Raw genomic sequence first — 61889 nt, 5'->3', positions numbered from 1 at the left:
GGAGAATGGGGAAAAAAAGTGGCAGATGGAATACAGTGTCAGGAAGTGTATGGTCACTTTGGTAGAAGTTGAAGTAAAATTCATTAACAAAATACATACATTTGCCATAAACTACCTTGAGAAGGAATAAAGATGTAAACTATTTTCCAGATGGGGAGCGAATTCAGAAATAGGAACCGGAAAGGGACTAGGGAGGCCTTACAGGCTGAGTCAGTGGAGAGGAAGGCAAAAAACAACATTGAGAAGACTAGAATATAAAAGAAAGGATGTAATTCTGAGGCTTTAAGACATTTGGAGCATTGAGGGTAGTTTTGGCCCATAGGACGTGCAGGCATTGGAGAGGGTCCAGAGCAGGTTTATGGGAACGATCCCAGGAGTGAAAGAGTTAACATGTTATCAACCCTGATGAAGGGTTTCCACCTGAAATGTTGACTGTTTATTCATTTCCATAGATGCTGCCTGAGCTGTTGAGTTCCTCCTACATTTTGTGCGTTGCTGTGGATTTCCAGCACCTGCAGAATCTCGTGTTTATGTCGGAGCATTTGATAGCTTTGAGCCTGTAATGAGAGAGGATCTCAAAGAATCCAACTGAATATTGAAAGATCTATACAGAGTGGACAACTGGAGGATGTTTCCAATAGGGTGAATCTTATGACCAGAGGGCACAACCTCAGAATAGAAGATTGAAACAGATGAGAAGAAATTTCATTAGCCGGTGAATCAGTGGAATTTATTGTCAGACAGCAATGGAGACCAAGTCATTGGGTATATTTAAAGCAAAGGCTCATACATTCTTGATTAGTTAGGGTGTCTAACGTTACAGAGAGAAGTCAGGAGAATGGGGCTGCGAGGGAAAATAAATCAGCCATGATGGAATGGCAGAGCAGATTTGGCAGGCCGAATGGCCCAATTCAGCTCCAAGTTCCATCTCTGCTGATTCTCTCCCAACTCATCAATATCATTTTGCACAAGGCTGCAGCCTCACAATCTGTTATCTGCACTTCGGTGGAAGAAATAAACGGGCAGACTATTACTTAGATGGGGCCTCATTATCTGTTATCTTACTGATCATATCACCTATAACCCGAGCTAGATTTTAGAATAAAGCAATGCTCCCAACACAAGATTCTGGCTCCACACTACTGGTCCCAAAGCTTCCAATCATGAAAACAAACTCTCAGCCATTACACAAGTGGGATTATGGAAGCTCAAGTCATTATTCATTCAAAACAAGTTAATAATTTTGCGAATATTGAGGGACTGAAATTGTGCACAGCGATAAAAAAACAAACAGAGATTTTGGTGAAAGATCGAATAGTTTGAAGGGGCAAATACAGAAAGGAGATAATGTATCCACCTGCATTTTTATTGTGTTCACCCACTGATGCTGTGCCCTGTTCCTTTGCAGTGAGCTCAGACTAAATGGACATCCAAGGCTGCTTTGGCATGACTTTCCAAATTACCTCCATCACACACAGAAGTCATTAGACTCTCATACTGAACGAGGTTATGACCTGAAATTCAAAATCTGAATTCGTAACCAGGTTTATTATCAGCAGCATGAGGCGTGAAATTTATTAACTTAGCAGCAGCAGTTCAATGCAATACATATATAGAAGAAAAAAAACATCAATTACAGTATACAATGGGGGAAAAAACTACAAAGACTGATAAACAACCAATGTGCAAAAGGCAAACTGTGAAAGTACAAAAAAAAACATAAAACACACAAATAAATACATAATATTCAGAGCATGAGTTGTAAAGTCCTGAGAATGAGTTTATAGGTTGTCAAATCCACTGTGTTGAGGTGAGTGAAGTTATTCGCCGGTTCTGGAGCCTGACAGCTGAGGGGTAATAACTGTTCCCGAACCAGGTGGTGTGGGACCTAAGGCTCCTATACCTCCTTCCTGATGGCAGTATCAAGCAGAGAGCAGGGCCTGGATGGTGGTACTTGATCATGGATGCTGCTTTCTTGAAGCAGCACTCCTTGTAGATGTGACAGCAAAATGGTCTCCAGATTAGCTCTAAGTATTGCTGAATCTCAAAGCAGAATAGTTACACGGCCAAGGGTTAGGAACTCCTTTCCAGCTTTATTTTTGGGCATTGAAGTAGTAGTACCATCAGTCTTTAACCTGCTTTTCTGACCAATTTTTTTGTGCCATACTCTCCTCCCTCATGCTGAGAATAGGCATGTAGTTATCAAGATATGACTGACACAACAACTACTAGAAAAAAAATCCTTATCCATTGTTGTCGAGCTTACCTCCCAGATGGAACAGGTAGCAACATTCTTCATTCTCATTTCTAATCATCCATTCAATCTCACTGTGGATGCTGAAATAGCTCGCTCTATACCACAATACTCCCTTTTATACTAGGCAAGCCTACAACTAGCGGAGACAGGTTTCGTGTGAAGTATGAAATATTTAAGGAGAATCTGAGGGAGAACTTCACCTAGAGGCTGGAGTGAGCTGACCATGGAACTGGTAAACCATGGAAGTTCAACTGTAACACTTAAGAGAAATTTGCACAGGTACATGATAATGTGGTTAACTGGATCAGCAGATTTGCAGATAACTCCAAAATTGGAGATGTAGTGGACAGCAAGGAAGACTACCAAAGCTTGCAGCAGGATCTGGATCAGCTGAGAAAATTGTTTACAAATTATAGCACAGGGAATTTAATGCAGACAAGTTAGGTGTACACTTTGGGAGGACCATCCAGGGTAGGTCTTACACAGTGAGCAGTAGAACAAAGGGACCTGGGATAACAAGTCCATAATTTATTGAAAGAGGCGTCACAGGTAGGTTGGGTCATTAAGAAAGCTTTTGGCACATTGGCCTTCATAAATCAAAGTACTGACTACAGGAGTTGGCATGTTATGTTGAAGTTGTATTTTTCCCACTGTAGTTGTGTGCGACTACAAATGAAGGACATGAGTTAAGGGTAAAAGAGGAAACATTTAAGAGGAAACTTCTTTAGAGAGAGTGTGGCAAGTGTGCAACAAGCTGCTAGTGCAAGTGGTGAATGCGATTTTGATTTCAACATTCAAGAGAAGTTTAGATAGGTGTATGGAGCTGGCACCTAGGGTCGTGAATGAATAGTACCAGTGCTCTGGCAGTTTTGTGGGCACCATACAGGATAAGGGGTCAAAACACAAAGATACAACTGCAGATGCTGTGGATCAAACACATCAAACAGATGCTGTGGTACACAACGCTGGAAGAACTCAGCAGGCCAGGCGGCATCCGTGAGAAAAGAGTAGCCAACGTTTCGGGCCGAGACACGTCTAAGGAAGGGTTGTGAGGCTTGAGAATATGTAAGCCCAGAGTAGACCATAAGACATAGGAAGAGTTAGCAGAACCCAACATGGGCGATTTATTATCCCTCTCAACCCCAATCTTCTGCCTTCTCCCCAAAATCCTTCAACACCCTTACTAATAAAGAACCTATTAATCTCTGCTTTATATCTACCTAATGACTTGGTCTCCACAGCCAACCGTAGCAATGAATTCCAGATTCACCACCCTCTGGCTATAGAAATTCCTCATCTGTTCATTCAGTACTGAAATGGAATTGATATTGTGTTATTTATCCCATAATCAAGGGAGGGACGTGGTAGCATAGCAGTTAGCACACAGCTCTGGTTCAATTCCTGCCGCTGTCTTTAAAGAGCTTCTATATTCTCCAGGTGCTCTGGTTTCCTTCCACATTCCAATGATGTTCAGAATAGTAGATTAATTGATCATGGGTGCAGGCTCACTGGATCAGAATGCATCAAAATAAGGACAGTGTCAATCAGCATTATTACTTTACAGTGTCAATAATCACTGATCGGGGTTTGTCTGAAAGGAGTTTGCAATGTGGGAGGAAAGCCAAGTAATCACAGAGAGGATATACAAAAACGTACAGGTTTATTGGTTGCATGGGTGGAATTGGGCACCATGGGCTTGTTGAGCTGGAAAGGGGTCAGTCATCATGCAGTATCTCTAAATAAACAAACATCACACCTTAAACTGTATTCTGATGGGTCTCAGGATAACTTGCATCCAGAATCAGACAGATAGATCTGCTTGTCATCAAATCCTAATGTGCCAAAAATAATTCATTCGTGATCTTAAGTAGCAGCAAGGAAACAATTTTCATTTATTCTTTTTATATATATATATATAAAAAAAGACTTCAGCACTGTAATTCAGAGTACAATGAAATCACACCATAGAACATGCATCTATCATTGTCCCTATCAAATTACAAAATTAAAATGTTCATATTAAAAAGGCATCAAAATATAACAGTACTCTGAGATTGCAAAAAAACAAATGATCTCCCTCAAAATAATACTCCAAAGGACAGCCAATTCTTTACATTAAAAAAACACCAAGGAAATTGTTCAATTGCCCCTTTTGATGCACTGCCTCAGCTCAGTGCTTATGGCCAATACATTCCATTTTCCACTTTGCTCAGATGGGAATGCAGAGAACCTTGAAATTACTACTGTCCCTTACATCCTACTGTCGGATTCTTTACTCACAGGATCCTTTACAATCAGCTTACTTTCCCCTTAATAACATGGCCACTATGTGCTATTTCTCCCATGTGATCAGCCTTTACTGTTGGAAACAATTCAGGCAACCTTGTTACTTCTATTATATCCCTCATCTGTATAAACAGCCATTTAAAGGCCTCAACATATTTTACTGTTCAAAATTAAATTTTTAAAGAACTATTCAAATCCACAGATCACAAACTTAAGTTTACTTCACACAAAATGGTGGTGGAACACAGCAGGCCAAGCAGCATCTATAAGGAGAAGCACTGTCAACATTTCAGGCCGAGACCCTTCGTTGGGATTGCTGGTCTTTGAGTCTTGAGGAAGGGTCTCGGTCCGAAACGTCAACAGTGCTTCTCCCTATAGATGCTGCCTGGCCTGCTGCGTTCCACCAGCATTTTGTGTGTGTTGCTTGAACTTCCAGCATCTGCAGATTTCCTCGTGTTAAGTTTACTTCAGTTGGGTTTATTTAAACTTTCACGCGTACCCTTTCAATCTATACTCAGTGGCCACTTTATTAGGTATAGGAGGGAAACCCAGTGCGGACAGCTACTGTTGTAGCTCATCCTCCAAGGTTCAGAGATGCTCTACTGCACACTGCTGTTGTGAAACATGATTTCTTGAGTTCCTGTTGCCTTCCTGTCAGCTTGAACTAGACCGGCCAGTCTCCTCTGACCTCTCTCATTAACATGGCATTTTTGCCCACAGAAAGCATCCAGTGAGTGGTAGTTATGCCATTCTGATATTTGGGCTGAACAACAACTGAACCTCTTGACCATGTCTGCATGCTTTAATGCACTGAGTTGTTGCCACATGATTGGCTGATTCGATAGTTGCATTAATAAAGGTGTACAGGTGTACCTAATAAAGTGACCAGAGTGATGTTTCAAATAATTTACCAAATTAAATCACTAGGTGGCTCATGATCTGCATCAATATGGGGGGCCTGTCTCCCCACTGTACAGTGCTGAGTCTTCAATTGCTCTCATTGCTGGTCATTGGTAGTCCGTTTTCAGAAGCTCCTTTCTCTCCACCACCTCAGTCATGATTTATGACAAGGTGTTATGCAAAAGACACAAGAGGGCAATTTCTGCATTTACTTTGCCTTCTCACTGATTTAAAAATTATGGCTGAATGTCATTAGCAAATGTCGCACATACTATTTAGCTAACTATTATGACATCAGTAATTTATTACAGAGTTCAGAATGATCACAGAAAGATGTGCCAACTCTGCTTGTTCACTGTGATCAATCAACACCGAGTTTGGAAACTTGTTATAAATTCTTACTGCTCTTAACGCCTGCTGGGTTTCTTTCTTTGAAAAAGGCATTCCCATTGCTTGTATGGCATCAATTATGGCCATGCCCTTCACTGAGATTTTATAAAAATAAAGGTAACAAAACAGTAATCCTTGTGCATATATTGTTGTTTATATTAATAGACTTCTGTAATTCCATTTTCTTTTTTTTGTAGTGTTTGTTTAGAATATTTTCAGTGAAGTTCACAAGACTAATGCTTTTCTCTAGTTTAAGATGGAAAGGAGGGAGTGCAAAGAGGAGTACAGGTCTGGCAAGGGCAATGGGGAAGATTACATTTGGCAGGTATCACCTGAATCAGATTTATTGTCACTGATATCTTGTAAATTTGTTGCTTTGTGGCAGCAGTACAGTGCAATACATAAAGATCACAAGCTAAAATAAATAAATAGTGCAAAAGAAGAATAACGAGGTAGTGTTCAGGGACCAGAGGGGGGAAAAAAGCTGTTCCTAAAACAGAGTGTGGGGCTTCAGGCTCTTGCACATCCTCCCTGATGATAGTAATAAGAGGGCATGTTCTAGATGGCAAGTGTCGTTAATGATGGATACTGCCCTTCTGAGCCACTGCCTTTTGAAGAGTCTTCCATGGAGAGGGTTGTGCCTATAATGGAGCTGACCAAGTCTACAACCCTCTGCAGCCTTCTGTGGTCCTATACACACCAGGCAGTAAGGCAACCAGTTAGAATGTTCTCCACTGCACACCTTTTAGAAATTTGCAAGTCTTTAGTGCCGTAGATATCATCTCAAACTCCTAAAGACACAGAGCCACTGGTGTGCCTTCTTCAAGATTGCATCACTAGCTGTAGTCTCCCAATGAGGAAATAAAGGATCCCATGTCTGAGGGAGGTAGAAGGGTTGGGTTGAGTTGCTTTCCGATCTTGGCAGTTTACTTACAAACATTGTCACCATGTGAAGAGACATTCTCAGTGTGCTGTTGATCATGATGTCCTCTGAATGCTTGGCCTTTACATTCTTCTCAATCAGATGACGACATCATTTCAGAAACTCAATTATGATGTGGGGAATTAGCTCATAAATAGGATTCCGGTCTATGTGTTTGTTCACCTTGATCCTATTTATACATTCAGAGGACAGAACCACAATCAACATCACACTGACAATGACTCCTCCCGTGGTGATTAAACATTTGTAAGCAGATTTCAAAGATTGGAGAACAAATCAACGAGCTATGCATCTTTTGGAAGTAGAAAGGCCCAAGTTTTGAAGCTTGTTGATTAGTACCAAGGAGACAATGGTGTCAAAGGGATGATAGTGTTGAACACCCAGCTGTAATTGATAAACAGCAGGCTGTTTTACATGTTGCTGCTTTCTAGATAGTTCAAAGCCAAGTGGAAGGCCTGTAACATCGCATCTGCTGCAGACCTGTGGTGGCAGTAGGCAAATTGCAAGGTTTCCAGGGTCTTGCTCAAGCAGGAGTTAATTCTAGCCATGACTGACCTCTCAAAGCACTTCTCAGTCAATGTTCTATCAGGCGATAATTGATGAGGCAACTCACCCTGATCTTCCTGTGCACTAGTATGATTGATGCCCTTCTGAAGCAATGGGATGCCCTCCGACCGTAGCAATGGGAGGTTAAGGATCTCCTTGAACACTCCCGCCAGTTGGATGGCACAGGTTATCAGTACCCAGCCAGTACAACGTCGGAGTCTGATGCCTTGAGGGTTCACCCTCTTGAAGAATGCCCTGATGCTGGCCTCTGAAACACATATCATAGGGTTGCCAGATGCTGCAGGGGTTCACACCAGTTTTATTCTCCCTTTCAAAACATGCATTAAACGTGTGGAGCTCGCCAGTATATGAAGCATCACTGCTATTTATACTGTTGGGTTTCATCCGGTAGGAAGTAATGGCATACAAATCCTGCCATAACTGTTGCACATCTAATTGAGTCTCTAATTTCACACAGAATTATCTGTTTGCATTCACATTAGCCTTCCCTACACCAATTCTTCAGAAGTCTAAGGCATGTTTCCAACACTATTTATGCTTATAGATATTTTATAAATCAAAAACTATAAGCAATAATTGCCATAACTAACCCAAGGCTGAAATAAAGATTCACAGAGGTATTGCCTATATATTCAATGGGAGAAAAAACACACATGCCGATATTGTCAAGTATTACATCTTCAATTGCTCTGTAACTGCCAGTATTTCACTTGCTAAAACTAAGTCCTTACCGTACCTCATCCAAGCTCATCAGACAAGAATGTGAAACATGACTATTGCAAACCTTTCTATAATTCTGATGGAATTCCAGTGTAACAGGTTATGCGTCAAATGGGCAGAATACCTGTAAAACACATGATGAACATCTAACACTTTCTTCTGGTAGAAACTGCATTTACTATTCTATAAACAACTGCCTCGGGTTTGGCGCTTTTTGTAATATAATGGAGACACTATACCTAGCACGAATAAAAGTTTGGTATATCATTTAGCACATCAACATTCAAATTGTAATACATTTTTGTTTTCTGTTAAACTTATAACAAAAGTACCACAGAAATAGACTTAATGCCAAATCTAAACTTAAACTTAAAAGTAAACTTATACAATGCATTAGTGCAGACCAAACAATTTTTATTAAAACTGAGCCTCCTGCATAAAAGAAGCCAGGAAGTTTCAGATGGGTAATGTGTTGTAATACAACAGATCCATCTTTTAATAAGTTAAATGATGTGAGAATCCTTGGGATATGGCAGTAAACCAGTTAACATGCTGCATCACAGGGCATAGAGTCACCACGTACCGACTGTCCAATTCTAGGCAGGACTTTTGTCAGGAACTCTACAGGAAGCTACATGGACACTGCAAGGATGGAAGTCCTCCAGTGACGCATTTAACTGAAGTAGTTCGAGAAACTCCTTCATGTTCCGAATGCTATACAACAGCAAATGGGAAATGCTGAAAAGGCTCCATTTCCCCTCAAACTATAGTTGAGGTTAGAGAAAGGCTTCCTTCCTCACCCCACTATTTTACAAAGTAATTTTTTTTTAAAAATTGGAGTGAGTTTGTTTTAAATGGCAAAACAAGCCTGAATATTTTTCTAATAAGAGGCCTTGAAGACAAAAGTTTGAAAATTATCCACTCATTATATTGCTATAGTATTTTAAAAATTGCTAATAAGAAATCTGGACTATTTGTAGGCCACCCGACTGAAACGCCAGACAGATACAAAGCTGTCTATAGACTACAATTTGTGTCTTTCACCTGATTGACACGGGGTACCTTGTGGAAAACATATCGTAAGTCCAGAATTAATTAATGCTTAACAGTCAGCAGTCATAGATTGCACCATCTGTTTGACTCAAGTACCAGCAATAGGGGCACATTTATACCACATCACTGTTCTCCTCCTCCCCCTGCTCTTTTGTCGAGCACTGTTTCGGCTGCTCGCTTGGAGCCTGTTTGACAATCTGGGAGCTACATGATGACTGCGCCTCACAACACTCGCGGGCGCTGTCGCCATTCATCAGACCCACTTCCTCATGGTAAGGGTCCTCATCCATCTGGCACACGCACACCTCTATGCCAGAGTCTCCAGTGATTCGCCGGTGCCTCGAGGAGTTGTCTTCCTTCATTTCTCCGTGGTCACACAAATGAGAATCCGTCTCCAAGGTTTTAAAATCAGCAGATTCCTCCCCTTGGACTGTATCACCATTTATCCTGTCACTTGAACCATTGAGCACTGGGGTGTCAGGCCCCGCCTGCTCGCCTTCCTGTTCAGCAGATGAGCTGGTCTCCACATCTTGCACTAGCGAGGCCGCAGACTCCTGCAGAGCAGGCTGGCTCTCTACGAGAGCATTTTCATCGATAGAGGCTTGCCCGTTCTGTTGTTGTGGCTCAGAATAGGGAGGCGGCGGTGTAGCTGGGTGGCCTGCTACTTCCTCGTAGTCTGGGAGCTTGCAGTTTGCCCAGAACCCTGCAGGAGGAAAATAATTAACTGGTGAAATGCAATTGCTGACAACTTTAAATATGGGAAGGAGTAAAAATATTATTGCAGTTCTACTCTCAGTAATACTTGGAGGTTACGCATTGGTGAATAAAGTTAGGTATTGCTTCCAAAGGGAAGCATTAAAAATAGGTATAGCAAGGAGCTAAAAATAAACAAAATTTTCCATATGCCTATTCCTTTCTGCAGACTATTGCTCTTAGTCTTAAAACACTTACAGACTTGCCCTGTTTGTATATGGCCTGTTCTTCAATCTACCTTATTACGGCCTTGCGCCTTACCTTCTGCTTGCACTGCACTTTGTCTGAAACTACAAGAGAATGCAAAATCAAGTGTTAGTGTTCCCTTGCACTATCCCCAATGCACTTGATCTGTATGGATGGCATGCAAAACAGTTTTCCAACTGTGCTTTATACAAGCTCTGAGCCTGTACTCACTAGAAGGGGGGGTAGAGAGAGGTGGGAGAGATCTCATTGAACCATATGGAATGTTAAAAGGCTGAGATAGAGCGGATGTGTGAAGAGTACACTTCCTTTAGTGGGAGAGTCTAGGACTAGAATGCATAGCCTCAGAATAGAAGGATGCCTATTTAGAACAGAGATGAAGAGGAATTGCTTTAGCCAGAGGGAGGTGGATCTGCGGAATTCATTGCCGCGGGCGGCTGTGGAGGCCAGGTCACTGGGTGCATTTAAAGCAGGGGTTGACAGGTTCTTGATTCGTCATGATAGAGAAATGATGGACTATGTACGAGGGAAGAGTTGCATTGATCTTAGTAGGTTTAAAGGTTGGCACGACATTGTAGGCCGAAGCCATAATGTTCAATGTTCTATCACTCCAAGTAAAACAGATCAAAAGCAGAACACCATGTGATCTGAATATTTCAATTATAGCATGCATCTCAACTGTGAGATTCCAACCACTCCCACATATTCTATTTTTATGCAGCAGGCAGAATTTTTAGAAATCAAGACTTGCGCATATGTTATTGAATAATGTATCTCTGCAATGATCTAATGAGACACATATACTCACTTAAATCCAGTGGTTGTGTTGTGTAGGTGCTAGCACCCTGATATGCCATCAGACTGATCTCCCTCTGTCGCTGCTCCTGTTGTAATCTGAGTTTCACACGCCGATGACGATAAGCACAGCAACAGCTAAGCATGATAATTATAGTCCAGACCAACCAGAACCCTGTCATAATCAAAGAAAGAGTGGCGGTATTCAGAATTGCATTTCTCATGTATGAAAAAAATACTTACAGCTTTACAAGGACTAAGACAATTGAATTATACTCCTGTAATCACTAACTCAATCTGTGTAACACAATATGGAGTCATAAAACACTACAGCAACAGAAACATGCCCTTCGGCCCATCTACTCTATGCCAAACCATTAAAACTGCCTAGTCCCATCAATCTATAGCCCTCCATATACCTCCCATCCATGTACATCTAAATTTTGAAGATTGAAATTAACCCGACATCCACCACTTCCGCTGGCAGCTTGATCCAATTCTCACCACCCTGGGTGAAGATCCCACTCACGTTTCCCATAAACATTTCACCTTTTGTCCTTAACCTATGAGTCTAATTCTAGTCTCATCCAACTTCAGTGGAAAAAGCCTGCTTGCATTTACTTTATCTATACCCCTCATAATTTTGCATATTTCTGTCAAATATCCCCTCATTCTCTCACAGTCCAGGGAATAATGTCCTAACATATTTGACTTTTCCCTCCCTCCTGTACTAACTCCTTAGCCATGTGTTAAACTGTATGATCTTTCTTTTCTGGCCTTACAAGTACATGTCACCAAACTCCTTGAACTGACTTTGCAGGATCTCAGTACCCATCCTACTTACTCTTCTCTCAGTACTGACACATGGACCACAACCTCTGGCTGTTCACCCTCCCACAGAATGCTGTGGACTTGATCCGCAATGTCCCTGACCCTGGCACCCGGGAGGCAACAAGTCATCTGTGAATCTCATTCTCATCCACAGACACTCCTTTCTGTTCCCATAATCAATAAATACCCCATTGCTACAGCTCACCTCTTCCTCCTTCCCTTCTGAGCCACACAGCCAGATTCAGTGCCAGAGACCTGCTCGCTGTGGCTTCTCCCTAGTAATCATTTCACAAACCCCCCCCCCCCCCACAAACAGTATCTAAAGCAATATACTTATTATTGAGCAGAATGGCCACAAGAGTACTCTGCATTGGTTGCCTATTCCCTTTCCCTTTCCTGATGGTCACCCAGTTACCTGTCTCCTGCAACTTGGGAGTTACTACCTCCCGGCAGCTCCTATCTATCAGCTCCACATTCTCCTGTTCGACCTGAAGGTCATCAAGCTGCAGCTCCAATTCCTTAATATGGTCTAAGGAGCTGCAGCTCAGTGCACTTTGTGCAGATGTAGTAATCAAAGAGACTGGAGGTCTCCCATAGTTCCCACATCTCACACAAGAGACAGACCACTAGCTCTGCACCCATTCTCAGCGCATTAGCCAAGAACTAACAGAAAGAAAACTTGCTAGCTTACTTTCAGCCTTTGCCTGTGCTTGTCCAAACTCGTTGAGCCAAAGCCAGGCCACTCTAACACTGCTCCACTCACACAATGGCCACTCCAACCATGACACAGCCCACAGGGGGGCTATGAGGTGGGGGGGGGGGGGAATACTCAACTACATTAATTTTTTTTTGAAAGTCTGGATACAGATGTGTTCAAATACAGCATTTTGGATCAAGTTTCCAGAGGGAGGCCAAATGACAGAAGATGGGTATTGCGCGATGGATTATTTTGTTTCACTCTATGACTTCACTATCTAATCTGGGCCAAATGTTCAGCTGCAGTGCTCTATTATCAGAGACAACACCTCTGCAATGGGGAGGTACAAAAAGTGCATGCATCTTGCACATGTACCTTGGCCAAGGTTTTTCAACAACTTAAAAATCAGTTACATTTATATTTTACAGAACAGCTTAAAATCTGGGGCAGGCAAGTCTTACTTTAATACAGCATCTTAAAAACGGCACTTATAATGATGCAGGGCTCCTTCAGTACAACTATAATTCAATCCAGATAAAAGACAACTGTGCCATGACAAAGACCATTAGATCACATAAAAGTACAGGTTGTTCAGCCCACTAATCTACTTATGTTCAATCAAGCCTTTCTCACTGACTTTGCCCTTCATTTTCCTTTATGCCTATTACTATTATACTTGACATCTCCATTTCATTCACAATATGGCACTTCCATTCAACTACCACCTTCAGTCCATCTAGTGGGTACAAATCTGTTATTCTACTTAGTCCCATTCACCTGGACTTGGACCATAGCACTTCATACCCATAAGAGCAGAATTAGGCCATTTGGCCCAGCAAGTCTGCTTCACCATTTCATCATGGCTGATCCATTTCCCCCTCAGCCCATTCTCTTGGCCACCTTCTCATAACCCTTCATGCCTCTGCCTCAAACATACTCAATGAATTCCACTGATTTACCACTCTCTGGCTAAAGAAACTCTTCCTCATCTCCGTTCTAAATGGACATCCCTCTATTCTGAGGCTGTGCCCTCTGGTCCTAGATTTCCCCCATCATAGAGTATAGTAGGCAGCCGTCGATCCCAGGGGATCATGGGTTTACGGCTCTAGTTAACTGTGTCCTCTCCAGGGTGCAAGCCTGGGCGGGAAGTTTTGAAGAACCAGGCTGCTTCCCATCTCCATATCACTGATGTAGTCCAAGGGAAGGGCAAGCCCGAGACAGCCTGGCACCAGTGTCATCGCAGAGGCTGCCAGAGTGAAGTTGTAAACAACATCAAACTGCCTTATAGACCCCGGCTCCAAGTTTCTTCCTCGGGGTTTACTCCTGAAGCCTTTCCCATGGGTGAGTATGGCCACAAGGCAGAGGAGGTTTAAAATCGGAGTTTTTCTTCTCCTAGTCAGGCTGCTGTCCAAGGTTGATGAGCCCCACCTGCCCGAAATCCTCTTCATAGAAAGATCTCTCTCAAGGCCTTTCAACCAGTTTCAATAAAATCCCTCTTCATTCTTCTGAAGTCCAGTGAGTACGGGCCCAGAGCCATCAATTGGTCCTCAAACGGTAACCCTTTCATTCCCGGAATCATTCTTGACAACCTCCTCTGAATCTTCTCCAATCTCTTTTCTTAGATTGGAGGCCCAAAACTGTTCACAATGCTCCAAGCAAGACCTCACCAATGCCTTACAAAGTCTCAATATTACATCCTTGTTTTTATATTCTATTCCTCTCAAAGTGAATGCAAACATTGCATTTGCCTTCATCACCACTGACTCAACCTGCACATTAGCCTGTAGAGGGAATTCTGCACGAGGATTCTTTGCACCCTTCCCACCCATGTGCTTATCCGAGTCTAGTTTAAACATTATTTCATGATATGCATGACGAGGATATAATACAATGAAAACATAACGACAAGTCAGATCACTGAATCCGTGGAGTTAAGAGAATTGAACAGATGAGCAGTTAGAGTATCCTGACCACCCGCATCACCATCTGGGAGTGCAAGAACTGATGAGGATCACTGGAGTCTCTCTTCCCTAAGATCTCGATCAGAAGCGCTGCTTACGCAGGGCCCTTAGTATTTCAAGGACACCTCCCATCAGACATGAGGTACCACAACATTACACAAGAACTGTTAGAATGGGAAACAGCTCCTTTTCCCAGGCTGTGAGACTGTCACCTCCTGGTCTGAAGCACCATTAGTGTTATACTGTTACATGCTGTGCACCATGGCCTGGAGAAATGTTGTTTCCGTTGGCAGGATACATGTATATGGTTGAATGACAATAAACCGGAAATTGATTTTCAGTTTTGACCAACACTATGCACAGGCATAGCAATAACTCAATAACCTGTGCAACCTCCAGTTACTAAAGGTTTACTTTGCCCTGTAAATGGGGTTTAAACTCTTTAATCTTCATTAATTTTGCATCCAAGACTTTAAGAAATATTAAGTGAGCAAGGCTAAAATAGGATCCTGTGGCCCCTTCAGAAACTTACACCACAGTTCGTAATAGTAGGTGCAACATTCAGTCTCCCCACAGCAGTATCCCGTTTCACACCAGTAAGGCTCATTGTTCACTCCGAAGCAGAGCTCTTTGGCCTAAAAAACAAGAATAAAAACAGTCCACAATACACAGTGACCCAGTGAGAGGAAAACAAAAACAACGTTGTGTAAAAATACTGAAGACAAAGGGCATCATGTATACCCAGTTCCACCTTGGGAAGAGATCTTTTAAAATACATCCAAAATCCTCTTAACACCTGAAAAAAGTCCAGTTTAAATATCTAAAAATTAATTAAGGAAACAAAAAAAGGTAAATTTTATACTGCAGTGAGGAAGATTCAAATGGTCGTCACAAATAGACCCCAGTGGAATGATGTGAACTGTCAGTAGGAAAGAATTATTTGAATCGAAAGGAAATAACGGTACCTCTACAGCAAAGTACAGGCCCTTTGGCCCACAATGTTGCGCCAATCTTTTACCCTATTCTGAAATCAATGTAACCCTCCCCTCCCACACTGTCCTCCATTTTTCTGATGATGCATTTCAAAGTTCAAAGTACATTTATTATCAAGGCACGTATACAGCATACAACCCTGAGATTTGTCCTTCCAAAGGCAACCACGAAACAAAGAAACACCATGGAACCTGTTCAAAGAAAAAACAAATTGCACAACCAGCAAAAAGAAAAATTACAAAACATTAAACCAGAGTCATTGAAACAGTCAGGGATTGTTCAGTTTGTAAGCTGTCTGAACGACATCGCCAACGCTGTCTTCTTCCTTAATTTATCTAATCCTCTGGAAGGATCTATTTCAGCAGATTCCCAATCTGGGTGTTTTATCTGCTCAAGTTAAAAAAATGTGTTTCCCTCAGCATGCAGTCACTCTGCTGTCCTTTCTAACAGTAACTTCCCTAACTTCTCTCAATGACATTCTCACCGCGCATACCTATTACAAGTCAACCCTCTTCATTTCTCAACAGCTCCCCTGACCATGGCTGTCATAGGACAGCCACCTCTAACACACAAGTACTATCCCTCACCACTCAAGTTCATTACTTTCATTTGAAATCATCTTACCCAGGAGCCAATCCACTCCCCTCAATTACACAGAATTAAACTGTTGAACCTCCCCCCCCACCCCCAATATGGGGAAGAACAGTAGTGTAGTGGTTAGCACAAAGCTTTACAGTACAGGTTCAATTCCCACCACTGCCTGTAAGCAGTTAGTACATTCTCCCCGTGACCACTTGGGCTTCCTTGGGGTGCTCTGGTTTCCTCCCACAGTCCAAAGATGTACCGGTTAGTAGGTTAATTGGTCACTGAAAATTGTCCAGTGATTAGGTTCAGATTAGATAGGGGGATTGCTAGGCAGCGTGACTCAAAGGGTTGGAAGGGCCTACTCTGCTCTGTATCTTAATAAATAAATAATCCCACACCAAGTACTAATGAGTTGATTTTGACAACAATACCCACTATTTTTACACTGTTCTCCCATTATTTAAAGTCGCCACCTCAAATAAAAATCACTCATTTTGATTAGGTGCACTTATTTCAACTCTTCCTAGTTTAAAGTGCAACATACTTAAATACAGTGGATTCCAGTTAATTGGGCCATGGTTAATCAGGGCAGACATTTATTTGGGTACAACACTTAAAGAACAAAAATCAAATCGAGAAAGAAGCTGGGATTCCCTTTGCTTACTAATACTATGCCGCTTATTTGGGCCAAGACTGTTGCCCAACAGTGTAACTAGCATCAGTTGTGAGCATTTACATGGCCATTACAGACACTACACTGTGCTTAGAGCAATCAGCTTTTACATAGCGTTAGTTGTGGGTGTTTGTATTCAAAAAGTAGTGATATTTGTTCCTGATAGTTGGCAAGAAATAAGCAGCAATTCAGAATTGTTTTGCTCATCGTAGGTTTCAAGATTGGAGATGCCAGAAACAGCCGGGAGTGAAAATGAAATTTACTAGAACCAATATATTCTAATTAACTATAATTAACTCCTTTTTACTGTCACAGACTAGGTTAGTACAAATATAATAACATTTATAAAATTATTGCATTTGTCTTCAAAATAATTACTAATGCCTCAAGGCTACTTTGCAAACATTTCATGGAATTTAAAAGTTGTGCATTAACTCTGAAATGCAAAATTGAACACACAAACTCATTAGAAAACAAAACCATTTCTACGTTGTTTTTTTAAAAATGAAACGATTGTTTAGCAACTGAGGACCGATTAAGCAGAACCCCTTGAATAAACTTAAATCCTACCTACAGCATAGGTATCTCACTTAAAAAAAATATTTTGAGGGAATAGAGAATGATGGCCTATTTCAAAGAGATGAAGAGTGCACGTGCAGAGTGAGCCATTTACTTGATCAACTTGTGCAATGATTAGCTGTTCAATATGGGAGACTATGAAGATTCACTAAGAGGACCTTAAGGAGCTCTCTTAGTGAATTTTTAAGTGAGGAAGGAGGCAAGAGCAGACCAAATCAAAATGTGGACAGAGAATGATAAAATGAGGGCATCAAACTAAAGGGACAGCTGAGAATGAGGGGGGGATGAAAGAAAAATTAGCCTTCCATTTCTAGATTTCTAGATTCAAGAGCCAAAGTGAAAGGAAATTCATCCTGTCACTATTTCTGCCCAAAAGCAACACTGGTGTTGTGTTGACAATTGTGTTCACCTAATTCAACAAAGCAACTGAAAACCTTGACCTAATGCTCCCTGCACATATGTCACATTCAAAGCGAGAATATAAGAAACTAAGTTCAAATAAGCACCAGTGAGATTAGAGCAGTAATTCTATCTCTCAGGTCTGCTGATGTTGTCTTGGCATCAGAACCATGATTAAATTACTTCCACAAGTTCACCAAACACCACACACTGAGCTATATATAAAACCCAACTGATCCCTTAAAATATAGTCATAGAACACTACAGCACAGAAACAGACCTTTTGGCCCATTTAGTCTGTGCTGAACCATTAAACTGCCTAGTCAAATTGACTTACCTCTATTCCCTACTATCCATGTACTTATTCAAAATTTCTTAAATGTTGAAATCAACTCCACATCCATCACTTGTGCTGGAAGCTTGTTCTACACTCTGAATGAAGTAATCCCCTTCATACTCCCATGAGCTCTAGTTCTAGTCTCATCAAACCTCAATGAAAAAAGCCTGTTTGCATTTATCCTATCTATACCCCTCAATCTGTATACCTCTCATCAAATCTTCCCTAAATCTTCTATGTTCTAGGGAATGAAGTCCTAACTTATTCAACTTTTTCCTATAATTCAGGTCCTTAAGTCCCAGCAACATCCTTGTAAATTTTCTCCACACACTTTCAATCTTACATCTTTCCTGTAGGTAGGTAACCAAAACTAGACATAGTACTCTGATTAAGGTCTCACCAACATCGCATCTCCTCTATTCAATACATTGATTTATGAAGGTTAATGTGCCAAAAGCTTTATTTATGGCCATATCTACCCGTGACACATAAAAACTGCTGGAGGAACTCAGTGGCCAAGCAACATCTAATGGAAAAAGTACCATCACCATTCCAGGCTGAGACCCCTCAGCAGTCCCGAAACATCGACTAGTCCTGCTGGATCTGCATTCAGAACTGAAGTTCACAAGTTGTAGGCGACAGCCGTTTTAGTCCACCACCTACCAGTCCAGTTCCTCTTACCATGACCCAGAATTGCCCTTTTTATTTGAAACCACAAAATGTTGGTACTTAGTCAGAAAGAATATAGGCCTGTTCTTCTTTTTCATATTTTAGGATAAATTTGCATTCTATGATTCAATCCAGCAAACCTCTCTAATTTTATCTTTACCGAGGTATGGAGATTAAAAGTGTACAGTGTTCCAAATATGTTCTCAGCAGAGCTTTGAAAATGTGAAAATATTAACATCTAACTCGTACTGCAACTTACAGCAAAAGGCCAGAGCTATTTGCATTCCTAGTTGTTGCTGTGCCTACATGTTCATTTGATGCAGAAAGATATCTCCAAACTCCTAACATGTGCTGGTAACAATCTCCCTGCACATCAGTCAACCTGTCGTGATTCCCGTTCGACCATTTTCTTCTCCCGACATTGGGTGTATGGGGCAAAATGTGTCTTCATTAGCCAGAGAATAAGATTGTGGTACAAATTTATAAAATATTAGTTTGATTACTGCCAAAGCCCGATGTCAAGGATCAACTTAAATTTCTCACATACATATAGACGTGTAACCCTCAGGTTCTGTTAGCAGGGAAGACAACCTCTGGCCCTGCCAAAAGTGAGATTGGGCGCAAGCTCACCCTGTTGTGTGGATGCAACAAGATTTGTTACCCTGTTACAAATCAGTACCAAGAAATAACAGATGGTACACCACATACAATTAAACAATTTAGCTTTATAATTCTTAATTTGACTAAAGGGTTAGCAAAGGAAAAGAAAAAAAAAAGTCTATTTTAATGAAAAAGTCTAATTGCACAAATTGGAGCTCACAGTTTCCCCTCCACCAATCCTCCTTCAATCTCCCCAGCCTTCGTCAGATTACGGTTCCTCTCCAGGTCGAGCCCTACGACCGCTTCTCTCCGGCGTCTTCTCTCTCCATCCCCCGATGAACAAAAGACCCAGATCACCCTGGTGTCAGGCACACGGCACGAAAACACACTCCCGTCATTGGATGGCTCACATTCCAAAGCACCCGCTACCTCCTAGCATAACCCAACACTGCTTCTACAGAACGACCATTACATTTTCAGTGAAACCTTTCCTAGGGTGTTACACATGTATAAGGACTTTGCTGTGGAGTTTTGGAGTGACATGCAACAAAAAACGTTAAGGAGTAAGAAGTTAAAATACAGCTATGGAATAAATAAATACCAGCCTGTATTACAATACAAACAGCATTATAGGAGTGGTTTATAGTGTTCGGTTCTGATCACAATTCCTTTGAAGGACGCGATTGCACTGGAGAGGGTGTAAAGGAGATTGACCAGGATGCTGCCTAGGATGGAGCACTACAGCTACAAGGACAGACTGGATAAACTGGCTTTGTTTTCCTTAAAAAGAGGATGCTGAAATAGAACCCAATAGGGATATTCAATAGTTATGTACTATGTTGTATGATGTGGACGATCATGGTCTTTCCATGACCATGATTGTTCTCGGCAAATTTTTATACAGCAGTGGTTGCCATTGCCTTCTTCTGGGCAGTGTCTTTACAAGATGGGTGACACACTGCAGACACTGTCTGCCTGGCGTCAGTGGTCACATAACCAGGACTTGTGATCTGCACCGGCTGCTCATACGACCATCCACCACCTGCTCCCATGGCTTCACATGACCCTGACTGGGGAGCTAAGCAGCTGCTACACCTTGCCCAAGTGTGACTTGTAGGCTAGCGGAGGGAAGGAGCACCTTACACCTCCTTTGGTAGAGGCGTTTACCTCCACCCTGCCAACAAGAGGCATACAAAATTAAAAAGGGGTCATAAATATAGAAGTACAGTCAACATTTAGAGAACACCTTGGGGCCTGTTTCTGTGCTCTACTACTCTTCACTGAAAGCCATTAAGCTGATGTTTTACATTGCAGAAAGCTTAAAGCCACAGGTCAAAAGTTTAAACGTGGGTTTCAGACGTGCAAAGAAAATGTATTCAAAGCACTTGCGGCATTTGTAACCTCTACAAGGTAACTGTGTAGAAGCAAATAGAAATGTACTTAAAGATTTGAGATCCCAGCCTGTGTTCCAAATGATATGCTGATACATTAAAACTTAACAAGAGTGTTGCAAATCCACCTTGAACGAGAGAAAGTTATGTTCATTATGAAAGGTGCTTACTTAGAAATTAGACATGCTATTAACGTTAGAGAAATTTGGAAATTCACCAGTACACAGAGGATATCTCACTTAAGACACATAAAATGCTGGAGAAACTCAGGTCAGGCAGCAGCTACAGAACAGAATAGACAAGTCAACCTTTCGGGCTGAGACCCTCCTTCAGGACAGGGAAGGAAGGGGGAAGATGCCAGAACAAAAAGGTGGAGGAGGGGAAGGAGGATAGCTGTAAAGTGATGGGGCATCTTTCATTTCCGTTCATGCCGCCTGACCTGCTGAGTTCCACCAGTATTCTGTGTGTGTTGCTCCAGATTTTCATCATCTGCAGATTGGGTTTATGATTTGCTATCTCATGTAAAACTCATGCTTTCTAAACGCAAATAGAAATGAATTCCAGAAATGAAATTTTGTCTTTTCTTTCACACATATTTTTATTATTTATTTTACTTAGAGCTGCAGCACAGTAACAGGCCCTTCCAGCCCAATGACCCGTGCTGCTTCATTACACCCATGTGACCAATTAACCAACCTAACCCGATCACAAACAAGAGAAAATCTGCAGATGCTGGAAATCCAAGCAACACACACAAAATGCTAGAGGAACTTTTCCCCATAGATGCCGCCTGGCCTGCTGAATTCCTCCAGCGTTTTGTGTGTGTAACCTACTTACTAATCTGTACATCTTCGGACCGTGGGAGGAAACTGAAGCACTCAGAAGAAACCCACGCAGTCATGGGGAGAATGTAAAAACTCCTTACAGACATTAGTGGCATCGAATCTGGCTCACTGGTGCTGTAACAGCATTACACTGTTACACTACCAAGCCGCCCCATCACCTTCACTTCCAAATACAACTCACTCCCTATCCATGTCTCCAGCGTCAATCTGAATCCAAATGAGACTACTGACAATCTTGGTGTTACATCCAATCCAAACGTTCTCTCTCCTCTCCTGTCAGGCAGATGATACAAAAGCCTGAATGCCCATACTACCAGGCTCAAGAAAAGCTTCTAGCCCACTGTTACCAGACTCTTGAACAGGCCTCTTGTACAATAAGATGGACTCTTGGCCTTATGATGATCATTATGACGTTGCACTTGATCGTTTACCTTCCCCGCACTTTTTTGGTAGTTTTTACACTTCATTCCGCTTTGCTATTGTTTTACTTTGTTCTAGAACTCTGTAATGATTTGATCCATATGAATAGTATTGAAGACAAGCTTTTCACTGGATCGTGGTACATGTGACAATAAATCCAAAACCAATCCCAATTGAAGATTTGTGTTCTAACTATACCATTAACATGTGGTATCACAAGCTACTACCAATAACATTCAACATGCGGGTGCTTGCTTCTTGGGTTGTAATTGCTGTGGTGCCGTAGCGTGAAGCTTTTACATCTCAGGGTATCAGTGTCTGGAATTCAATTCCAGCATCATCTGTAAGGAGTCCGCACGTCCTCCTTGAAGAATGTGTGGGCTTTCTTCTGGTGCTTCGGTTCCCACTCAGAGTCCAAAGACGTACTGCCTAGGTTAACTAGTCATTAGGTTAGGGTTAACCTGGGTTTCTGGGGGTTGCTGAGGCGGCACTGCTCAAAGGGCCAATTTTGTGCTGTATTGCTGAATAAAAATGTCTCAACTAAAATTGGCACCTACATTTTCAAAGACTCAGCCTTCTCAATAATTGTCTTCAATCCTTAGATCCTGTAGGCTCTGTATCCAACTGTGACCTTTTGATCAGCTTCAGATTTAAAAATCACTCCATTCCAGCAAAGTCTTAGCTTTAATTTAAGCAAGCAATTCCTCTTTTGGCCTCCAAAATCCATCTTTAAAAAAATATTCTGTGAGATACTGGCGACAAGCAAAAACTATTTACATAGAAACATAGAAAATAGATGCAGGAGTAGGCCATTCAACCCTTCGAGCCTGCACCACCATTCAGTATGATCATGACTGATCATCCAACTCAGAACCCTGTATCTGCTTTCTCTCCATACCTCCTGATCCCTTTAGCCACAAGGGCCATATCTAACTTCCTCTTAAATATAGCCAATGAACCAGCCTCAACCGTTTCCTGTGGCAGAGAATTCCACAGATTCACCACTCTGTGAGTGAAGAAGTTTTTCCTCATCTCAGTCCTAAAAGGCTTCCCCTTTATCCTTAAACTGTGACCCCTTGTTCTGGACTTCCCCAACATCGGAAACAAACTTCCTGCATCTAGCCTGTCCAATCCCTTTAGAATTTTATATGTTTCAATAAGATCCCCCTCAATCTTCTAAATTCCAGTGAGTATAAGCCTAGTCGATCCAGCCTTTCTTCATATGAAATTCCTGCCATCCCAGGAATCAATCTGGTGAACCTTCTCTGTACTCCCTCTATGGCAAGAATGTCTTTCCTCAGACTAGGGAACCAAAACTATCTTTCCTCAGATTAGGGGACCAAAACTACAGTTTGGCTTTTTAAAAATGTAATAATAATTCTCTTTTGAAGCATCTTGTGGGATTTTTAGATTCAAAACCTGATTATCACACACCTCCTGCACAGTACCACTTCACCCTGACCACAGTGTCTCTCACTCGCCAAAATTTACCTTTCAGAAACAAAAATATTCTGAAATTAGCAACCCTCTACAGCACCAGCTATAAAATTGGGAATTGAACCCTGACCTGCACTGTAATAACATTATGCCAACCGTTATACTACCATGTCATCCCATGGTAGGAACTATGGCAACTTAACTTGTCAAAAAATGACAAATTCTGCCTTACTGTAAAGAGATTAGATGGGAGAGACCAGGGTTCCCAATCTTTTTTATGCCATGGATTAATACCATTAAGCAGAGGGTCTGTGGACCCCAGGCAGAGCTTTAAGTGTCAGTATACTGAAGCAGTAGTACATAGACAGCCCTATGAGAGAAGCAGCTACATCCCAACCCCCTCTTTAGAAATGAGGCTGTGCAAATCTCTGATCTACCAGTGCGGGAGCACTTTGGGCTCAGCAACCACAATTCTATCAGCTTATTAGCTCAAGATGATTGCAGCAAAAGATAAGTCCAGCCTGTAACTATAAAGCATGGTCTCATTAATCACACTGAGTCAGACCAGTTATTTACAACATTTTAGCAAACCACTTTTTTTCAGTAGTCTCACATCTCCAATTCTGAGGAGAAAAAAAACTTTATTAAAGTACTATACTGTCTTTACCAATAAGATTTAATTTCCATCATTCTATCCATGTCACCTTTCTAGCTGATAAGGATACTTATCACCCAGGACATTCCCTCTTCTCATAGCTACCATAAGGAGATACAAGATACACTCAGTGCTTTAGGAACAGCAAGACGGTCACAGACGGAGCAGATATCACTGATGGAGGTGATGTGTAATAGATTCAATGCCTGTCCACTTCACGCAGAGGGAAGGTTAGATTGCTCCAAGTGCTGAGATGTTTTGGTGAGATCAAGATTGGTTTTGGGCTGTGCGGCTCAAGCGTGTCATTGTGCCAGGATCTGGGTCCTACAGCAAGGCACTACCCATGCTTGGAGATAGACTGGAAAGCCCGAGTGTCAGGCTGGTTTTGCTCGCTCTCCTGCGCCATTCGTTCCTCTGTCTGTGGCACCAAGGCTGTGAACTGCTCCAGCAGCCATCGCCTTCGCAGGTTTTGCCCTGCTAATATTCTGAACTGAGATCGAGCCTTGCGCCTACTCCAGCAGCGGATCTAAGCACTCAGTCTGGTTCAGAATGCTGTTGTTTGCTCCTATTGTTCGAATAATGCATGTGTGTTTTTTATCCCCATCTCAGCACAGTGGACATGGCCTTTTTTAAAATTGGGTTCTTTGGGTTTTGTGGCTGCCAATAAGCAAACAAATCTCAAGGTGTATAATTTATATGTTCTTTGATAATAAACACACTTCAAGTCTTTGAAAGAAGGTACCAGTGACCAATGGCAACATCCGGCAAGTAGCTCACAAAACTACTAGATACTCTTCTTCAAAATATACTTCTGAACTGTGATCAATCGCAGCCTGTGATTTCCATTTTAAAGACGTATTTTTGAGCTAACTATACTGTCTGGTGCTTTTGTGATCTCCTGGGAGATTCAACAAGGATGAGTGTGGAAAGTGCAGATGAACGTCGACTCCTGATGGCTGAATTTGAACTTGTGCTTGGCTCTCACTCCACACCAATTAAAGCGGCAAGCGAGATTAAAATGAGAGCAGAAAACAAACAGGTTTTTAGCACTGTCTGCCTGCGTTTGACCCATCTCCTTCTCAGCTTGTTGCTGCCACCAGGCTACTGGACCGGCTTCACTCGCCTCAGTGTTAAACACACGTGGCCGTGGGCTCACCTTGGGAGACTCTGCAGTTCATGTTCCAAGTGTGTGTTCTTTTTTAACCTTTTTTTTATATAAACTAATTGTGAGATTTGTTTGAGGAGCTGCAGCACTGAACTGACCGCAGCTGTCATCTTCTACCATTGGGCTCCTGGACCAACTTCATTTGCTTCAGCAGCTTCGTTACTGTGGGCTCACTTTCCAGGACCCTGCAGTTTGATGTTTAATGTTCTGCATGTTATTTGTTTGTGCGATTTGTTCTTTTTCACACACTGTGTGTGATGGTCATTGCTGTGTGGGGGTTTTTCTTTGAGTGGGTTCTATGGCATTTCTTTGGTTTGTGGCTGCCTGCAAGAAGACGAGTCTCCAGGTTATATACTTTAATAATAAATGTACTTTGAACTTCTTCCCCTCCACCATCAGATTTCTGAATGGACAATGAACCCGTACATCACCTCAATATTTTTGCACTACTTATTAATATATATTTTATTATATATTACAATTTACTACTACCACAAAACAACAAATTTCATGACATATTCCAGTGATATTAAACCTGATTCCAATACTGGAATTTCCTCTTAATCCTTTGTTCCTTCCAAAACACACCTGAAAATTTACCCACTGATCGGTGTGGTTACAAATCAAATCAAATTGGGTTATGCCCCTTCCAAATCCATTGGATGCTGAGCTACATCAAAAAAAATTATTTATATCACCACGGCACCTTTCACAATCTTACAACCCTTGTGCCTATCCTATTGTTTTGAAGAGTCCTTTTTCCATTCATTTGAATGTTGTGGATTTCACTGAGAACGCCAACATTTAATGTCCATCTTAACTTGTCCTCAAGTGCCCACCTGCCTTCCTGAGCCACTGCAAAGCACTCTGAGGCAGAGTACGAGGCCACTTCCACAATACGGAGACTTCGAGCCAGAAACGATGAAAGAGCAGCAACAATTTCAAACCAGGATGGTGTAAAGATGTAGGAGAAGCCACAGGTGATTCAGATTCACTTATCACATCGAAACACAGTGACATATGATGTTTGCTTTAACAAGCAACACAACCCAAGGATGTGCTGGGGGCAGCCCGTAAATGTCCGGCACATTCCATGCCCACAATGTTCACAAAACAACACAGGCAACAACAGCAGCAAACAAGCCCCTTTCTTCCCCCTCCCACCAACCCACACTCAGTCCTCCAACCCCAGGACAGGCTGTCTCCGGGATTCCAGTGGACTAGCCGGCCTCAGGATTCCAACTTCCACAGTGGCCTCGCAGAGCCAGGGTCTCAACTTCTGAGTGACCTTTTGGGCTTCCAAACCACAGAAAGTGGCCTTTCCATACACCAACTACCGCCGAACCTACTTGATGGTATATTTACAAAGTAATTACTGGATGAACTCAGTAGGTTCAGGGCCATTTTGTAGGGGGGGGAAAAACTGTCAAAGTTCCCCCCACTGAAAACCTGCTTCAGTCCTGACAACTCCTGTCCCCTTCACAGATACTGCTTGACATACAGTTCTCCCAGCAGATTACTTGTTGCTCCCGATTCCACTATCTACCCTCTCTTGATGGAAGAAGCTTCTTGGTACTAGAGGTCACTATTAAATCTACTTTCCTCATTCTTTATGATAGTAAATTTCACACCATAAACTTTTTCCAAAACAGGAATCCACCCCTGTTTCTTCCTTATTGATCTTTGCTGACAACACAACTGTTGGCAGAATTCAAATGGTGACAAGTGGGCATACATAAGCGAGACAGATCAGCTAGGTGAGTGGAGTCACAGCAACAACCTTGCACTCAACGTCAATAAGACCAACGAAGCGATTATGGACTTCAGAATGGGTAAGTCAAGGGTACACAGATCAGTCCTCATTGAGGGATCAGAAATGGAAAGTGAGCAATTTCAAGATCTGTCCTGGGCTCAACATAGCAATGCTGCTACAAGGAAGGCACGACTGAGACTTGGCATTGTCAAAGACATTCACAAATTTCTACTGATGTACTTGAAGAGCAACATAACTGACTGCTTTGCCTTCAGGTATGGCCATGAAGGAGGGCTACCACACAGGATAGAAGTAACCTGAAGAGAGCTGTAAAATTAGTCACCTCCATCACTGGCACTAACCTCCATGGTATCCAGGGCATCTTTAAGAAGCGATGCCTCAAAAGGAGGCAGGCAGCATCTATCATTAAGAAACCCCATCACCCAGGACATGTCCTGTTGCCATCAGGGAGGAGGTACAGAAGCCTGAAGCCACAGACTCAATGATTCAGGAACAGCTTCTTCCCCTCTGCCATCCGATTTCTGAATGGTCACTGAACCCATAACTACCATTTTTTTCTATTTTTCAATTACTATTCAACATATACATTTACTGTAATTCATTTTATGTATTGTACTAGTGCCACAAACAGTAAATTTCACGACATCTGCCGGTGATATTAAATCTGATTGAGTCATGCCATAAACTTCTTCAAAACAGAAATCCACCCCCCTCCCCATTTCTTAATTGATTTGGATGTTTCATCTCTATTTACCAACAGTGGTGACAACTGGAATAAAAAGATAAACAAAATTCTGCTCACTTTGAAGAAAATGCAGCATTTTGACAACAGGCTATAACTTTTGATAAATATTTATGCCCTCGGAGCGTGTTGCTGCCCCCAGTGGGATTCAGCACTTTCCGCTGTCACATCACGTCAGCAGTCCTTCAAACTCGGGCCAAACTTGGGCAGGTTTTCTCTCTGACCCGAAGTGCGTGAGGACAGCGGCCGGGGCCGGGGCCGGGGTCAATCCAGCCGCCCGCTTCCAACGCTGCCTCCACTCGCGGCCTAATCCGGCCGCTGAAGCCTCCCGCTTTCCTCCCGCACCGCCACGGCCTCGTTCCGCCGCGCTCCTACCTCGGCGTGCAGCTCCATTCGCGACGGTCCGACGGGAAAGGCTGGCGAGATGAAGAGGAAGAAGCCGACTATCATCTTCCCCATTTCTCGGGCGCACGGCCGCCGTCACCATTCATTTATTCCCCAATTCCCCTTCGAGCCTCCGCCGCCCTCACTGCCAGCGACACCCCAATCTCCGCACCCCATAGGCCGGCTTCCTCCTACCCCTGCTGTGCCATTGGCTCATTTCACCATCACTCATAACTGTTTCTGCCCCACCTTTGCATTTACTCGTTGTCTATTGGCTAACTCAAGGTCGCTCGGCCATCCCTGGTACTTACTATTGGATGCAACACATATCCATCATGACAGGAAAACTTTTCCTGAAGACTTTTCGGAAAGTTTCAACAGCTTCACTGAGTTTCTTTGCTCGGCCGTTTCGTCTGAACCGCAAACAAAAACATCGCTATTACAACAGACTGGAAGAAGTCTGACTGAGACCTCTTGGAATGTTCATCACACACACTCTCGACAGGAGTTTACGAATTCTTCTGTTCATTTCCAGTATGTATTTTATTTAAACTTTAAGCTGTGTCAACACAATAGTTTTACATAGAATATAGAGCAGTACAGGCATTTCCACCCACTACTCCAAAATCAATCGAGCACGTCCCTCCCGAATAAACCTCCGTTTTTCTATCATCCGTGTGTCTATCTAAGAGTTTTTTAAATGTCCCTAGTGTACCATCACCCCTGCCAGTGTTCCATGCATCCAACACTCTGTGTAAAGAAGTTACCTCTAATATCCCCCCATACATTCCTCCAATTAGATCATAAGGCATAGGAGCAGAATTAGGCCATTCAGCCCACCAAGTCTGCTCTGCCATTCCATCCTGGCTGATTTATCTCTTTAACCCCATTCTCCTGCCTTCTAACCCTAACTCCATTACCAATCAAGAACCTTTCAATCTCTGCCTTACGTTCACCCAATGACTTGGCCTCTGCTGCCCTCTGTGGGAATGAATTCCACAGATTTACCACCCTCTGGGTCAAGAAATTTAACTCATCTCCGTTCTAAAGAGATGCTCTTCTATTCTGAGGCTGTGCTCCATGGTCCTAGTGATGCACCATCAATAACTCTCGAAGACGGGAGGCAAATGATAGGCTTTTATTAGCTGCAAGAGACCACCACACAACATCCTGGGAGGAGCAGTGCCTCCAATCGCCTTTATACCGGGGTCTGTGGGAGGAGCCACAGGAGCAGTCAGCAGAGGGGCGTTACCAGACAGGTAAATGTAGTTCACCACATTCACCCCCCTTTTGTTTTAAAAGAGAGTCCCCATGGGGCGAAGTTTCTTACAAGTATATTTACAGGGTAAGTCTATCAGGCGGTCGAATCTGTCGCTGTGATCTACGTAGCACCGGCTGTGATTACACAGGTACCGGTGGTGGTGATTGCATCGGTGACAGTGGTTGTGCTGGTTCCGGCCTAACTGGAGGTGTCAGCCCACTAGGCGTCAGTAATCCCTCATGCGTGTGGGAGGCGCCCGGTATAGGAGTGTTGTGAGGAGTCTGTGTAGGGCTTGGTGTGCGCGGTGTCACCTCGGGTACAGGGTTCATAGTTACTGTGGAGTGTTCGGGGTAGTGGTCTGCTGTTCCTGCAGGCGCCAGGTCGCGGATGGAGACCGTGTCCTCCCGCCCATCAGGTAAGACCACATAAGCATGCTGGGGGTTCGCATGAAGTAGGTGAACCCTCTCGACCATCGGGGAGTATTTATTGCTCCTCGCATGTTTCCGGAGCAGCACTGGCCCTAAGGACGTCAGCCAAACTGGTAGAGCGGTCCCAGTGACAGACTTCCTGGGAAAAGAAAAGAGTCGCTCATGAGGGGTGGCATTGGTGGACGTGCATAACAGGGAGCAGATGGAGTGGAGTGCCTCAGGGAGGACCTCCTGCCATCGAGAGACTGGCAACCCTTTGACTTGGGCTAAGAGTGTGGCCTTCCACACTGTGGCATTCTCCCTCTCCACCTGTCCATTTCCCCGGGGATTATAACTCATGGTCCGACTAGTAGCAATGCCCCTAGCCAGCAGGTACTGGCGCAGCTCGTCACTCATAAAGGAGGACCCTCTATCACTGTGGATATAGCAGGGATATCCAAACAGAGTGAAGGGCTTGTGCAAGGCTTTTATGACTTATGTGGCAGTGGTGTCGGGGCAGGGGATGGCAAAGGGGAACCGTGAGTACTCATTGATAATATTGAGAAAGTAGACATTGCGGTCGGTGGAGGGAAGGGGGCCCTTAAAGTCAACACTCAGTCACTCAAAGGGGCGGGTGGCCTTGATAAGTTGCACCTTTTCAGGACAGTAGAAGTGCGGTTTGCACTCAGTGCAGACTTGGCAGTCCCTGGTCATCGCCCTGATGTCCTCGAGGGAGTACGGCAGGTTCCAGGCTTTCACGAAATGGTAAAATCGGGTGACCCCCGGGTGGCAAAGATGTGCATGGAGGGTGTATAGCCAGTCGAGCTGTGCGCTGGCACACGCTCCCTGGGATAGGGCATCAGGGGGCTCATTGAGCCTTCCAGGCCGACACAGGATGTCATAGTTATAGGTGGAGAGTTCTATTCTCCACCACAAAATTTTATCATTTTTGATTTTGCCCCACTGTTGGTTGCTGAACAGGAACGCAACCGAGCGCTGGTCGGTCAGCAAGGTGAACCTTTTGCCGGCAAGATAGTGCCTCCAGTGCCTAATAGCTTCCACTATGGCCTGGACTTCTTTCTCCACCGCAGAGTGCCGAATTTCAGGGCCCTGAAGGGTACGAGAGAAGAATGCTACTGGCCTGCCTGCCTAATTGAGGGTAGCAGCTAGCGCGAAATCGGAGGCATCACTCTCTACTTGGAAGGGAATGGTCTCAACCACCGCATGCATCGTTGCTTTGGCAATGTCCCCTTTAATGCGGCTGAAGGCCGCGCAGGCCTTGGCTGAGAGGGGAAATGTGGTGGACTTGACCAGGGGGCGGGCCTTGTCTGCGTAGTGAGGGACCCATTGGGCGTAATAGGAAAAGAAGCCCAGGCACCGTTTGAGGGCTCTGAGGGTGGTGGGAAGAGGGAGTTCCAACAGGGGGCGCATACGGTCGGGGTCAGGGCCAATGACCCCGTTCTCCATGACATACAAGTCGGGTGGTTCCGAACACACGCTTGTCCCTGTTATGTAAGGTTAAGAGCTTTGGCCGCTTGAAAAAATCGGAGGTTGGTGTCGTGATCCAGCCAGTCGAGACCGCAGATGGTGATGTTATCCAGATATGGGAACGTGGCCTTCAGTTGGCACTGGTCCACCATCTGGTCCATTTCCCTCTCGAAGACAGAGACACCATTCGTGACACTGAATGGGACGTGCAGGAAGTGATAGAGCCTGCCGCCCGCCTCGGAGGCGGTGTAGGGGCGGTCCTTCGGGCAGATGGGGAGCTGATGGTAAGCGGATTTCAGGTCTATGGTCAAGTACACCTTGTACTGAGCTATCTGATTGACCATATCCACGATGCGGGGTAGGGGGTACGCGTCAAGCTGCGTGAACCTATTGATGGTCTGGCTATAGTCCACGACCATCCTATTTTTCTGCCCATTCCGAACAACGACCACCTGGGCCCTCCAAGGATTTGTACTTGGCTCAATGATCCCCTCCCTGAGCAGCCGCTGCACCTCTGACTGAATGAAGGCCCTGTCCCCCGCGCTGTACCTCCTGCTTTTAGTTGCCACAGGTTTACAGTTGGGGGTCAGGTTGATGAACAGCGGTGGGGGAGGGATCTTGAGGGTGGAGAGGCTGCAAGTGGTGTCAGTAGTGCAGCTGTCGGCATGGTGCTGGGTGGGATGTGCGGGTTGGTGTGTGTGTGTGGTCAGTAGCAGGGTAAATGGCGAAGTCCCACAAAACTGATGATTCCTGACAGTGATTGGTGGGAGGGTCCCATCATACTCCATAGTCACACTTTTCAGGTGGCTCTGGAAGTTGAGCCCCAATAGCACAGGGGCACACAGTTGAGGCATGACCAGTAATGCAATGTCCCGATATTCTGTGCCCTGCACCACCAATGTCGCTACACAACCCACCCGGATGTCTGTGGAATGCGACCCAGAAGCCATGGTGACCCTCTGGCTTACCGGCCGTGTCACGAGTCCACAGCGTTGCACCGTGTCTGGGTCAATAAAACTCTCGGTGCTGCCCGTGTCAAACAGGCAGCTAGTCCTGTGCCCCTCAACCAGGATGTCCATCATTGACCTTGCAAGCTGGTGTGGGGCGCTTTGGTCGAGGGTTACGGAGGCCAGAGTTGAACTGCCGTCTTGGTGCCCGGTAAGCACCGGTGGGTCGGAGGCAGGGCGAGGTGGCGCCAACAAAGATGGCCACCCCCATCCGGGCAGGCAAGATGGCGGCCCCCATGCCTCGCACGAGGCGGGCAGGCAAGATGGCAGCCCCCATGCCTCGCACGAGGCGGGCAGGCAAGATGGCAGTGACCAAGATGGCGATCCCCATGCCTCGCACGTGGCGCTGCTCGACTCTGCTCGTGGTTTAGACTTACAGGCCTTGGCAAAGTGGCCCTTCTTTCCATAGCTGGAGCAGGTCGCTTCTCGGGCCGGGCAGCGTTTTCAGGGGTGCTTTTCGAGTCTACAGAAGTAACACTGCACGGACTTGTGACTGGCAGGAGCCGTGGTTGATTGCGGGGACTTCACGGGCTCGCGACTGGCAGCAGCCATGGTCGATTCGCCGGCGGGTGGCGGGGTCTGCAGTGTCCATGGAACTGGCGGGGGATCGCGCGGCTGGACAGCGTCAGCGTTGTGCAGAGCAGCCTCCAGCATGTCGGCCAGCTCGATCGCCGACTGTAAGGTAAGATCGGCATTTTCCAGCAGCCGCTGGCGCACGTACACTGACCTGATCCCCGTAACGAAGATGTCTCATACCAGGAGCTCCACATACTGTTCCGCCATCAGTCCCTTGCAGTCGCAGGCCCGCATGAGTGTCTGTAGGGCCCGGATAAACTCAGCGCTCGACTCTTTGGCCTGCTGCCGCCGCGTCGCTAAGCGATGTCTTGTGTAGATGGTGTTCACCGGCCACAGGTATTGTCTTTTGAGGGCATCCAATGCCCCTTGGTAGGTCGGCAGGTCCCTGATTAGGGAGTATAACCGCGGACTGACTCTGGAGAGGAGAATTCTGTGCATAACAGCGGGCTCAGTCGCACGAACCTCCTCCAGGTATGATTGGAAGCATGCAAGCCAGAGTTCAAAGGCAATAGCTGCTTCAGGAGATTGAGGATCAATGTCCAATTTATCTGTTCGTAAAATGCTGTCCATGTTTTAAAATTGCAGCTAATAAAATTGATGCACCATAAATAACTCTCAGAGACGGGAGGCGAATGATAGGCTGCAAGAGACCACGATTAGCAGCAAGAGACCACCACACAACATCCTGGAGACTGAGGGAGGAGCAGTGCCTCCAATCGCCTTTATCCAGGGGTCTGTGGGAGGGGCCACAGGAGCAGTCAGCAGAGGGCATGTCCAGACAGGTATATGTAGTTCACCACACCTAGACTCTCCCACTATTAGAAACGTCCTCTCCACTTCCAACCTATCTCATCATCATTGTGCGCCATGTCATATGACATCATCATTGTGCGCCATGTCATATGACATCATCATTATGTGTAGTGTTATACAATGTAGGCGATCACCAATCTTGTGAAGACACTGATCAGAAGAAGGCAATACCACTTATGTAGTAAAATTTGCCATTGCTTTCTTCTGGGCAGTGTCTTTACAAGCCGGGTGACCCCAGACATTATCAATACTCTGCAGAGATTGTCTGCCTAGCGTCAGTGGTCACATAACCAGGACTTGTGATCTGCACCGGCTGCTCATAGGACCATCCACCACCTGCTCCCACGGCTTTGCTTAACCCTGACCGGGGGCTAAGCAGGTGCTACACCTTGTCCAAGGGTGACCTGCAGGCTTGTGAAGGGAAGGAGTGCCTTACACCTCCTTTGTCACTCTAGCTAAGACTTCGAATATTCGATAGGCTTCAATGAGATTTCCCTCAGATTCAGATCCATTTTTCACATCTACATCAAATCATGCAGTGAAATCGCAATCATACAGTGAAATTGTAATCATACAGTGAAATCATAATCATACAGTGAAATTGTAATCATACAGTGAAATTGCAATCATACAGTGAAATCGCAATCATACGGTGAAATCATATTATGGTCTGAATGTGGCCCATAGATTGGAAGAAATGCAGGTGAATTGCTGCTTGAATGGGGGTAGAAAACTGTTTGGGTCCCTGGATGGTGGGAAGGGAAAATCTGAAAGTGCAGGCATTGTAACTCTTGCAGTTACATAAAAGTGACGGTACTGTGAATGGTTGTTGAGCAGGGAAAGGTGAGCCAGGGAGCAGTGAAGGAGTAATTCCTTTGAAATGTCGACGGGGGTGTGAGTACGTAATGGGATCTTGTGCAAGCTGGCGGAAGTTTCTAAAGGTGATCTACTGAATGCGAAATCTAGTGGGCATAGCAAGTCTCATCAGCAGGAGAGAAGATGAAAGCAGATGTGCTGGAAAAATACACAGTCAACCTCCGCCCAAAATACGCAGTCAACCTCCGCCCAGAATACGCAGTCAACCTCCGCCCAGAATACGCAGTCAGCCTCCGCCTAGAGTACGCAGTCAGCCTCCGCCTAGAATACGCAGTCAGCCTCCGCCTAGAATACGCAGTCAACCTCCGCCCAGAATACGCAGTCAACCTCCGCCCAGAATACACAGTCAACCTCCGCCCAGAAAACGCAGTCAACCTCCGCCCAGAATACGCAGTCAACCTCCGCCCAGAATACGCAGTCAACCTCCGCCTAGAATACGCAGTCAGCCTCCGCCTGGAATACGCAGTCAACCTCCGCCCAGAATACACAGTCAACCTCCGCCCAGAAAACGCAGTCAACCTCCGCCCAGAATACGCAGTCAACCTCCGCCCAGAATACGCAGTCAACCTCCACCCGAAATACGCAGTCAACCTCCGCCCAGAATACGCAGACAACCTCCACCCAAAATACGCAGTCAACCTCCACCCAGAATACGCAGTCAACCTCCACCCGGAATACGCAGTCAACCTCCGCCCAGAATACGCAGTCAACCTCCGCCCGGAATACGCAGTCAACCTCCGCCCAGAATACGCAGTCAACCTCCGCCCAGAATACGCAGTCAGCCTCCGCCCGGAATACACAGTCAACCTCCGCCCAGAATACGCAGTCAACCTCCGCCCAGAATACACAGTCAACCTCCGCCCAGAAAACGCAGTCAAACTCCGCCCAGAATACGCAGTCAACCTCCGCCCAGAAAACGCAGTCAACCTCTGCCAGAATTGTAGAGGGGAGGCCACGGTTCAGCAGGAAACACTAACTCTGAAATGCTGGGCTGAAATGTTAACTGCTTCTCTTTGCCCTGCTGCCAGAGCTGAGAGTTTCCAGCAGCTTCTGATCTGATTATGTCTCAATTTAACTGCGGGTCTGCTGTAGTGAAGACAATTTTTAGGATTCAGTAAAAAAAGTGCTAATATATAATTCAAGTGCAAGAGGCATTGTGTCTGCACATTTTTTTAAGTCAACTTTTGTTAGAAAATGTCTTTCTTAGGGTGGGATTTAATCAGATCCATTGCCTTGGGGCTGATTACCGGTTGGACCTTGTTTTTAAAAACACAGGCGATGGTCGTGATTTGGTGATGAATGTGGATTGAGTGGCTTAAATCAAATAACCGGCATAACCAAGGATGGTAAACGCTTAACAGTAGGTCATTAGCCACTATCCCTTGTCCCTAAGTTCCATAGGCTGCTACACGGTCTCCTCCGCCTATCCTGGGCCTGGAGCCGGGTTGCTGGGCCCACAATCAGCCAATTCCCGGGGCTCTCCTCCACCAAATCATGTTCCTTGAGCTTAGTCACCTCCGGTTGTCCCTGGGTCAGACAGCAAGGTGAATAGATGTTGACATTTTGAGTGAAATAGAATGCATTTGGTTTGTTTTGCACATATACCAAGGTATAGTGAAAAGATTGTCTTGCATACTGTTAAAGCAGATCAGGTCATTACACAGAGCATTGAGGCAGAACAAGGTAAAACAATAACGGAATGCAGAATAAAGTGTAACAGCTACAGAGAAAGTGCAGAGCAGGCAAACAACCTGGTGCAAGACAAGAACAAAGTTGATTGTGAAGTCAAGAGTCCATCTGATCTTATTATTCAAAAGTCTTCCAACAGCAGGGTAAAAGCTGTCCACGGGCTTGGTGGTCTATGCAGTCAGGCTTTTGTATCTTCTCCCTGAATGGAAGAGGAAAAAAAGAAGAATGTCTGGGGTGTCTAGAGTCTTTGAATATGCTGACTGCTTTGCTGAGGCAGCAAGAAGTTTAGATAGACCTTATACCAGAGCCATTTCGCTCCACAGATGCTGCCTGACCTGCTGGATCACTTGTGCATCTTGTATATTGCTCTAGATTCCATCATCGGCAGTCCCTCGTGTCTCTGGATTGTAGACTGCTTGGTCAACATTTCACTAGGTCCCTGGGCTCTTCTCTATCATACTCTATCTTCTTCATTTTGCTTCAGGTGGACCTTGGGTGGAGAGTGCCTGCTTTCTCCTCAGCAATTTGAGGAAGATGCCTAAAGAGGTCATTGAGGACATGGGTTAATGGTGAAAGGGGAAAAGTTTAAGGGGAACATGGGGGGGATCTTCCTCACCAGAGGGTATTGCAAGTGTGGAAATAGCTGCCACACTATTGTGGCAAGTGTGGATGCAAGATCGATTTCAACATTTAAGAGAAATTTAGACATGTACATGGATGAGATATTGGATTAGATCAGGGGTCGGCAACCTTTACCACTGAAAGAGCCAATATGGACCCATTTCCCACAGAAAAGAAAACACTGGGAGCCACAAAACCCGTTTGACATTTAAAATGAAATAACACGGTATACAACGGTTTTTTTTGCCTTTATGCTATGTATAAACAAACTATAATGTGTTGCATTTATGAAATTGATGAACTCCTGCAGAGAAAAAGAAATTACATTTCTGCATGCAACAAAAACATTTTGAACTCCGAAAAAAAGACGTTGGGTTGAAGGTTACTCCATAGGTAGCCTACCTTGGATCGAAGAATTGAAAGAAAGCGCGCACTGGCGGGTGTCAGGCATTGGCAGTGGTGATGTATATTAATAGCGATAAAAAACACGTTGTAGCGGTGTAGCGCTACACGCAGCGCTAAAATAAAGACACTGCAGTCAAAGGTAACTTTATTCGAACTAAACAGCCTTGATTTAAAGCCTCCCTCAACCCGTCCCCGTGGGCGCGGATGCTCCAAAAGACACGTACTCACAAACCCCCGTAGGCTATCTCCCTTAGCCGGAACGGTGGCTAATTGTGAGCCGGTTCGGATGTGCCAGGAAATGGGGTCTCCACAACATTTTTAGATTGTACAAGATCATCATAATCTTCAAATTTCGAATTACATTTGAAAAACTAACAAACCATGGGGAGCCGCAGCACAGAGATCAAAGAGTCGCATGCGGCTCCGGAGCCGCGGGTTGCCGACCCTTGGATTAGACTGTACAATTGTCCTTTTATTTTTCGGTTTAACAATTGCTTGCTGGTATCTGTTCAGTATGTTCCCTAGTGATCACAGTGTGTATACGCAAGTGTGCCCCTAGTGGTTACAGTTGTTTGTATGATTCACAAGCTTCTCTGGGTATTGCATTAGTTGAATAGGGACTAGCTGATTGGTTAATCTTTATCTACAAATTTGAATAGCATGTTTTTATCTACAGTATAAAAAGAGCTGAAAATTATGCCCTGCCATTTTTTGAGTCTTTATTCTTTCCCTTCCTTCCCTCTTTGTTCCTAGATTCCTGTTACTGTCCATTTCCAATTCTCTTTGTTCTATTACCACTTAATAAAACAATTGTGAAGCAACAGGTTTTGTGCCTCTTTCTTGACTTCCCAAGGAACATCGGAATAGAGGTCTGTAGGGCTATGGTCTGGGTGCAGGTCAGATAAGGGGTCAGAACTGCTCGCAAAGTATCTACTTATTTTAAATTTACACACGCAGGCACACTGGCCACATGCACTTGTATGCTGTTACCCCATCCATTTATTCTACACTTCCCACTGCTTTGGGTAAGCAGCCAAGGGTTCAAAGACCCCTCCCACACTGGACAACTTTGTTTCTCTCTCCACTCCTCCCCAATCAGGCAGAAAATGCTAAAGCTTGAACACACACATAACACCAGGTGCACCCTTATCAAACTAAACATCTACTCTTCGTTCCTCTCCACTGATGCTGCCAGACCTGCTGAGTTCCTCTGGTATTTTGTGTCTGTTTCAGTGTTATTTTTATTTTCCCTTCACCATTCCACAAGGAATGAATATGCTGTTGAATGAAATTTACTGGCAAAAGCACTGGGCCAAGGCGAGGTTTTGTGCACAGTCATCTGCCTCACACCATTTGGAGCTGGGATGTACTTTGTGATCATATTCTGGGCAGAGGTTGACCGCGTATTCTAGGTGGAGGTTGACTGCATATTCAAGGCAGAGGTTGACTGCGTATTCTAGGCGGAGGCTGACTGCGTATTCTGGGCGGAGGTTGACTGCGTATTCTGGGTGGAGGTTGACTGCGTATTCAAGGCAGAGGTTGACTGTGTATTCTAGGCGGAGGCTGACTGCGTATTCTGGGCGGAGGTTGACTGCGTATTCTGGGCGGATGTTAAGTGCGTATTCTAGGTGGAGGTTGACTGCATATTCTGGGCAGAGGCTGCGTATCCTAGGTGGAGGTTGACTGCGTATTCAAGGCTGAGGTTGACTGCGTACTCTAGGTGGAGGTTGACTGCGTATTCTGGGCGGAGGTTGACTGCGTATTCTGGGCGGAGGTTGACTGCGTACTCTAGGCGGAGGTTGACTGCGTATTCTGGGCGGAGGTTGACTGCGTATTCTGGGCGGATGTTAACTGCATATTCTAGGCGGAGGTTGATTGCGTATTCCGGGCGGAGGCTGACTGCGTATTCCGGGCGGAGGTTGACTGTGTATTCTGGGCGGAGGTTGACTGCGTATTCTGGGCGGAGGTTGACTGTGTATTCTGGGCGGAGGTTGACTGCGTATTCTGGGCAGAGGTTGACTGCGTATTCTGGGCGGAGGTTGACTGCGTATTCTGGGCGGAGGTTGATTGCGTATTCTGGGCGGAGGTTGACTGCGTATTCCGGGCGGAGGCTGACTGCGTATTCTGGGCGGAGGTTGACTGCGTATTCTGGGCAGAGGTTGACTGCGTACTCCGGGCGGAGGTTGACTGCGTATTCCGGGCGGAGGCTGACTGCGTATTCTGGGCGGAGGCTGACTGCGTATTCTGGGCGGAGGTTGACTGCGTATTCTGGGTGGAGGTTGACTGCGTATTCCGGGCGGAGGTTGACTGCATATTCTGGGCGGAGGTTGACTGTGTATTCTGGGTGGAGGTTGACTGCGTACTCTAGGCGGAGGTTGACTGCGTATTCTGGGCGGAGGTTGACTGCGTATTCTAGGTGGAGGTTGACTGCATATTCAAGGCAGAGGTTGACTGCGTATTCTAGGCGGAGGCTGACTGCGTATTCTGGGCGGAGGTTGACTGCGTATTCTGGGTGGAGGTTGACTGCGTATTCAAGGCAGAGGTTGACTGTGTATTCTAGGCGGAGGCTGACTGCGTATTCTGGGCGGAGGTTGACTGCGTATTCTGGGCGGAGGTTGACTGCGTACTCTAGGCGGAGGTTGACTGCGTATTCTGGGCGGATGTTAAGTGCGTATTCTAGGTGGAGGTTGACTGCATATTCTGGGCAGAGGCTGCGTATCCTAGGTGGAGGTTGACTGCGTATTCAAGGCTGAGGTTGACTGCGTACTCTAGGTGGAGGTTGACTGCGTATTCTGGGCGGAGGTTGACTGCGTATTCTGGGCGGAGGTTGACTGCGTACTCTAGGCGGAGGTTGACTGCGTATTCTGGGCGGAGGTTGACTGCGTATTCTGGGCGGATGTTAACTGCATATTCTAGGCGGAGGTTGATTGCGTATTCCGGGCGGAGGCTGACTGCGTATTCCGGGCGGAGGTTGACTGTGTATTCTGGGCGGAGGTTGACTGCGTATTCTGGGCGGAGGTTGACTGTGTATTCTGGGCGGAGGTTGACTGCGTATTCTGGGCAGAGGTTGACTGCGTATTCTGGGCGGAGGTTGACTGCGTATTCTGGGCGGAGGTTGATTGCGTATTCTGGGCGGAGGTTGACTGCGTATTCCGGGCGGAGGCTGACTGCGTATTCTGGGCGGAGGTTGACTGCGTATTCTGGGCAGAGGTTGACTGCGTACTCCGGGCGGAGGTTGACTGCGTATTCCGGGCGGAGGCTGACTGCGTATTCCGGGCGGAGGCTGACTGCGTATTCTGGGCGGAGGTTGACTGCGTATTCTGGACAGAGGTTGACTGCGTATTCTGGACAGAGGTTGACTGCGTATTCTGGGTGGAGGTTGACTGCGTATTCCGGGCGGAGGTTGACTGCATATTCTGGGCGGAGGTTGACTGTGTATTCTGGGTGGAGGTTGACTGCGTACTCTAGGCGGAGGTTGACTGCGTATTCTGGGCGGAGGTTGACTGCGTATTCTAGGTGGAGGTTGACTGCATATTCAAGGCAGAGGTTGACTGCGTATTCTAGGCGGAGGCTGACTGCGTATTCTGGGCGGAGGTTGACTGCGTATTCTGGGTGGAGGTTGACTGCGTATTCAAGGCAGAGGTTGACTGTGTATTCTAGGCGGAGGCTGACTGCGTATTCTGGGCGGAGGTTGACTGCGTATTCTGGGCGGAGGTTGACTGCGTACTCTAGGCGGAGGTTGACTGCGTATTCTGGGCGGAGGTTGACTGCGTATTCTGGGCGGATGTTAAGTGCGTATTCTAGGTGGAGGTTGACTGCATATTCTGGGCAGAGGCTGCGTATCCTAGGTGGAGGTTGACTGCGTATTCAAGGCTGAGGTTGACTGCGTACTCTAGGTGGAGGTTGACTGCGTATTCTGGGCGGAGGTTGACTGCGTATTCTGGGCGGAGGTTGACTGCGTACTCTAGGCGGAGGTTGACTGCGTATTCTGGGCGGAGGTTGACTGCGTATTCTGGGCGGATGTTAACTGCATATTCTAGGCGGAGGTTGATTGCGTATTCCGGGCGGAGGCTGACTGCGTATTCCGGGCGGAGGTTGACTGTGTATTCTGGGCGGAGGTTGACTGCGTATTCTGGGCGGAGGTTGACTGTGTATTCTGGGCGGAGGTTGACTGCGTATTCTGGGCAGAGGTTGACTGCGTATTCTGGGCGGAGGTTGACTGCGTATTCTGGGCGGAGGTTGACTGTGTATTCTGGGCGGAGGTTGACTGCGTATTCTGGGCAGAGGTTGACTGCGTATTCTGGGCGGAGGTTGACTGCGTATTCTGGGCGGAGGTTGATTGCGTATTCTGGGCGGAGGTTGACTGCGTATTCCGGGCGGAGGCTGACTGCGTATTCTGGGCGGAGGTTGACTGCGTATTCTGGGCAGAGGTTGACTGCGTACTCCGGGCGGAGGTTGACTGCGTATTCCGGGCGGAGGCTGACTGCGTATTCCGGGCGGAGGCTGACTGCGTATTCTGGGCGGAGGTTGACTGCGTATTCTGGACAGAGGTTGACTGCGTATTCTGGACAGAGGTTGACTGCGTATTCTGGGTGGAGGTTGACTGCGTATTCCGGGCGGAGGTTGACTGCATATTCTGGGCGGAGGTTGACTGTGTATTCTGGGTGGAGGTTGACTGCGTACTCTAGGCGGAGGTTGACTGCGTATTCCGGGTGGAGGTTGACTGCGTATTCTAGGCGGAGGTTGACTGCGTATTCCGGGCGGAGGTTGACTGCGTATTCCGGGCGGAGGCTGACTGGGTATTCTGGGCGGAGGTTGACTGCGTATTCTGGGCGGAGGTTGACTGCGTATTCTGGGCGGAGGTTGACTGCGTATTCTGGGCGGAGGTTGACTGCGTACTCTAGGCGGACGTTGACTGCGTATTCTGGGCGGAGGTTGACTGCTTACTCTGGGCGGAGGTTGACTGCGTATTCTGGGCGGAGGTTGAATGCGTATTCCGGGCGGAGGTTGACTGTGTATTCTGGGCGGAGGTTGACTGCGTATTCTGGGCGGAGGTTGACTGCGTATTCTGGGCGGAGGTTGATTGCGTATTCTGGGCGGAGGCTGACTGCGTATTCCAGGCGGAGGCTGACTGCGTATTCTGGGCGGAGGTTGACTGCGTATTCTGGGCGGAGGTTGACTGCGTACTCTGGGCGGAGGTTGACTGCGTATTCCGGGCGGAGGTTGACTGCGTATTCCGGGCGGAGGCTGACTGCGTATTCTGGGCGGAGGTTGACTGCGTATTCTAGGCGGAGGTTGACTGCGTATTCTGGACAGAGGTTGACTGCGTATTCTGGGTGGAGGTTGACTGCGTATTCCGGGCAGAGGTTGACTGCGTACTCTAGGCGGAGGTTGACTGCGTATTCTGGGCGGAGGTTGACTGCATATTCTGGGCGGAGGTTGACTGCGTACTCTAGGCGGAGGTTGACTGCGTATTCTGGGTGGAGGTTGACTGCGTATTCCGTGCAGAGGTTGACTGCGTATTCTGGGCGGAGGTTGACCGTGTATTCTGGGTGGAGGTTGACTGCGTACTCTAGGCGGAGGTTGACTGCGTATTCCGGGTGGAGGTTGACTGCGTATTCTAGGCGGAGGTTGACTGCGTATTCTGGGTGGAGGTTGACTGCGTATTCCGGGTGGAGGTTGACTGCGTATTCTAGGTGGAGGTTGACTGCGAATTCTGTGTTGACTATAGGTCCTGTATAGAAACAGAAAACTTGTGTCTTTCATTCCTTGTGCTTTACAACCTCCAGCAACGTTGACAAGAGAATGCAGAGATGCTTGGCTTCCTGGTCATAGGTGCTGTTTCAATAAGGACCATTCTGATTATCTGAGTAAACATGCAATCATATGCAACAGTGGGGATAACTTCACTCGCCCCATCACTAAATCTATGGACTCACTTTCAAGGACTCTTCATCTTATGTTCTTGACATTTATAGCTTATTTATTTATTATTGTTAATTCTTTTTATCGCTTTATATTTGCTCAGTTTGTTGTCTTTGGCACATTGGTTAATTGTCAGCTCTTGGGTGCAGTCTTTCTTTGATTCTGTAATGGTTCTTGGAAATATTTATTGAGATACAGCATGGAATAGGCCCTCCTGACCCTTCGAGCCATGCCACCTAGCAATCCAATTACAAACAAGAGAAAATCTTCAGAGGCTCGAAATCCAAGCACCACGCATACAACCGCCACCCATTTTAATCCCACCTCCCATTCCCATTTCTCTGACATTAAATTAGACCTTTGAACCATTCCGATATGTCCATCCATGGCCTCCTCCACTGTCGTGATGAGGCTACATTTGGTTTGGAGGAATGTTATATTCCATTTTGGCAGCCTCCAACCTGATGACATGAACATCAATTTCTCAGACTTCCAGTAATGGATGCCCCCACCCTGCCTTCTCCACCAATTCCCATCCCTCTTCCCTCCCTCACCTTGCCTGCCCATCACCTCCCTCTGGTGCTCCTCCCCTTTCTTCCTTCTGTGTCCTTCTCTCTCTTTCACCAATCAACTTCCCAACAGTTTACTTCATCCCGCCCCCTTTAGATTTCACCTATCACCTTGTGTTTATCTCTTTCCACCCCTACACCGATTAAATCTACTCCCTAGCTTTTATCTCCTGTCCTGCTGAAGGGTTTCAGCTGCAATTGTTGACCGTACTTGTTTCCATAGATGCTGCCTGGCCAGTTGAGTTCCTCAGGCATTTTGTGGGGGTTCTAACTAACAATCCCCTGATTTAACTCCAGCCTAATCACAGGGCAATTTACAATAACTAACTAACCTACCAACCAGTACATCTTGACTGTGGAAGGAAACTGGAACACTCGGAGGAAACCCACAGAATCACAAGGAGAATATACAAACTCCTTATTGCAGCATTGGGAATTGAACCCACGTTGCCTACACTATAAAGCGTTGTGCTAACCACTACACTACTGTGTATGCCCACAAGAAAATAAGACTCATGGTTGTATATGGTGACATGTAGAGTGTACTTTGATAATGAATTTCCTATGAACTTCAATTCTCCAAGGATAGTCACCTGGTCACGGTGGAGAGGTTGGTGAGTTCCTGAGATTCCCAGAGCAATGCAGTCTGGAGCTCAGCTCATCCACGGTAGAAAGGTCATGGGGGAGGCTCCAGGCAAACAGCAATACAACCAAGACGTCAATGGTGGAGCTGCAGTCGACTCCTACACATCACAAAGGCAGAGGAAGGTTGCAGCAGTGAAGGGCCCCCGTAGCACGGGACCCTGACCCCGTGCATCCGCTTCCCCACGTCAAATAGAGTCACACGGATCTGTGCCGCATGAGGGTAATTCACTCGAATGTCCCAGATTAAATCCCTGCTGATTAGTAAAGGGCAAAGGAGCAAAACCTGTGAGATGTGCAAGTTCCTAGTCGCATAATGATAGATGCCGGATCAGCACCTACAGGCCTTTGAAGACACACAAGAACAAGGGGGTACAAAGACTTGGGTCCCACACCGCCAGGTTCAGGAACAGCTATTACTCCTCAACCATCAGGTCCCACACCACCAGGTTCAGGAACAGTTATTACCCCTCAACCATCAGGTCCCACACCGCCAGGTTCAGGAACAGTTATTACCCCTCAACCATCAGGTCCCACACCACCAGGTTCAGGAACAGTTATTACCCCTCAACCATCAGGTCCCACACCACCAGGTTCAGGAACAGTTATTACCCCTCAACCATCAGGTCCCACACCGCCAGGTTCAGGAACAGTTATTACCCCTCACCCATCAGGTCCCACACCACCAGGTTCAGGAACAGTTATTACCCCTCAAGCATCATGTCCCACACCGCTGGGCCTGGGCCTGCTCTGTCTGCTCTGTGCTTCAGGTATCTGGAGTCACGTTTGTTCTGAACGCTGATGCTTGCTGTTACTGTTTGCACAATTTTCTCTCTGCACATTGGGTGTTGGTCATTTTTTTATTGGGTTCTTTCAGTTTTCTTGCTTTGGGCTGACTGTAAGCAGATAAATCTCTAGGTTGCCTAATTTATACATATTTTCATAATAAATGCACTTTGAACTTTGGACAGTAGTAGGCTCCATTTGGGTGTGATTATCTTTCTGAATTGTGTGCTATATTGTTCAGCAATTTCACACTTGACTGACAGTGACTTGACAGCCACTTCTAGGACAGCGGCGACACGTGGCACATGTGGAGGGGCATTCAGGACATCACCAACTACAGGACAACATCACCTGACTGTGCAGGTGATGCCTCCCTCCCAGATGCGGTGAACAACTTCTACGCTCGTTTTGAGGTGGAAAATGACGTGGCGGTGAGGAAGTCCACCCCTCCTCCAAATGACCAGGTGCTGTGTCTCTCCGTGGCTGATGTGAGAAGAACCCTGTGCAGGGTCAACACACGGAAGGCTGCTGGACCAGACAACATCCCTGGTAGAGTGCTCAGAGGATGTGCAGACCAGCTGGCAGATGTTCTCACTGACATCTTCAACATCTCCCTGAGCAGCGCCACCGTTCCAACGTGCTTCAAGGCCGCCACCATCGTCCCCGTGCCGAAGAAGTCTTCAGTGTCCTGCCTCAATGACTACCGTCCCGTTGCACTCACATCCATCATCATGAAGTGTTTCGAGAGGCTCGTCATGAGGCACATCAAGACCCTGCTGCCCCCCTCACTGGACCCCCTGCAGTTTGCGTACTGTCCCAACCACTCAACAGATGACGCCATTGCCACCACCCTCCACCTGGCCCTAACCCACCTGGACAAAAAAGACACATACGTTTGGATGCTGTTCATAGACTTCAGTTCAGCATTCAACACAATCATCTCTCAGAAACTGATTGGAAAGCTGAGCCTACTGGGCCTGAACACCTCCCTCTGCAACTGAATCCTAGACTTCCTGACTGCGAGACCTCAGTCAGACCGGATCGGGAGCAGCATCTCCAACTCCATCACACTGAGCACGGGGGCTCCCCAGGGTTGCGTGCTCAGTCCACTGCTGTTCACTCTGCTGACCCACGACTGTGCTGCAGCACACAGCTTGAACCATATCATCAAGTTCGTTGATGACACGACCGTGGTGGGTCTCATCAGCAAGAACGACGAGTCAGCTTACAGAGAGGAGGTGCAGTGGCTAATGGACTGGTGCAGAGCCTACAACCTGTCTCTGAATGTGAACAAAACAAAAGAGATGGTTGTTGACTTCAGGAGTGCACGGAGCGACCACTCCCCACTGAACATCTACGGCTCTTCGGTAGAGATAATTAAGAGCACCAAATTTCTTGGTGTTCACCTGATGGAGAATCTCACCTGGTCCCTCAACACCAGCTCCATAGCAAAGAAAGCCCAGCAGCATCTCTACTTTTTGCGAAGGCTGAGGAAAGTCCATCTCCCACCCCCCATCCTCTGCACATTCTACAGGGGTTGTATTGAGAGCATCCTGAGCAACCGCATCACTGCCTGGTTCGGAAATTGCACCATCCCGGATCGCAGGACCCTGCAGCGGATAGTGAGGTCAGCTGAGAAGATCTTCGGGGTCTCTCTTCCCGCCATCACGGACATTTACACTACACGCTGCATCCGCAAGGCAAACAGCATTATGAAGGACCCCACACACCCCTCATACAAACTCTTCTCCCTCCTGCCGTCTGAGAAAAGGCACTGGAGCATTCAGGCTCTCACGACCAGATTATGTAACAGTTTCTTCTCCCAAACCATCAGACTCCAGAGCCTGGACTGACACCAGCCTTCTGCCCTCTACTGCGTCTGTTGTCTTGTTTATTATTTACTGTAATGCCTGCACTGTTTTGTGCACTTTATGCAGTCCTGGGTAGGTCTGTAGTCGAGTTTTGTTTTGTCTATGTTGTTTTTACATAGTTCAATGTAGTTTTTGTACCGTTTCATGTAGCACCATGGTCCCGAAAAACATTGTCTCATTTTTACTGTGTACTGTACCAGCAGTTATGGTCGAAATGACAATAAAAAGTGATTAATCCACATACATTTCAGAATTGTCTCATGGTATACATCATGATAGATTGAAATTCTTGTGTTATAATGATGTTATAATTCAGATTCAGACTAGTCTCGTGCTGTATATCAGGATGGAATGAAATTCTTGTTCACCTGAAGCTCACAGTGTAAACAGTAGAATGGTAATATATATAACAGGAACTTGAGGCCCTCCGTTGGTCGAGTTTGACCGTGGGAGTTGCGTCTCGCCAGACTAGATACACAAGCCAGGGCAGTACAATATGGGGCTGGTTTTAAGGTGCCAGTAACCTGCCTTTTCCCTTTCTCCCATCAGTAGAAATGGATCTGCCAGGGTTTCATAGCCAAGCCACACATGACGGCTCGCAGGCATTCACAGTAAAGCAAAGAGATACAATTGAATCAATGAAAGACTCCACACAAAGTCTGACAACCAAGCAGTGTGTAAAAGAAGTCAAATTATGCAAATACAGAGAAGTATCTGAGGATCTAACCTGGTCCCAACATATCAATGTAGTTATAAAGAAGGCAAGACAGTGACTATACTTCATTAGGAGCTTGAAGAGATTTGGTACACTCAAAAACTTCTATAGATGTACTGCAGAGAGCATTCTGACAGGCTGCATTGGGGGGGGGGGGGCTACTGCACAGGACTAAAAGAAGCTGCAGAGGTTTGTAAATTTAGTCAGCTCCATCTTGGGTACTAACCTACAAAGTACCCAGGACATCTTCAAGGAGCAACGTGTCAGAAGGGTATCGTCCGTTATTAAGGACCCCCAGCACCCTTTTCTCACTGTCACCATCAGGTAGGAGGTACAGAAGCCTGAAGGCACACACTCAGTAACAGCTTCTTCCCCTCTGCCATCCGATTCCTAAATGAACATTGATCCCTTGGACCAACTCACTTTTTAAATATATGTTATTTCTGTTTTTTGCATGATTTTTAAACTATTCAATATGTGTATATGTATACTGGAATTGATTTATTTATTTTCCCCCTCTATATTTTGTATTGCATTGAACTGCTGCACTAAGTTTTCAAATTTTAGGACACACGCGGGTGATAATAAACCTGATTCTGATTCTGAATACTCAGCTGAACTGAATATGCCTGGAAACTTTGGTGTTTTATATTCTGTGTTCTTCACTCATTTTTTATTGCACTTTGGGCGATTTGATTTTACTTTGCCCATGGAGAGTGAGGTTTGGTGTTTTTCTTTGATCGGGTTTCAGAGTTCCCTTTGTTTTGTGGCTCTCTATGGGGAACACTTTGATAATAAATCTACTTTGAATCTTTGAATGTCCTCTGGTTTTAGCAAAATACACAAAAAGCTGGAGGAACCCTGAGGGTCAGGCAGCTTCTTTGGAAGAGAATAAACAGTCGTTGTTTTGGGCTGAGACCCTCTAGTTTTAGACTCCTTGGTGCTGGGGAAAGCTGGCAACTATTCACCTGATCTATGCCCCTGTGATTTTCTAAATCTTTATGTGATCAGTCCTTAGCCTCCTACTCTCCGGGGGGTGGGGGAAGAAAAGATTAGATCGGTTTTATTTGTCACATATGTAGTAAAACAAACAAGCAATGCATTGCTTGTGCTGGGACAGCCCACAAGCATCACCACACACCCAGCCCCAAGATAGCGTGCTCACAACTGACTAACCTGCCAGGAGAGAGGCGTCAAAGCTGATTAGCCCCACTGGAGGGCGCTATGATGCAGCATCCGGACTGGAGTCGGTACTGCCCCCCAGTGTTCGTTCGGCAGAAGACAAGCTCTATTGTGGTTGCAGATTTCTGCAGCATTCATGCAGTCAAGGACTGGACTATCTTTTTAAAGTGTCAGTATTTCACTGATACCTTACATGTGCTTGCCATCTTGTACGTGCTACGTGTGCTTTGTGCTGTGTATGAGAGTTGGTACTGTGTTTTGTGCCTTGGCCCCATAGCAACGCTGCCTCTTTTTGCTGAATTCACAGGTGTTCACGTATGGTTGAATGACAATTAAACTTGAATTGAATGAAATCCAAGTGGTCACGGGGAGAAGGTACAGAGAGAAGTGGAAATCGCAGCCTTACAGAGAGCAGCAGTAAATTGAACCCCAATCTTACAGTTGGCACTGTAAAGCATTATGCCAACCACTACACTACCGTGCCATCTGTAGAAAGTCCCAATCTATCCAGTTTCTCTTCATAGCCGAAGCCTCCAGTCCTGGTAACATTCTGTGCACACCTCCTAGTTTAGTGACATCCTTCCTTTCCCTAGGTGACTGTGATGTAGGCTTATCGATGAGGATGACTTAGAATTTATGTGAGGCATGATTCGCAGCAGGAACTGAAACACGTGAAGAGTCTTTAGGATTTGCTCAGTGTACCAATGAAGGAACAGGTCTAGGAAATTAACCATTATGCCTCAGGCTGCACACGTACACAAACACTGCTGAAATTCTCAGAGGGGCAGCTGAAGAATCAACATATTCGCTTGTAAAATTTTCATTGTTTTTCTTGTTCTGGTTTATTGTTCTGAGATTGTTAAGTGTGTTATTTCCAGAATGGAGATAGTGCTATGCTGATATAATATAAACTCAGTGGCCACTTTATTAGGTACACCTGCACACCTGCTTATTCATACAAATATCTAATCAGCCAATCATGTGACAGCAACTTAATGCATGAAAGCATGCAGACATAGAAACATAGAACACCTACAGCACAATACAGGCCCTTTGGCCCACAAAGCTGTGCCGAACTTGTCCTTACCTGAGAAATTACCTCGGGTAACCCTTAGCTCTTTATTTTTCTGCACTTCATGTACCTGTCCGGGTGTCTCTTAAAAGACCCTATCATATCAGCCTCCACCACCATCGCCAGCAGCCCATTCCACACACTCACCACTCTCTGTGTAAAAAACTTACCTCTGACATCTCCTCAGTAACTACGTTCAAGCCCTTTAAAACTGTGCCCACTCATGCTAGCCACTTCAGCCCTGGGAAAAAGCCTCTGACTATCCACATGATCAATGCCTCTCATCATCTTGTACACCTCTATCAGGTCACTTTTCATCCTTGGTCAAGGGGTTCAGTTGTTGTTCAGACTAAACATCAGAATGGGGAAGAAATGTGATCTAAGTGACTGTGACCATAGATGGAAGAAAATGAAGTCTGGGAATTAAGGGTTAACAAAATCCTGAGGTTAGCAGGGCAGGATAAAAAGCAAATGGGGCCCATCTATCTATCCATACTAATTAGCAGTAAGTTCTGTCGAAAATTAAAAGCTGATGACACACGGATGCGGTAAGTTCTATTAGTAATGAACTGATAAGCAGTGGAGGCTACCTCAGTAGATATACTTAAGACAAAGTTGGACAGGTTTTTGCATTGTCGGGGAATTAAGGATTAAGGGGAAAAGGCAGGTGGGTGGAGATGAGTCCGTGGCCAGATCAGCCATGATCTTATTGAATGGCGGGACAGGCTCGACGGGCCGGATGGCCGACTCCTGCTCCTAGTTCTTACGTTCTTGTGTAGCACAGATATTGTGTGTAAGGAGGAACCCTGGGCCTTCAAGACTACAGGACCTACAGCTTGGTTTCATCGAGTCAATGAGGAACTGATTGTGCACATAGGGACCCTGTGTCTAATTTTGTGTAAGTTATGGAAGCATCCTGAACATTGTCACTAAGGTCTAAGCAGGAGCCCTTGGCCCCTGTAAACGGCCGAACTGCATGTATTTTAAAGTATGAATGACCATGCTTGTTTAGCAGAGTCTCTCACTGAGCTCTCCATGGTCACATGATAAAGGAATTCAACCAAATACTGGGGTTTATGTCTTTAAGTCTAATCAGCGATAGTAAATTTCTCTGACACTATGGAATGATTGTTGGTGCCAGACGGGGTGGTTTGAGTATCTCAGAAACTGCTGATCTCCTGGGATTTTCACGCACAACAGTCTCTAGAGTTTACACAGAGTGGAGGAAACAACAAAGGAGTCCAGTTCTGGGGGTGAAAATGCTTTGTTAATGAGACAGGTCAGAGGAGAACGGCCAAAATGGCTCAAGCTGACGGGAAGGCAACAATAACTCAAATAACCACATGTGCACACAGAAGAATATCTCTGAATGTACAAAACATTGAATCTTGAAGTGGATGGGCTACAGTCGCTTCGGGCAGATGGGGTTCGTCAGCTGTGGTTGGCAGCTCATCGAGGAGAAGGAAAACTCTGATCTTAAGCCTCTGCTGCCTTGCGACCCTACCCACTCATGGGGAAGGCTTCAGAGTAAACCCCGAGGGAAATCCGGATCGGGAGCCCCTGAGGCAGTCCAACGTTGAGTTCAATGCTGACTGGCAACTCCTGCGATGCCACTGATACCAAACTGTATCAGTCTCTGCCGTTCCTCTGGGTTCATCAGATGCATGGAGAGGGGAAGCTTGCCACATGGGCAACGTCTCTCTATATCGCACTGCCCTGGCTTGTGTAACTAGACAGCTCAGATGCACTATCCATGGTCAACTCTGACTAACAGAGGCCTCTGACTCCGACTGACCGTGGAGAACAGCCCGACTGCCTACATCACCGTCTGGTATGGGGAGGAGAGCTACCGCACAAGATCGAAGTAAACTGTTGAGAGTTGTAAAATTAATCAGCTCCATCATGGGTTCAAGCCTCCACAGTATCCAAAACATCTTCAAGAAGCAGAACCTCAAAAGGCAGTGCCCATCCTTAAGGACCCACACGACCCAGGACATGCCCTCTTCTCATTGTTATTGTCAGGAAGGGAGGTTCAGAAGCCTGAAGGTACACACTCAGCGATTCAGGAATGACTTCTTCCCCTCTGCCATCCAGTTTCTGAATGGACATTGAACCCACAAATACTACTTCACTACTTTTTTTTTTACATTTCCTATTTTTTTGCAAAAAGTTAACAGATTTCATGACGTATGCTGGTGATATTAAACCAATTCTGATTCTGATTGCAACCTTCTGCTGCTTTTTCCGACCCTGTGCAGTGGCCCTTCCCTGCCAGACGGTGATGCAACCCGTCAGAATGCTCTCCACGGTACATCTGTGAAAGTTCGCTAGTCTTTGGTGACATGCCAAATCTCCTCAGACTCCTCATGAGCTGTAGCCAGTTGTGTTGCCTTTTTCAGAGAGAGATGCACTTGCACCTCAAGATCCCTCTGTACATTAGTGCTCTTAAGGATGTTGCCATTTACAGAAACTTTTCCTTGCATTTGGCTTCCCAAATGCAACACCTAATACTTGTCTGGATAAAGTTCTGTCTGCCCTTTCTGGACCCAAATCTCTTTCCTTCATCACTACCCTCAACTTCACCAATGTTTGTATCGCCTACAAACTTACTAATCAGATCATTCATTCAGATCACACAGAGACCCCATCACTGATCCTTGCAGGACATCATGGCACTCCAGTTAGAGAATTACCCTTCCGCCATTCTCCTTTGCCTTCTACGGCCAATCCAATTCTGTATCCGACTGATCAACTCCCAATGGACCTCACATGACTTACCCTTCTGGACTACCTCCCACGAGAGACCTCGTCAGGTGCTTGTCTAAAGTCCATGTAGGTAACATCCTCTGTCCTACCTATGACAATCATCACCTTCACCCCTCAAGAAGCTCGTTCCAGTTTCTGAGACAGGAGCTCTCCCGCACAAACCACGCTGACTAAAGCCTGTTGGCAGGATTCTCAGGTCTGCGAATCTCCGCCCGTCCACTGCAGGTCCAATGCTCGCATATCCGGGTCCAAGCACACCGGAGGGAAGGTGTGTGTGTGTGTGTGGGAGGAAAGGGTCCTGCTTTGCTCGTTGCTGTGTTCTGTGCTGTATTGTTAAACACTGTGGGCATGCTACGTTGGCACTGGAAGGTGTGACGACACTTGCGGGTGCCCCGTCACACCCTCAGGGGTGTTGGATGTTAATTCTAATGACACATTTTGATGTACATGTGATAATAAACTTGAACCTTGAACCATTTCTAAATGCAAATACATCGGGTCGGTAAGGATCTTCTTCAGGAATTTCCCGACAACTGGGGGATGGCTCACTGATTGACTTTCAGGATTGTCCCTTCTGCTGTTGTTAAACAACGGAACAGCATGGGCTTTCCTCCAATGTTCCTGCACCAAGATCAATGGATACTTCTTTAGCCAAAATGCTCAACCGTTTAAAGAATAGATTTTTAAAATCAGTGCAATAGAGCTAGGACATTCAAAGTTCAAAAAGTTCAAAGTTCTACACAAAGTGTATTAACAGAGTACATACATGTCACCATATACCACCCTGAGATTCCTTTTTCCTGTGGGCAGACTTGGAAAATCTATAGAACAGTAACTGTAAACAGAATCAATGAACAAGAAATTGTGCAAATGCAAATATAAATAAATAGCAAAAAATAACGAGCATGAATAAACAAGATAAAGATGAAGAATCGTCAAAGTGGGAAGCCCCCATGTTTGGTCTCCGAGCCCCATCGGCTGTGGGAACACCAGGGGTAGAATGGGTGTAGTTGTTCCCTTTTGTTCAAGAGCCTGGTGGGGAGCCAAGGTCGCGGAACCCATGGATGCTACATTGTTGATACAGTCTGTTTTGTTCTGATAATTATTTCTTGTCATTGATAGATTTTTATGTCTTTGACTGCACTGCTACGGAAAACAACAAATTCCGCATCATCTGTCAGTGATAATAAACTTGCTGTTCTGTAGCTTGTTGTGTTCCGTGTTGCTCTGCCGAGCATTGTGAGCATTCGATGTGGGCACCGGAATGTGGGGCGACATTTGCGTTCTGCCCCCAGCACATCCCGAGGTATGTTGGTCGTTAACGCAAATAACGCATTTCACTGCAGGCTTCGATGTACACGTGATCAATGAATCTGAATCTGACTTAACATGATGGCAGAGAAGACTTGGGGCCGATGTGAAATTTGTGTTTAGAATTAAGTAGGTAGCTAAATGGAGCTGAGCTGCAGACGACTCAGGATGTGACTGACAGGCACAAGAGGTCTGAAAGCCTCTTAGTGTCGTTGGATGCGTGGACTGCAACAGACAGTTGCCAACATTGCAATTAATATTGCGCAGCAGGTTCCAGGTAACTATGCTGGGAGTAACAACACTGCAATATTTCATTAGACTGTGCAGAGAGATTTCTATCAACACCACATGATATATAACCTTCATAAGCAGAACCAACAATGCCCAGGAATGGAGAAACTGCACCGAGAGTGGTGGAGACAGCCTGTTCCATCACAGGAAACACCCTCCCCATCACTGTGCAGCCATACAAATGTAGCATCCACCATCAAGAACTTTCAGCACCCAGGCCATGATCTCTTCTCATGACTACCATCAGATAGAAGGTACAGGAGCCTTTGGACCCACACCACCGGGTACAGGAACAGCTATTACCCCGCAACCATCAGGTCTCACACCACACAGGTTCAGGAACAGTTATTACCCCTCAGCCATCAGGTCTCACACCACCGGGTACAGGAACAGCTATTACCCCTCAACCATCAGGTCTCACACCACACAGGTTCAGGAACAGTTATTACCCCTCAGCCATCAGGTCTCACACCACCGGGTACAGGAACAGCTATTACCCCTCAACCATCAGGTCCCACACCACACAGGTTCAGGAACAGTTATTACCCCTCAACCATCAGGTCCCACACCACCAGGTTCAGGAACAGTTATTACCCCTCAACCATCAGGTCCCACACCACCAGGTTCAGGAACAGTTATTACCCCTCAACCATCAGGACCCACACCACCAGGTTCAGGAACAGTTATGACCCCTCAGCCATCAGGTCTCACACCACCGGGTACAGGAACAGCTATTACCCCTCAACCATCAGGTCCCACACCACACAGGTTCAGGAACAGTTATTACCCCTCAACCATCAGGACCCACACCACCAGGTTCAGGAACAGTTATGACCCCTCAACCATCAGGTCCCACACCACCAGGTTCAGGAACAGTTATTACCCCTCAGCCATCAGGTCTCATACCACAAGCTTCAGGGACAGTTATTACCCCTCAACCATCAGGTTCCACACCACCAGGTTCAGGAGCAGTTATTACCCCTCAACCATTAGGTCCCACACCTCCAGGTTCAGGAAAAGTTATTACCCCACAACCATCAGGACCCACACCACCAGGTTCAGGAACAGTTATCACCCCTCAACCATCAGGTCCCACACCACGAGGTTCAAGAACAGTTATTACCCCTCAACCATCAGGTCCCACTCCACCAGGTTCAGGAACAGCTATTACCCTTCGCCCATCAGGTCCCACACCACCAAGTTCAGGAACAGTTATTACCCCTCAACCATCAGGTCCCACACCACCAGGTTCAGGGACAGTTATTACCCCTCAACCATCAGGTCCCACACCACCAGGTTCAGGAACAGTTATTACCCCTCAACAATCAGGTCCCACACCACCAGGTTCAGGGACAGTTATTACCCCTCAACCATCAGGTCCCACACCACCAGGATCAAGAACAGTTATTACACCTCAACCATCAGGTCCTACACTACCAGGTTCAGGAACAGTTATTACCCCTCAACCATCAAGTCCCACACCTGCAGATTCAGGAACAGTTATTACCCCTCAATCATCATGTCTCATACCACTTGGTGCAGGAACAGTTATTAACCCTCAACTATCAGGTCCCACACCAACACGTTCAAAAACAGTTATTACCTCTCAACCATAAGATCCCACACCACCAGGTACAAGATCAGTTATTACCCTTCAACCATCAGGTCCCACACCACCAGGTTCAGGAACTTATTACCCCTCAACCATCAGGTCCTATACCTCCAGGTTCAGGAACAGTTATTACCCCTCAACCATCAGGACCTACAGCACCTGGTTCAGTAACAATTATTACCCCTCAATCATCTGGTCCCACACCACCAGATTCAGGAACAGTTATTACCCCTCAACCATCAGGTCCCACACCTCCAGATTCAGGAACAGTTATTACCCCCCAACCATCAGGACCCACAGCACCTGGTTCAGGAACAATTATTACCCCTCAATCATCAGGTCCCACACCACCAGATGCAGGAACAGTTATTACCCCTCAACCATCAGGTCCCACACTCCAGGTTCAGGAACAGTTATTACCCCCCAACCATCAGGACCCACAGCACCCAGTTCAGGAACAGTTATTACCCCTCGACCATCAGGTTCTACACCGCCATGTTCAGGAACAGTTATTACCCCCCAACCATCAGGTCCCACACCATCAGGTTCAGGAACAGTTATTACCCCTCACCCATCAGGTCCCACACCACCAGGTTCAGGAACAGTTATTACCCCTCAATCATCAGGTCCCACACCACCAGGTTCAGGAACAGTTATTACCCCCCAACCATCAGGTCCCACACCATCAGGTTCAGGAACAGTTATTACCCCTCACCCATCAGGTCCCACACCACCAGGTTCAGGAACAGTTATTACCCCTCAATCATCAGGTCCCACACCACCAGCTTCATGAACAGTTATTACCCCTCAACCATCAGGTCTCATACCACTAGGTTCAGGAACATTTATTACCCCTCAACCATCAGGTCCCACACCACCAGGTTCAGGAAGAGTTATTACCCCTCAACCATCAAGTCCCACACCTGCAGGTTCAGGAACAGTTATTACCCCTCAATCATCAGGTCCCACACCACTTGGTGCAGGAACAGTTATTAACCCTCAACTATCAGGTCCCACACCAACACGTTCAAAAACAGTTATTACCTCTCAACCATAAGGTCCCAGACCACCAGGTTCAAGAACAGTTATTACCTTTCAACCATCAGGTCTCACACCACCAGGTTCAGGAACTGTTATTACCCCTCAACCATCAGGTCCCACACCACCAGGTTCAGGAACAGTTATTACCCCTGAACCATCAGGTCCCACAGCACCAGGTTCAGGGACAGTTGTTACCCCACAACCATCAGGTCCCACACCACCAGGTTCAGGAACAGTTATTACCCCTCAACCATCAGGTTCCACACCACCAGGTTCAGGAACAGTTATTACCCCTCAACCATCTGGTCCCTCACCTCCAGGTGCAGGAACAGTTATTACCCCTCAACCATCAGGTCCCACCCTACCAGGTTCAGAAACAGTTATTACCCCTCAACCAACAGGTCCCACACCGCCAGGTTCAGGGACAGTTATTACCCCTCAACCATCAGGTCTCATACCACTTGGTGCAGGAACAGTTATTACCCCACAACCATCAGGTCCCACCCCACCAGGTTCAGGAACAGTTATTACCCCACAACCATCAGGTCCCACACCACCAGGTTCAGGAACAGTTATTACCCCTCAACCATCAGGTTCCACACCACCAGGTTCAGGAACAGTTATTACCCCTCAACCATCTGGTCCCTCACCACCAGGTGCAGGAACAGTTATTACCCCTCAACCATCAGGTCCCACCCTACCAGGTTCAGAAACAGTTATTACCCCTCAACCAACTGGTCCCACACCATCAGGTTCAGGAACAGTTATTACCCCTCAACCATCAGGTCCCACACCACCAGGTTCAGGAACAGTTATTACCCCTCAACCATCAGGTCCCACATCACCAGGTTCAGGAGCAGTTATTACACCTCAACCTTCAGGTCCCACACCACCAGGTTCAGGAACATTAATTACCCCTCAACCATCAGGTCCCACACCACCAGGTTCCAGGACAGTTATTACCCCTCAACCATCAGGTCCTACCCTACCAGGTTCAGAAACAGTTATTACCCCTCAACCATCAGGTCCCACACCAACAGTTTCATGAACAGTTATTACCCCTCAACCATCATGTCCCATACCACCAGGTTGAGGAACAGTTATTACCCCTCAACCATCAGGTCCCACACCACCAGGTCCAGGAACAGTTATCACCCCTCATCCATCAGGTCCCTCACCACCAGGTTCAGGAACAGTTATTACCCCTCAACCATCAGGTCCCACACCACCAGGTTCAGGAACAGTTATTACCCCTCAACCATCAGGTCCCAAACCACCAGTTTCAGGAACAGTTATTACCCCTCAACCATCAAGTCCCACACCTGCAGGTTCAGGAACAGTTATTACCCCTCAATCATCAGGTCCCACACCACTTGGTGCAGGAACAGTTATTAACCCTCAACTATCAGGTCCCACACCAACACGTTCAAAAACAGTTATTACCTCTCAACCATAAGGTCCCAGACCACCAGGTTCAAGAACAGTTATTACCTTTCAACCATCAGGTCCCACACCACCAGGTTCAGGAACTGTTATTACCCCTCAACCATCAGGTCCCACACCACCAGGTTCAGGAACAGTTGTTACCCCACAACCATCAGGTCCCACACCACCAGGTTCAGGAACAGTTATTACCCCTCAACCATCTGGTCCCTCACCTCCAGGTGCAGGAACAGTTATTACCCCTCAACCATCAGGTCCCACCCTACCAGGTTCAGAAACAGTTATTACCCCTCAACCAACAGGTCCCACACCGCCAGGTTCAGGGACAGTTATTACCCCTCAACCATCAGGTCTCATACCACTTGGTGCAGGAACAGTTATTACCCCACAACCATCAGGTCCCACCCCACCAGGTTCAGGAACAGTTATTACCCCACAACCATCAGGTCCCACACCACCAGGTTCAGGAACAGTTATTACCCCTCAACCATCAGGTTCCACACCACCAGGTTCAGGAACAGTTATTACCCCTCAACCATCTGGTCCCTCACCACCAGGTGCAGGAACAGTTATTACCCCTCAACCATCAGGTCCCACCCTACCAGGTTCAGAAACAGTTATTACCCCTCAACCAACTGGTCCCACACCATCAGGTTCAGGAACAGTTATTACCCCTCAACCATCAGGTCCCACACCACCAGGTTCAGGAACAGTTATTACCCCTCAACCATCAGGTCCCACATCACCAGGTTCAGGAGCAGTTATTACACCTCAACCTTCAGGTCCCACACCACCAGGTTCAGGAACATTAATTACCCCTCAACCATCAGGTCCCACACCACCAGGTTCCAGGACAGTTATTACCCCTCAACCATCAGGTCCTACCCTACCAGGTTCAGAAACAGTTATTACCCCTCAACCATCAGGTCCCACACCAACAGTTTCATGAACAGTTATTACCCCTCAACCATCATGTCCCATACCACCAGGTTGAGGAACAGTTATTACCCCTCAACCATCAGGTCCCACACCACCAGGTCCAGGAACAGTTATCACCCCTCATCCATCAGGTCCCTCACCACCAGGTTCAGGAACAGTTATTACCCCTCAACCATCAGGTCCCACACCACCAGGTTCAGGAACAGTTATTACCCCTCAACCATCAGGTCCCAAACCACCAGTTTCAGGAACAGTTATTACCCCTCAACCATCAAGTCCCACACCTGCAGGTTCAGGAACAGTTATTACCCCTCAATCATCAGGTCCCACACCACTTGGTGCAGGAACAGTTATTAACCCTCAACTATCAGGTCCCACACCAACACGTTCAAAAACAGTTATTACCTCTCAACCATAAGGTCCCAGACCACCAGGTTCAAGAACAGTTATTACCTTTCAACCATCAGGTCCCACACCACCAGGTTCAGGAACTGTTATTACCCCTCAACCATCAGGTCCCACACCACCAGGTTCAGGAACAGTTATTACCCCTGAACCATCAGGTCCCACAGCACCAGGTTCAGGGACAGTTGTTACCCCACAACCATCAGGTCCCACACCACCAGGTTCAGGAACAGTTATTACCCCTCAACCATCAGGTTCCACACCACCAGGTTCAGGAACAGTTATTACCCCTCAACCATCTGGTCCCTCACCTCCAGGTGCAGGAACAGTTATTACCCCTCAACCATCAGGTCCCACCCTACCAGGTTCAGAAACAGTTATTACCCCTCAACCAACAGGTCCCACACCGCCAGGTTCAGGGACAGTTATTACCCCTCAACCATTAGGTCTCATACCACTTGGTGCAGGAACAGTTATTACCCCACAACCATCAGGTCCCACCCCACCAGGTTCAGGAACAGTTATTACCCCACAACCATCAGGTCCCACACCACCAGGTTCAGGAACAGTTATTACCCCTCAACCATCAGGTTCCACACCACCAGGTTCAGGAACAGTTATTACCCCTCAACCATCTGGTCCCTCACCACCAGGTGCAGGAACAGTTATTACCCCTCAACCATCAGGTCCCACCCTACCAGGTTCAGAAACAGTTATTACCCCTCAACCAACAGGTCCCACACCATCAGGTTCAGGAACAGTTATTACCCCTCAACCATCAGGTCCCACACCACCAGGTTCAGGAACAGTTATTACCCCTCAACCATCAGGTCCCACATCACCAGGTTCAGGAGCAGTTATTACACCTCAACCTTCAGGTCCCACACCACCAGGTTCAGGAACATTAATTACCCCTCAACCATCAGGTCCCACACCACCAGGTTCCAGGACAGTTATTACCCCTCAACCATCAGGTCCTACCCTACCAGGTTCAGAAACAGTTATTACCCCTCAACCATCAGGTCCCACACCAACAGTTTCATGAACAGTTATTACCCCTCAACCATCATGTCCCATACCACCAGGTTGAGGAACAGTTATTACCCCTCAACCATCAGGTCCCACACCACCAGGTCCAGGAACAGTTATCACCCCTCATCCATCAGGTCCCTCACCACCAGGTTCAGGAACAGTTATTACCCCTCAACCATCAGGTCCCACACCACCAGGTTCAGGAACAGTTATTACCCCTCAACCATCAGGTCCCAAACCACCAGTTACATGAACAGTTATTACTCCTCAACCATCAGGTCCCACACCACCAGGTCCAGGAACAGTTATCACCCCCTCAACCATCAGGTCCCACACCACCAGGTCCAGGAACAGTTATTACCCCTCAACCATCAGGTCCCACACCACCAGGTTCAGGAACAGTTATTACCCCTCAACCATCAGGTCCCACACCACCAGGTCCAGGAACAGTTATCACCCCCTCAACCATCAGGTCCCACACCACCAGGTCCAGGAACAGTTATTACCCCTCAACCATCAGGTCCCACACCACCAGGTTCAGGAACAGTTATTACCCCTCAACCATCAGGTCCCACACCACCAGTTTCATGAACAGTTATTACCCCTCAACCATCAGGTCCAACACCACCAGGTCCAGGAACAGTTATCACCCCTCATCCATCAGGTCCCTCACCACCAGGTTCAGGAACAGTTATTAACCCTCAACTATCAGGTCCCACACCAACACGTTCAAAAACAGTTATTACCTCTCAACCATAAGGTCCCACTCCTCCAGGTTCAGGAACTGTTATTACCCCTCAACCATCAGGTCCTACACCTCCAGGTTCAGGAACAGTTATTACCCCTCAACCATCAGGACCCACAGCACCTGGTTCAGGAACAATTATTACCCCTCAATCATCAGGTCCCACACCACCAGATTCAGGAACAGTTATTACCCCCCAACCATCAGGACCCACAGCACCCAGTTCAGGAACAGTTATTACCCCTCGACCATCAGGTCCTACACCGCCATGTTCAGGAACAGTTATTACCCCTCAACCATCAGGTCCCACACCACCAGGTTCAGGAACAGTTATTACCCCTCAACCATCAGGTCCGACACCACCAGGTTCAGGAACAGTTATTACCCCTCAACC

At 46.3% G+C, this 61889-nt stretch overlaps 1 protein-coding gene across 1 annotated transcript; it reads right to left on the bottom strand.

The window, feature by feature from the left end:
• Window positions 1-1561: 1561 nt before the first annotated feature.
• On the bottom strand, window positions 1562-28199 carry LOC132390628 (WW domain-binding protein 1-like). Its single transcript, XM_059963229.1, has 4 exons — window positions 27997-28199; window positions 14890-14992; window positions 10882-11043; window positions 1562-9819 (listed from the first exon to the last, which is right to left on the bottom strand). The coding sequence occupies exons 1-4, from the start codon at window positions 28078-28080 to the stop codon at window positions 9230-9232; spliced, it is 939 nt and encodes a 312-aa protein (XP_059819212.1). The 5' UTR covers window positions 28081-28199; the 3' UTR covers window positions 1562-9229.
• Between the last annotated feature and the right edge of the window lie 33690 nt (window positions 28200-61889).

Source organism: Hypanus sabinus, chromosome 1 (genome assembly GCF_030144855.1).
Source record: "Hypanus sabinus isolate sHypSab1 chromosome 1, sHypSab1.hap1, whole genome shotgun sequence".
Lineage (NCBI taxonomy): Eukaryota > Metazoa > Chordata > Chondrichthyes > Myliobatiformes > Dasyatidae > Hypanus > Hypanus sabinus.
This window is presented reverse-complemented; position numbering and strand designations above follow the sequence as displayed.

Coding starts and splice junctions, on each gene's coding strand:
- LOC132390628 (XM_059963229.1), bottom strand. CDS start 28,080: ATGGGGAAGATGATAGTCGGCTTCTTCCTCTTCATCTCGCCAGCCTTT. Junction 14,993..27,996: donor GAATGGAGCTGCACGCCGAG/GTAGGAGCGCGG, acceptor CTTGTTTTTTAG/GCCAAAGAGCTCTGCTTCGG. Junction 9,820..10,881: donor AACACAACCACTGGATTTAA/GTGAGTATATGT, acceptor TTCCTCCTGCAG/GGTTCTGGGCAAACTGCAAG.